The sequence below is a fragment of the Myripristis murdjan genome, chromosome 7 (assembly GCF_902150065.1).
Source record: "Myripristis murdjan chromosome 7, fMyrMur1.1, whole genome shotgun sequence".
In the NCBI taxonomy this organism is placed as follows: domain Eukaryota; kingdom Metazoa; phylum Chordata; class Actinopteri; order Holocentriformes; family Holocentridae; genus Myripristis; species Myripristis murdjan.
In genome coordinates this window covers 27829144-27901232 of record NC_043986.1, presented here as the reverse complement: position 1 = coordinate 27901232, position 72089 = coordinate 27829144, and the positions used below count along the sequence as shown (strand labels likewise).

The 72089-nt window shown below is 41.9% G+C and overlaps 3 protein-coding genes across 3 annotated transcripts; 1 reads left to right on the top strand and 2 right to left on the bottom strand.

Moving 5' to 3' along the window:
* The first annotated feature begins 18104 nt into the window (after positions 1-18104).
* On the top strand, positions 18105-35692 carry snphb (syntaphilin b). Its single transcript, XM_030054822.1, has 10 exons — positions 18105-18114; positions 19519-19528; positions 20790-20846; positions 24656-24790; positions 26302-26385; positions 30601-30780; positions 31497-31604; positions 32373-32522; positions 33629-34274; positions 34410-35692. Exons 1-10 carry the CDS (start codon positions 18105-18107, stop codon positions 35688-35690), a joined length of 2661 nt encoding a protein of 886 aa, XP_029910682.1. The 3' UTR covers positions 35691-35692.
* Positions 35693-42826: 7134 nt separating this feature from the next.
* On the bottom strand, positions 42827-60256 carry sdcbp2 (syndecan binding protein (syntenin) 2). The gene is made up of 9 exons (XM_030055725.1): positions 60082-60256; positions 56077-56128; positions 55031-55127; positions 50015-50115; positions 48965-49129; positions 47668-47843; positions 46345-46516; positions 45690-45781; positions 42827-44736 (listed from the first exon to the last, which is right to left on the bottom strand). Exons 2-9 carry the CDS (start codon positions 56125-56127, stop codon positions 44682-44684), a joined length of 909 nt encoding a protein of 302 aa, XP_029911585.1. The 5' UTR covers position 56128; positions 60082-60256; the 3' UTR covers positions 42827-44681.
* Positions 60257-63504: 3248 nt separating this feature from the next.
* fkbp1ab (FKBP prolyl isomerase 1Ab) lies at positions 63505-70588 on the bottom strand. The gene is made up of 5 exons (XM_030056126.1): positions 70441-70588; positions 70246-70293; positions 66995-67107; positions 66272-66442; positions 63505-65057 (listed from the first exon to the last, which is right to left on the bottom strand). The coding sequence occupies exons 1-4, from the start codon at positions 70475-70477 to the stop codon at positions 66314-66316; spliced, it is 327 nt and encodes a 108-aa protein (XP_029911986.1). The 5' UTR covers positions 70478-70588; the 3' UTR covers positions 63505-65057; positions 66272-66313.
* Positions 70589-72089: the final 1501 nt, after the last annotated feature.

The window sequence follows — 72089 nt, the reverse complement described above, 5'->3', positions numbered from 1 at the left end:
TTCATCATACCTGCCTGTCTGGTCTGAGCTCTGCTACCTTCAGCCTTTGTGATAGAGAAGTGATAGAAATGATTTTTTTGGATGAACATTGTATTAAGGCCTATTATTATTATTATTATTATTATTATTATTATTATTATTATTATTATTATTAAATCTTGTGGTTACCTCAAAGTGTAAGTCAACACTTTGCTGTGTTGCTCCATTTTTGTCTAACTCAGAAGTTTGTCTCTGATTGACAACCTGTCAATCATGTAGCTGCAGCTGCGTGTTAAACCAGAGCCAAAAGGTAGTTTTGACTCCTGCACTGACTGGCTTGCTGACTTTCAGAACTGATTGAGGTTTTTAACGATTTTCCAGAGATCAGCACCGGGGGATGAAGCTACAGCAGCTTTGTAACAGACCAAACTGTTTCAGCTGGTGTGTCATTAGCTTAAGCATAGTGAGTTTACACATGACAAGAGTGACTCTCGCAAGTTCCTGTCAAGCAGAACATGGAAATGTGATGTGAGGGAGCGTTAGCTTTTGCTCTTTGTTTTACAACTGAAGGCTATATTTTTGATAAATCATGGTGTATATGTACATCTTTTCCTCTTAGCATGTGATCATTGTCTTGGATCATGCTGCATAATCTGTATGCAGTAATTCTATTGTCATTTTTTGCTTTTTTTAGAGCTCCAAGAATAGGTATCCATTGATTTGTTTTGGGGAAGGCTGCAGAGTTGTGCTTGCTACCTCCCTGTGAGTTGTAGAGACAAAGTTATTTCACCTTGTGTTTCAGGTGGTACAGTAGTAGATAATAAAAATTCATTTTTGGGTGAACTGCTCCTTTAAGACCCCTAGGCTGTATCACTGACCGTTGAATCGTAGATGGGTGAGCACAAAGTTTGGTGGATCCCTTGCAAGATTTTGCATTTTGAACTTTGTGGTTTGAAAGTTTATTTTAACCGCTCCTGGCTGTTTTTTTCCTTTCATTTTCTGCTCTAGTGTGGCGGTGAGAGAGCAGGAGCCCATCCCAGCGTGCATTTGGCAGCAGCAGGCTAACACAGATACAGTCAAAGGCACATGGACGACACATAATCATTACCTATGAGCCATTTGGAGTCTCCACATGAATGGAAGATTTCTCCTTCTAAATGCCGTCGAATTACTGCAGCAATTATGTTGGATCGCACCTCCAAAACTGCTTCTCCTCATTCCCATTCCCTTCTTCCGGATGTGAATAATGTCTGGAGCTTAAATGATGGAAAATTAATTATGCTGGCTTTGTCAAAGGTGCAAGGTAGAATGACAAACAACCTCAATTTTGGTTTCTGAGCATTGTTAATGGCTTTACCAATTAGCCCCAGACACTCACACACACACACACACACACACACACACACACACACACATGCACCAAATAAATCACAACTCAGAAATCCACTGACTCTCAGGTTTATCTACCTCTCGCTCCCACCAAATCAAATCCGCTCCAATTGTCCCCTCTCCATCATAATAAAATCACACACGGCAAGAGTTTGCAGTGGCTTGAAATTACTTCACCCTCAGGTCCCTCCTTCCCACATCTTTCTCTCATAACTAACAAATGCATGCTATGTGTACAAATGAGTTTGTCCCGTCTTCACAGCCTCACCCTCCTGCCCTCTGTAAACACTGAGATACTTGCAGGGTAGCTTACTCCATGGCCATGCTATCAGTCTCTCTTGATGCTTGTTAGGATTACAAAGTCAATCATTTTTACCATTTTAGTCTGACAGTAGAGCCAAATATGGAAAATTGACACGGCAAACATCACGGCAGATGGTTTCACTAAATAGCGTGATCCCAGTTTACATAACTGGGATTTTATTAGAGCTCTCAATGTAGAGACATGTAGCCGGTGGTCCGCTGCTGTAGTCGAGCTTAAGAACAACAGATGATGCATTTGCTGCGAGAGCTCCTCAACTCAGGAATCATCTGTCTTGTGAAATACAATGAGCTTTTTTTTTCTTTAATGGCACAACAGAAGTTTACTCAAAGTGAATTAACCCTCATGTTGTGCAGTGTTTTTTGAATGGATGAGCTGCCAAGTTTGATTTGCTGATGGGTGTATCCTTGTACCCCCTTCCATCAAGGACCACAACGGAAATAAGCATTTTAGCTTTATTCGTGTCATCCATGACAGTTTCTGAAAATTACATGTAGCCCATATCCTGTATTTATAATTTATTTGTTTGCTTTATTGCTGAATAACACCAATCGATCAACACTACAAAGGTTGAGCGCGGTCTCCTGTCTGTTTTGCTACAGTCATTATGAACCGGCGCTTTCCCAATCGTGCAGGGGATAGTAGTTAAAAATGCATTTACCATTTTTAATTGACGGTTTGTTTGCCTTCTTCGCTGTAGGCCTCAAAAACAGTGTCTTCATGGCAAAGATATTCCAAATATTATTTCAAGCAGATAATGAAGCAAATTCATGCCTCTTTTGCCAGTGAGGAGATACGCTATATTTAGAGAGAGAGAGAGAGAGAGAGACATAAACACACTTGAGGCATGAGAACTGGGTGAAAGCATTAAGAAGATGAGAGAGGCTGGCAAAAAAAAAAAAAAAAAAAAAAAACGTAAAAGAGCTCTTAAAAAATTCCATCATGTTCGGCTTTCCAAGGAAAACAAAAGAGTGGCTGAAAGCCAGCAGATCCCAGGGGGGAAGACCATGCTTTGTTGCGAGCCATAATAGTCTCATAATTGAAACACAATGAGCAACCTTATCGCATCTTAATGACACACTGCAGTCTCTGAAAGACCAAGGCAAAATTGCTACAACCTGAGACCAAATAATTACAAGTGAGTGTGGAATACAGCCGTTCATTTTCAAACTGAACATAAGAGGATTAAAGGACCTTGAAGACAACAAGAGACGTTTGACACAAATCAACTAGTGTGGAGGGGACTGTCTCTTTTATAACCGGCTGATAAATCACTATTGTGCACCACATCAATTTGAATGCCATATCCATTGCAGAGCTTGTCACATTAAACCCCAGGGGTTTGATTTGAAGAGGAGTTTAATTTCCTTACAAGTCATTTTACCAGCCATGAGATAATAGATTCAGAGAATATATAACCTGATCACAGGTTCCACTCCTCTTGTTCCCTGAGGTGCAGTTACATAAATCAAATCCAGAAATGATCACAATTTTAAAAACGGGGGGTCTTCACTTTTCACACCTAAACCCTAACACCTTTGAGGGTCTCTTATTTTTAAATCTTCAGCCCTACCTTTCCCAGCAGTGGATTTGTCCTGACAAATATATGCTAAGCTTTGTTCAAACCCACAGAACTATATTTTAAATTCTAGGTGAGGTCCCAAGCTTTCCAAAGATACCAAACATGTCCTGCTGGGTTCCAGGGAAATGTGTATGAATAACATGATGTACAAGGCATGTAGATATTTTCTGCCTGATGTAATGCTGCAGCCATAAAACAACTGCATCTTGGGGTTGGTTATTTCACTCAGTGTAAGTATGACGTAGCTTCAGTGAAGCATTACAACCTGCAGATAAATTTAAGGGGAAAATTAATGTTATAGGGGTTAAAATGAAGTCAGACCTTGCGCGCACTCTTTCACTATTTCATGACTGAATGATGAATACTTGTGCAAAGTGATGCAGAACCGTCTATATTGCCCTCTGTGCTGAAAATGCTGTAATTCTCCTATGTAAGTCATGTTCCCTGTAAGTGAGAAAGAGAGTCTGCCATGTAAAAGAGCAGGTGTTCCAAGGCCATTCCAGCAACAGCAAATCTAGTGAGAAATTTATCTAAAAAATGGAGCGAGAGAACATGAAAGATAAGAGCCAAAAAGATTAAAGTGAAACAAAGACATGTGGAGAAAAAGGATAGGAAAATGTAAATCAAGGGATTCCTGCTGGTGTGGCTGTCATGTTGTGGTGGGGGGCTTACCTAAGAGAACTGAATGAGGGGGTAATAGCCACTTAAATCAGGACAACCTATGTCCATTCTGTTGTAATGGCTCTGCTATACCCATTACACCTTTGATGGCCCCCTTGGACACTGTCCTCAGGCCTTGTCAAGATCCATACAAAATTTTCAGCGCGATGGCCGGACAATCATTCCCTGCACTCTTATCCAACACATATCTGGCATGAAATTGAGTCCTTTCATCGCATGATGGGATGCGTAGGAAAAAGTACCCGGGGAAGGAAAGGTTATTTACAAGGAACCCTGACAATACGAGGGCTTTGATGTTGTCGGGCACAAAGGTGTGAGCGTGTGCGAGCGTGCGTGCACATATAACACACACACACACACACGGACGCGCTGATGCAACATTGTATCAAACCCTCAATTGTGAGTAGATCAAAAAGATGGTGCAGCAAGCAAGGGGGCTGTAACAAAGACATGTCAACAGCTGCACCTGAAACACTGATCATTTGAGAAAACAGGTTATTATGGCTGTTTCTTCCTATCCAACGGATTCTTCCTGTTCCTTTAATGTCCTCTCTGTTGTCTCATCTCCAGTTTACTACCAAACCTATATTGGAATTGTCGGGAGTTCAGTGCATGATATCGACCTGTAAACAGCCGTTGCACAAGACCACACACACACACACACACACACACACACACACACACACACACACACACGCACACATAGGGATCGTAGCTCCTAGGCCCTCTGGTGTCTCAACTGAACCTTAAATCCCAACCATGTTTTCAGCTTTTCTAGATAAGGAGTGTGAGGAGGATGAGGCAATGGAAGGAGGACTCCTGTTTATCAATATAGGCCTTAAGCACAGTTACAGTGTCAAACGGCTTCACAACACCCACATTAACAAACAGTGAAAATGGCACCCGGCCCGCAGTGAGAATGGGAATAAACTCCCACCACAAACAAACAAACAAACAAACAAACAAAAAAAACTCATTTGGTTATTATTTCCAATGAGTGGCACTTCACTGAATGGAGAATCCAGCTTATGACAAGATTATGAGCAGCGCACAAAGGCAGCATTTCTACAGGTTTAATTTGTACAGGCAGAGTTGGCAGCAGCTATAGATGTGTAAGCAAGTCCTGTGGGTGGAGGCGGGTATTGACTCGGTTTAAAGTCCCCAGTGGCATAAAGAGGCTAGATGTAGTGGTTGTAACAAGTAATAGTGGTTCTAACATACATAATAAAAGCATGAATAATTGTTTAAGATAAAGATAAAGAATTATCTTTAATTAGGTTGAGGGGAGGTTGTGTTTTACTTAAAGGGCTATTTCAGTCATCAACAAGAAACAAAGTACTGACACTTAAACTAACAAGATAACATTTTTTTTTATTATTATTATATTCATCATTTTCTGGAGGCTTAAATTTCTGGGGTCAAATTGAGCCCAACTGATAAAAGTGTAGGGTTAAGCAGGTGCCATAGTGATATTAGTGATGAGAAGAGCAGTGAGAAACAGCAGCCTCCGCTACACTGCACAATCCCCACATCGACATCACACACCCAGCTGCAACTTTCTATGAGGCTTTGTTCCTCAGATATTAGGCCAAAATGTGAATTTTGACCTTTGGCTGACCTTAACTTTGACCTTTTAACCTAGATACTCCCAAAATGTAAGTAGCTCATATTTCACTCATGACCAGTCCCTCCATCCCAGCTGCACCAGATGACGCATTACTTTTAACTTATTAAATGTAAAATCAGATCCCTGCAGGCATGTGAGAGTAAAATTACTGTTTTCCTTCATCTTATTTTGAGACAGTCCATTTGTATTTCCATCTGTTGCTCGTTTCATTACCTCTCAAATTCATTCACATGTGAGTTTTCTTGTAGCACACAGTTCAGTGGCTCAGACAGATGAGACACACCACCAGTGGACACTCTCCCCTGCAATCAGCGGAGGTTGTCATTTGAAATCATCAACATCTGTCTCATTAGAGGTCATTATGTGCAGCGAGTGCATGCTGCTTTAAAAACACTATGTGAACATCTGTCTCTCCATCACACCTCGCAGGCTGAGTGGGATCAAATTATATCTGGGTGAGGATGATGAAGAGTAAACTGGTTGTTTAGTGACCTCTGCTGTTGAAAAATCAGAATTACAGTCTATTTTCTTTACATTGCTCAGCCATATTTTGTACTTTCAATTAGTGCAATAATAAGGAATAAAATAGTGTATTCTTATTTACTGTACTCTATTTCTCACCTACACACCATACAGTAGATTCTAACAAAATTAACCCAACTCCGTCCCGTTTTTAGAATGTACAGTTCCATGGATAAATAGGTACACAGAAATAGGAGAGACAGGCAATAGAAAAAAAAAATTAAAAAAATTAATGAATAAAAAAATATTTCTGACTTACCATAACCCTATATACCCATGCCCTTACTCATACCTATATTAACCTTATTTATTTATTCATTTATTTATTGAGAAATTTATTCATTTTTAAATCTGGGTGGCTCTGAAATTAGTTGGTTATGCAAAGTTGCTCACAAATTTATTTTAGATCAGCATCTGGCTCCTTGTTTATTATTACATTTACTGTGTTGGTGCTAGCAAAGCGGTCCATTAAAACCAGCACAAAAGGTTTAAAATACTCCTTGATGATTTTCTTTACTTGATTACACATAAATGCCCACCCAAAGAACTGAGCCACAACCTGTCAGCCACATGAGACCGTCACTGGCTTTACAGGAGAGCTCCTCCACCATACAGTTGTACTTTCATGCTGTTTCCACTAGATGGCAGCACTGAAAAGAGAAAGCCAGAGCTTGACATCACAAGCCTACTGCTGTTTTCAGAGTGTCTCTTCCTGTTCAGTCATCTCTGTCCAGGTTTGATCTGCTCCACAGATCTGGTGAGACGAACCTGTGATAAAGTCACACCTGAGATTCCCATACCTGGCCAATGTCCTCCTCTCCATCTCACAGAGGAAGTGTCTTTGTGATCTTGTAGCCAGTATTTCCTTACTACAGAGCCACATGCTCTAATAATGATATAACAAAATGTTATATCATTTTATAGTGGGAATAAAGACCGATATTACTGTGTGGTAGAATCTAATGTGTTCTGTTTCTCTCCCTGCCATACCCCCCTTTACCAGCCAAGAGAGAGAGATCTAGCCACGGTGCTGGAGTCCGACATGCAGAGAGTCATCTCTCAACTAAGATATGTGATGAGGTGTCATATTATAGCAGATGACTGTTTACTGTTGGCTACAAGTTTGGTTTTACCAGCCACCAGGCTGTTTCATAGCAAGAGGTCAAATGTTCCTTGGCCCAGTTTTGCTATTGGTGTTGTTGCTGTGATAGTGAGGTAATTACTGTGTTTTCTGTGGTGGGCTGACTGTAAGTCCTAATGTGCATATGTCAGGATGGTGTGGGTGTAGTGTACATGGAGGCAGTAGTCATCAGTGCTGAGAGTGTGTCAATATGTAGGAACTGGGAGGACAGCAGGGGTGCTCACAGATATTCTGCAGTTCCTAAAATGTGACTCTGGGCCCCTCAACCTAAAACATCAAATAGTGTCACCTCTGATCCCCATTCCAAATCCCCAATCCAATTCAGCATCCCCATGTAAGTGACTGACTGATTTTAATGGGAAATTTGTTCACTGGTCAGTTCCTTTTTACACCATAACAAAGCCATTGTTGCTGAAATGTGTAAAAAATAAAAGTCCCAGCAAGAAGAGAGCAGTGTGCACATTATTCACTTTGATTGTTCTCAACTTTAAATAAATCATCTCCTGCATTATTAAATGATTAATTTACTATGTATGTACAATATTTACAGTGATACCAGCGAACATATTCAGATGGAGAGATTTCACATTTGTGTGTATCCTAACAATCATACAAACATAAAAGAGCTGTCAACAGAGGGTGTGAAAGAAACAAAATAAATCTGTCTCCTATCAAATACTGTATTAAATACAAAAAGAGACAGCCACAACAAATAATTTGCTCTCACATATCATATTACAAAATTAATCAACACATAACACATTACATTTAGTTAGCTGCTCAAATTTCTTTGTTTATAAAAATAAACACTACTTCCAAACATTCATGTTTCAAGGAAAATGCACAAATCTTTTATCCTCTTTGCCACAAACATGACACTTCCTGTCTGTTGTTTTAAATCTGATGTGCTGTTTTGCAATCATTATTCCTGTATTCTGGTGCTATATATATATATATATATATATATATATATATATATTGTTAATATTTCTCCTGCCAAACATGTTAATTTGGCATGACCAGTCAGTCAGGCACTTTGCAGATGCTGGCTATGTTGCCATGTGGACACGACCTCACATAACTGCATCTTGTAAATCTCAAGAAATCATGCCTCACTTTTCTTGCTTGGAATTCCAGCATCTCAGGAACGGAGCCAAAGTTCACTCCAGCCGTCTTCACATGACCTAACCTTATATGTAACAAGGATATAATGTCACATAATGTACATTTGAAATTCCATCTATTTCTTTCTCCTCTCTATTGCATTTACACTTCTCAAGGTGATCAACATCAGGCAAACAACCACAAAAACAAACACTGACAACGGTTTACAGTATTGCTACACAAATAATCACATGTTATTAGTGAATACACAAATCATGATGACTTCATGTTTAACTGATCAACAATTAATGAAGTTCTTACCTGAGTAAACTATTAATAATACTGTCAGTACCATTCATTTAATTCACTGAATTCATGTGTGAATTATTACATTTTACTGGCATGTGTTGGAGCCCTTTGGGAACTTACAGAAAATTGATTATTCCAATTTTGATTTTTGGATTTTCCCTTTTTTCATCACATCACATCACACTGGGCTAAGGTACCTTGGAATGGACATTTGTTGTGTTTAATTAACATGGAATTGTACATGGAATAATTAACCCTTTGAAACTTGAGCAAACTGGCTTTATTTCTTTCAAAAACAAGGGAAAATATGAGCGACCATTACTACAAGAAATGACCTGAAAATTTACCAGAAAATGACCTTGAAATAGAAAGAAAGTGAATGAGAGAAATAAAAGAAGAGGAAGAAAATTATAAGACTTGAAAATGAAAAAGAATATGTTTAGAAAAGTAGATTTGTAATTATATAATTATATAATGATCTTACAGGAATTTTGGGGAGCTAATTTTCAGGTCACTTTCTTTTTTATGTCCATCAATTCCATGTTTGTTTTTGTCTTTTGTGCTAATTTTTGGACATTTTCTTATTATTATTATTATTATTACGAATTTCTTGCAAATTTGGGGGTAAATTTTGTTAGGTTTCTTACTGGCTCTTTTTTTTTTTTTTTTTATCAAATTAATTTGGGCCCACAAACACAACAGGACTACAGCAGTCACTCATATCCTGTAGTCGCTCTGTATTCAGGGGAAGTCTTCGGTGCACTGAGAGGTGTTCCCCTTTAAAAAATCGACGTAACGTTACGCAGATGCTTTCATCCATACTCTGTGCCGCTCCTCACGCAGCAGCGAGCCTCCCGCATCCCCCTGGTCCGCCTCCCTTCCCCTCCTACCCGGGCGTGTGAGCAAGGATCACCGCTCCATCCTGCGGAGCCCGTGCTGAAGACGGGAAAACCGTAAAATAAAGACGATGGAACCGTGAAAGGACTAAGCTGCTAAAGAAAGGGGCACAGGTAAGCAGAGGCAGGTGCCATTTTCAAGTCCTGATCATGGCTGGAGTGTCATTGGCCGCGGCACCGTAGCTGTCATTTTATGAAGGATGCGCTGTGGAGAGTACATCGTGTTTAGGACGCATCAAGGACCGGGAATAAATGTATGAATGGGGGTAGGTGTGACAGAATGGTGAGGAGCCTTGTGTGTCTCGGAGGCTGTTTCATGGCCCACACGGTGCAGCTTGTTTCCCGCTATCTCCGTTTATTTTGGTGCAGCTGGAGGGATGCTGCGCAGTGCGCTCCGGCAGATGTTTGCGCGTCTTGTCTGTGCGTCCGTGTATGCGCGTTCAATTCCCCGGGGCCTTTGAGGGTCACGGTTATGTTTTCCACCAGTGTTAACGTCGCGACAGGCCAAATATTGAACAGTAGATCTCATGATGGACAGGAATATGCCCGTCCCTTTCCGCAGCAGGGAGACAGAGCTGCTGCTGCACGGAGAGACACTTCCCCCGAACCCAAAGTACCTGCCATGTTGGTCGGCAGCAAAGTCGTGACAGGTTGCCTGGCTCTGCAGTTTGACCTTGCAGCATTTCTCTGTTTCAGTAACGCACGTCCTGTATGACACACGGCACGGGCCAAGCTTCATGTTTTCTTTGAGTCCTCCCCATGCAGCTTTTATGTTGCAATTGAATTATTATAATCATGTTAGAGCATAATCCAATCTCTGAGCTCCAGATTGCTTAAAATGTGCAGGCTTTAGGTGAGTGGCCATTGAGTTATCTGTCATGTTTTTTCATACAAACATCATTTGAGATATATTGTTTTTTAATGTGTCAGTCAATGAGGAGCAGTAAAAATGAATGTGATAGATGCACTGTAGGCCTGAGCAAACCATGTCTGGGAGTTTCACAGAAACACAGCAAATGGGAGTTTGGGTGTCTGGTGCTGCATGGATGAGGGACTCTTTGACATGCTGTCCTACTGTCCCTCAAAGCCTGAGTATCATCCCACACTTGTGATTTGACAAGTAATACTGATTTATAACTGATTAGAAAGGCATTTGTTTAGTGTTCATGCTCAGAAGTGCTAAACTGTAGAGGAAAGCCACTCCTTTGGATGCTGTGGCATGCATACAGCCAGGCTTATAGTATGAACCCTTATTTATTTATGAATACAAATGCAGACTGTGCCCACACATTATTGCAATGCTTAAATATCCCAGTAGCTGAATGCAAGGGCCCGGAGAGCGGAGACACAATACACATCGTCTACAAAGACAAAGCTCGGCGTTGTGCACTTTATTATGGTCCAGGTGCAGTTTTGTCCTTTGCAGCATGGCCATCTTGTCAGCAGCAGGCTCCATCCTGTTCCTCACTGCTCTCAGCCAATGGCAGCTCTCCTCCTGCTCACGTTCCACATTAAGTGGCGGACTGACCGTCGCCATGGTGACTTGGCAGTCGTTTTTCACAGCATGGTGTTTGCTCAGTTGTGCCTGTGGTGGAAATGTCTGTAATGCTGTCTGTAGTCTCTTGTGGTGTTATTTATGACAATGCTTTCTGAATGGAGTGCACCAGCACAGCAGCACAGTAGGAACATGCATGATACTTGAGTTGCCAGGTAGATTAGTATGAATTCAGTCTCACAACCAGGGCACGTTATTGTATTTTATGTAGTCGGTGTTAGGTTTCCTACTATCCTCAAGCATTCTTCATTCTTCTTGCCTGGAAAAACGTGTTTCATGTTGGTCATAGCCCTAATCGCACCATTTAACTCTGTTGCTGCTCTCGCTCTAGGGAAGACGATGGCATTTCCACCCAAGGGGCTTTGGTCTGCACGAGGTAGCAAAACACGTCACTTTCAGTCTCTGTTGTATGCTTTATTTGTTAATTGGAGACGGTGCCCTGGTGTGTTGTGATGCCAGCTTTGCTCGGGTGCTGTGAGGGAGAAGAAGGCGACTGTTTGCGGGTGTTATCTACTTAAAACAGCAGCTTTGGCCAGCGGTGTGGTGACGAGCAGCTCTTTTTAATTACAAAAGCTGTGATAAAGTAGCAAGGTCTTTAGTACAGCTCCATGAAGCCAGGGACTCTGATTAAACATGCACTTCATTAAACTCCCTAAATTAGTGCAGAATTACACCCGCTCGCACAGATTTATAGGTAGTGAGCAATAATGGAATAGATAGTATTTTACCAGTATTTGCAAGGCATGTATGGTTAAATTTGTTTCATTTGTGGGCCCCTGGGCACAAGTTTAAACTCACAAAAGGTTCGTAATTCAAGCTGTACTCTTGTTACATAATATAAAGCAGGACAGGTCAGCTATTTTGCCTGTAGAGGACTTGCGTATTGCTTTATTATACACCAGCCCTACCAGCACGTCAGCAATCATTTTCTATAGGGGTTTAATGGAGACTCTTATAGACTCATGGTATGATACTATTATTGATACTCTTATTCATAGCTTTCAGTTGCGAAGACACACAGCAGGCAATGCTTACTGTTGTGTTAGTCCATTATGTAATTGCATCTTAATCCTGAATGAAAGCTAATATAAATAGAGGGAGACAGAGAGACTGATGTGTGTGGGCCTCAGCCCCCACCCACATTTACTTGATTAGAGGCGGTGAATATTGATTTCCCATGCTACCAGTGGTCTTTGCTTGTCTTGCCATTGAGAGAAACAGTTCTGATGGACTATTAGCATGATCGCCAAGGCTTCAGTGCAGTGGGTCTGGCATGATTTTTTTTTTTTTTTTTTTTTTTTTTTTTAATCTGTGCCTCTTGGCTTGTGAATGGCAAGCTCACGGTGTGAGATATTTTGAGCTTTTGACCTGATTAAACGCTGATATGAGGGTCCCAGTTCTCTCGGATCAGAGCACTGTGCATAAAGTCCCCCGGAGGAAAACTAATGCTGTGTGATTTTCTCTCAGATCATTAACATGTGCAGCTAAATAAGGGCTAAATCATTCCAAAATCCTGCGGGACCGTGGTGTGAGTCAGCACTGAGGCCATAAGAGAAGGAAAGCCAGTCCTAATGGCAAGCCAGTAAACATTACCTCTAACAGGCAGACTGAGACCCTGGTCAGACCAAAGCTTTTCATTCCAAACTGCACTGTGTCCACTTCGGAAAAATATGGTCACCTCAAATGCACGATGTTATATTTCACCTATGCAAATGATCAGAAAGTACTGCAGTTAAGACAAAATATCTCAAGATTGGCAATAAATTCTGTATAATTGTCTCATGTCAGTTTAACTTTTAATTGGGGTAATCCCTTTGCCAGACTAGACGTCACATTTTTCACATGGACATTTCATTCTGAGTTAAATTTCTTCAGGTTTAACTGTGATATGATTATGGCTCATAGTCAGATTCAGCACATCTTTCACAGCCCCCCTGATATTTTTCTCCTCTGTCCCCGGCTGTGTGTGACGTAATCTCTGAGCTCCTATTTCCTCTCGTCTTCTTTCTGTCCCCTGCACGGCTCGTACAGTAGATCATCCCGTCTTTCTCATTTCCTTTTCAATGCACCTCTCTCTCCTCTCCCCTCCTTTTCCCCTCACCTCTGTGTTAAGTGTGGTGTTGATTGATGGACCTGTAAGAGCCGAGCTGTAGCTCTTATCTAAAGCTGCTCTGCGTCCGCTGCAGCACTGGAGTGACTCTGCAGGATTGTGGACAAAGCCTAAGTCACTGTTGCTGCTCTTTGCTGAGCTGCAGAGAGCAGACCGGACTCTAAGGCTATGCAACACGCTCCTTATTTTTGCTCTATTCGCTGGCCACGTATGGTCTTTTCCAGCATACTGTTTCAGCATTACTTTGCATTTCTCAACAACTTCCTGGTTTCTCTCAGGTGGTTCAGGCCTGGCAGTCCTCTGATCACACGCCCACCTCTGGAGAATCATTCAGTACAAAAGTATATCCTGTACAGCATAGCGTTACATTCAGGTGATTTGTCATTTGTTCACTGCTCTGTGCAGAGTATTATGAAACTTTGTTATAAAGTGATAAAAATGATGTTGTACAAATGACATTATTGCATAAGATAACTTTCACTTAGTTAGTTAAACTACGGACTTACCTGCCATTTTAAGCTTCCATAATCATTTTTTTTTGTGCAGATTGGTGTCAACTAGATATATCTAAGTCCTTTTTTCACTGTAAGGCAACGCATATTTTTATGATAACGCATTCAGCCAGCCACTATGTTGTTGGATAGTAAATAAAAAATAATAATAATAATAACAATAATAAAAATAGCCTCCTGCCATGAAGTTGGACTTCCACCCAGCTAACATTCTTAAAATTAATCATTCTTTCTTCTTCAGTTACTTTCCACCACTGTCCTCTACAGAAGGGATGAACATCCCATAAAAATCATATAAATCACATAAAAAAGATAATTAGCTCTGCATTATTGGTTTAACTGGTAAATATTAAGGGTGGGGGAAAAATTAATTCACTTAAGTATCACAATCTCTTTTTTTTTTTTTTTTGTATGATTGTTATATCTTTTTTGATTCCTGAGTCAGTATAATTAAAAAACTGAAATTGTAATAATTTATAATATCAAATCATAATGTTTGTAGAGTCACCATACTGTTGCTTCAATAGTCTTAACAGTTGATATACAGTCTCCAGAAGTGTATGATTCAAAATTGTGTTAAAAAAAAAATCACAAATCGTACTATTGAATTGCAATACTTAAGAGTTGGAGTACATATCGAATGTGCGCCCAAATACTGTGGTAGTATCGACTCGGGAGGTAAGCATATCGTCCCAGCCTTAGTAAATATCTGCCACTGCTGACTGGGTTCTTACCTGGTGTACTGTATATGGTGTAAAAATCATACGTTTTACAGTGAACAGAAAAAGCTGCATGTCAGAGTTTGTCTTTTATTAGAAAACTGAGGCTCTGAGCTTAGGGTGAGTGCATGTACATTTTGAGGTTAGATTTAGTGCCAGAAATACTGAAATAATTTGTTAAATGTAGTCCATTCTCCATCCAGAGAACCCAATCAGAAGAGTGCTGCTTTTATCTGTAACAAAGGGATCTCGGTGTTCAGTATCAGATTTCCCTCTCACGACAGTCCTGTATCCTGTATCCTGTGTTTCTTTTTATTGCTGTGGGCTGCAGGAACTGCCAGGCCACCTGCACTGGCAAACATGGCTATCCTGATGTTATTGCAGTGGCCTCCAAGGCTTTGACATGAGTTAGATGATTTGTTTTTAACCTTCACTTCTCACACACGCCGAATATCATTAAATCAAAACAATCACCTTTGCAATTAAAGCCTCCTCCTTACGGCCCCGTTGCGCCTGAGTGGCAGGAGGCTATTGTACCATTAATGGTGGCATGTATTGTTAGTTTCCCAGGCAGAACATCTACTATTAGAAGCTGCTGACTGTGCAGTCTATCCTGATAACGGAGTGAGTCATCATCATCATCCAGTCAGTTAGAGACTGCGTATTGGAGTGATGCAGCGCTGCATTCAACCCACAGATCTATTATTTAAATCAGAGGAAGACTTCCCAGCTCTGAGGCAGCATATGGAGTTTGGGGACATTATGTACAGGAATAGAAATGCTACTAACTTGCAAGACATACTAGCTTCTAACTTGTTTTGTGTTTTCACCATTCAGAATTTATCATGTGAGTTATTGAAGAGGCCATGGAGACCGCGTAGTGTCCTTAATCATCAGTCATCGGAGCTGGGCTTGTTGCACAAAAGAGTAATAATTCATTACTTGTCACCCATTTCAAAATTTATAATGTTAATTTATTCCTGAAGCAGCTCATTACATTATTTTTCCATAACATCCTCAACCTTCATCTTCTGCTACCTTTTAAAACTGGGATAAGTCGGCTGCTGTGCCTGTGCTCCTCTGGGTTAGTGGGTAAATTGTTGCCTGATAAAATCAAGGAAGCAGAAACAGTCACACACAGGGAAACTTTTCTCTCTTGTATCTCATCTAAACTGTGACATGAAAGACTACGTATATCATTTTTGGATAATTCAACATAATTCTTGTATTGTATGTGGCTTGTGTTGCGATTGGTGGCTGTAATAGAATAAGTGAAACCTAAATAATTTGTTATATTACTAATTACACAGATATTGAAATTACTGTGAATTATGGCTGTGCAATATGGACAAAATCAGATATCATGTTATCCAATATCAATACCTCAATATTGATATTGTGACGATAGTGTAGGGATGACTGTTGGTGCTTTCATTATATATTTACACACAAGAGATTTTTGATCAACAATCATTAGCAATATGGATATAATGACCAAGCAGGCAAATAATAAAACAGCTGGAACAGACCAATAAGTTCAGAAAGTTGCATTTGTTTACCGCGATGCAGCCTTTAAAACAAGGAAAAGGCATCATCACTTATGCTGCATCACGATAAGATATCGATATATCGCCCAGCCTTTTTTTTTTTTTTGGTTGTTTGTTTTTTTGTAGTGGATTTTACCATCATGATGGACTTATAGATGGTAAACAGTGGATACAGTGGATGACTCAGCATAAATACACAAATACACACACACACACACACACACACACACACACACACACACACACACAGAGATGACTGTATGGATGGATGGTCATGTGTGAATATCATGTCTGAACAATATGGTAAAAAAAAAATGATATTGTAATTAAGTTCACAATTATTGTAATTGCGATATTATTCACAATTTTGGTAGGAATGACCATTTTTTCCATTTTAATTTTCTTTTTCTCTGGAAAAAAAAATCTATTAAACTGATGATACTGTGGTGATTTTTTTTTCTTTTTTTTTTTTTTTACTGCGGTCTGTACCAAAGAAATTTTTTTCTTATGACTGGAGAAATACAGATTGTACACCAGTGCATCTCAGTAACACCACTATACTTGATTCATAATGATTGTAAAATTGCAGTTTTTGCAAAATGGGTATTGCACTTAGCCATATTGCGATTTCATAACATATTTCTGTTCGGTTTTCAAAACTCACTCTCCCTCTCTCTCACTGGTGAGTTTTGAGTTTGGTGAGTTTAGTGTCCAAACACTAGACAGCAAAAGTGTTGCACAGGACCAGAGGGGCTTAAAATGAGCAACACTGAATAACAACAGCACTGTATCATGCACACACACACACACACACACACACACACACACACACACACACACAAACACACATACAGCCACAGGATCACTCTCTTGGATTAATAGCAGTGACTCAGTCGTGCAGCCTGGGGTATCAGTCCGTGTGTGTGTGTGTGTGTGTGTGTGTGTGCCTGTTTGCGATAGGTATTCAAGGAGACTCTTGTAGTTTAGCACAGCAGGAGTGAGTCACACTTTCACACACACACACACCCCTCCCTTTTTTTGCGACCTATAGGGTGCAAGTCGTGAGTTGCATTACCACTGCAGTCTGCTCAGACACGGTGGGCAGGAGGTGTGTGTGTGTGTGGGGTGGGGGTCTTTGTTTGTCTGCCCCTTCCTGCTAAACTCTTTTTATATTTGCACCATCAAACCTTTATAAACCTCTTTATTTTAAAACCTCCTTTTAGCACAGGAATTTCCATGCCTGTGTCACAGAGCAGCTCTCATTCCTTGAATTCAACTCTCTCTCACTTATTTCTGCAGCACAGCATGGGCAAATGCTCACGCACACACACATACACACACTGCCACACACACACACACACGTGCACACTCGTTCTGCAGTGCTTTGCAGAACAGTTTGCCAGATATGTGTGAGATTAGTCAAGGTCACCTCTCTCCAGGAAGCGAGGACCAAGGACGTGCTGCCTTTCATGAGAGCCACCGCAGTGTTTCCTCTGCTGCAGCCGCAAATAGTGGAGAACAACACCGCTGTGTGTGTGTGTGTGTGTGTGTGTGTACAGCTGATTAGGCCGTTCCACAGCTCTCCATCCTCCCACATTGCCGCACTTTTGAAAATGGTGCTGTCCATCACTTCCTCTCCTCCTCTGCTTCCCCAGTTTCTCTCTCGTTTCTTCCTCACACATGCCCTCCCCTCCTCCTGTCTTCTGATTGGCCTCCTTCACTCCACACACTCTGCTCTCTCCACTTACCTCTCCCCTTCTTCCATTGTTCATCAAACCCTCTTCCTCCTCTCTCTCTTTCTCTCTCTCTCATCCCGTGTACCTCTCTCTTTCCCCCTCTCTGTGTTTCCATCCTGTCAGCACAGAAGCTGCTTGCGTGTCTGCCCCCCTCTGGCTCCGTGTGGCTCAAGATGATGTTACGTAACAGGACTAACTTAATAAATCCTGTATGGATGTGCTGTTGTGCTCTGATGGGATGCGACGGCAGCCGGTGTTGCAGAGCATACTGCCTCCCCTGCCCCTGTCACACCGAACAAGGCACCCTGCTGGGCGATACAAGGAGTGTGTGTGTGTGTGTGTGTGTGTGTTTTTCTTTGTGTGTGTGGACGACATGCAGGGAGGTAGGTTGTAGTGGTCCAAAGTGGCTGCAGGCACAGAGGAGGAGACGTGTGTTGGAGAGTCTGCATCACCTTTACTCTCAGATAGTCCCGCGGTGTGTTTTTTATTTTCTGGAGTCCTGTTTCAGCTGGATTACTATTATTAGTATAATTGCAATTATTATTATTATCAGAAGCATTTACACTTTTAACCCAGTGTGAATATGTTCTGTCTTGTGTTTTTACAAGTAAAAAGGTCCAGAGCAAATTGCCTGCTGTTTCTCAACAAACTCATCCGAGGTCATCTGATAATTGCAATCCTGTTTGAATTCTCGTCTTGTAATAATGCGCTCCATTTTTGGCAGCCAGCAGAAACAAGCACACGTCTGGGCCACAAGCAGCAGTTAGAGGGAAATCACAGATATGATTATGACCCGGGTGATATTATGTCTATCATGATATGAGACTAGATCATATCTGGCATGCTGGATATTGAAATATCATGATATACTGTTACATATTGTTGTCTCATTCTGGTTTCAAAGACTTCATCATAATATAGGGATGCAGTTTATTTTTTTGAGCTTATTAAACTGTAACAGATCTTTCATTTTCCTCCACCTGTGTTGGTCCTTATATTCACATCAGTAATGACTGACGTGTGTGAATTTCTTTTGGAAAGCAACCATAGCCATCCCTGCAATATAGTCACAATATCCATATTACATTTTTTCTCGTTGCTCAGGCACTATCTTTGAAACTATCGGCTATTTTTGCAAAACTCTACACACCAGCCACAAAACCTTATGCCAAACCGGCCAGACATTATACAGCTCTTGCAAAAGCAAACAATTTTTGCACATGAAACACCAACTTCACACTGACAGTAGAAATTAAACACACTTGTAGCTTTTTATTTCTGTGTGCAGGGCAGCAGTTTGCAGTAAAGTTTTGTCATACATATATCTTTTATCTTACTTTTTCACCTCCTCATCCTCTTCTTCCTCTTCGTCCTCATCTAGTTCATACTCCTATTTTTCTCTGTCCTCTGGACTCCATTGTTGTCCAAACCAAATGTTCACCTGTGGCTCAAGCTCAATTCATTATTTATGTGTAAAAAGTGTAGAGATCAGTGTTTACAGTTTTGCCAAAAGTGTGTTATAAAATTACAAAGTGAGTGCACAGCAGAGAACGTGCATTCAGTTTGACACAGTTGGTAAATGGATCAGCTACAAGTCGATATTGTGATATTTTATGTTGTCCTCCTCCAGTAAAACAAAATCAGCTCCGAACAGGATTAAATAAGTGCCTACAATGTGTAGCTTTAGCCAAGCAACCTGATTGGTCAAAGACACCAACCAGTGAGAACTCGTGGAAGAAACCATAAAAATGACATAAAAATGCTCTGTTTCATCTTCATTTTGACAGGAACTAGCAGGTAAGCGCAGGTCTTACTAATGACATTAATTAAGGCTCTATGCCATTTAAGTGTAGCAGAGTCTTTCCAGTCATCCATCATGAACAGCAGCAGCCGCCTGGCTCTGTTAGACCTGAATGGAACAGAGCCTTAATTAATGTCATTAGTGAGACTTGTGTTTACCTGCTGTTTCTTGTCAAAACAGCTGCTGTGGAAAAGCTGTCATTTCTCTATAGTGTCTGTGTGTGTGGAAAAATATGTTTTGATTAGTGTCCCTTTTTGTTAAGTTCTTGGTTTGTCCTCCTCCAAATTTTCAATCAGTCATTATATTTCCCTCAATAGCAGATCTAACAGCTCTGCGAGCCCAGAGGATTTGGGGTTGCATAGCAGCAGCCAATCAAAGGGCAGTTTTGGCCTGTTGTCTGTGCCAACTGTGATTCTCAGTGTTTGAGCAGGATAACACACTTGTGCTGCCGCTCCATCGTACAGACAGATAATTTATTGTTTGCTCCCAAATTGTATTACTGTTAAAATGTGAATAAAAGAGGATTCAGTGGGATTAGGCCTGCGGATTATTTTGTAATCAAGGAATGTTCATTGGCGCAATTATCTAGAAAAGACGTGCAGGCCGGACAGGCTGCACAGCCCAAACCCAAACCCTGTCTGAGATCTGCGTGTTCATGTGCACGCGTGTAATAAAGCATCGGTTTAAACAGATGTGTGCACCTTCTGCCGTCTCTGTGTTTGAATGAAGCAGTCACGAGACATTTTAACGGAGCAGGACTGTACCAGCTGGGACTCATGATGATGTCTGTGGTCTGCACTGAGATAACACACTGAAGCCGGCAACACTTTCCACACACTTTGTTCCCTGTAGGCCTAACAGAGCCACGGTCCTGATCGGAAAGTCTCTGGTCCACTGGAATGGAATGGAACTTTAGTTAATGTCATTAGTGGTCTTCCTATTATCTAACCCTAAAATAATTGCAGCCCAAACGTTACAGTAATTAATGATTATATTATGGTTAAAACATTTTTATTACTAGAACCTCAACTTGAAATAAAAGTAGACCAAAAATGACAACAAGCAAGGCACCAATGAAATGTTTGGTCTGTTTGCACAAGTGGCAGTGCAGAAACTGTATATCCTTACAAAAAAAAAAAAAGAAAAAAATACTGAAAACAAATGGTACAAATGACACCAGGGATTCCATCAGATCCTGCCATGTTCAAAGTTGAGATTTGTGTCTTGTGCTGTAAATCCACGATTATATCCGCACAGGTCTGGCAAAGGCCTGGACGAGCTGGGTGAAGAGCTCCTGGCCCTCATAGCCACCCTGTAATCCTGGTGTTGGTGCCTCCGACTGAGCGGAGGGGAGGACGGCCGGTGATGGCGGACACCACCTGCAGGGCTGACGGGACAGGCTAGACAGAAGGAGCAGCCGGACAGGAGAGTGCTCTAAATGTGAGGAGGCAGTGATGGACAGAGAGGTCAAAACAGCAGATCAGTTTGTTCATAAAACCCAGAAAACTGTGGATCAGTCATGTGGAACAGTCAAACGCAGTGTAATGTGCTTGTTTTCAGCATCAGAAACCATTAGCCAGTAATCAGGAAATCAGGGCACAGTCGTAACACATCTTAATATTGTCCACCCAAAAAATGGCTGCATTTCCAACCTGCCTCATGTTTCCTCAGGTCGGACATTTACAAGATGGAAATTGCAGGTCCAAGTTCAGGTGAACCCAGCATTAGCAAGAATGGGCCAATTTAATGCAATTTGTTATCATAAAGGCAAAATGACACCTGTTAGACACTGTCGTTAGACATCATTTTTTGGGTGGACAATTTCTCACCCTATTTTGCTGTGCTGTGAACCGTTTATGCATCATGGCTTTTGTCCTGTTGAGTTGTGTCGGCCAGCAAGAAGCCACAGCAGAGTGGTGAGGGCTGTAAATAAACTTGATCGTGAACTTAAACTCCTCACTGAAGCTGGTGTTGAGGTTGTGCTGTATGGTTACAAATCATGAAAATCAGCACTTTAATACAGCCTTGGTGGAAAAATCGCCCACCAACCCTATCCTTTTTAATATCAAGCCTTAGAGATGGACCTAATTTCAGACAGCCATTCAGTCTGGGTCTGAAAAGGATTCGTCCTCGACTGTATCAGACAAAGTGAATGAATCAATCAGACCAACAACAGCTCTAAGACCACCTTGTTCAGTTTACCCGGGAGCAAGTCGCTTTTCAAGTGTGTGTTATTGTGCTTGTGCATGTACATACAATATGTCCATGTGTATTTACATTAAGAGAGGGCACAAGTGTTGTAGTGTGTATCCCCTGTTTAACGCGACACCAGTTGTCAGACGTGATGCTACAACACACAGACAGGAGCACAGTGTGTCCATGATGCACCTCTCTGATGAATGAAGTGCAATCAAAGCTGAAATGTTGTAGAATGATGTTGAGGATAGAGGCGGCAGATGAAGGCGATGGAGTTGAAAGGGAGGAGGATTAAGGTTGGAGCGCGAGAGCAATAAAGTTCAAGGCGGCACGACAGTGTTGGAGGGGTTTGAATGGATGACCTGTTGTATAGATGAAACAGGAGCGGGATGAGAGCGTTATCCTTTATTTTCACTGACTCAACCATATCCTCCTTCACCGATTGGTTCAGCTTTCAGCATGAACTGGTTGGAAATGGGGTGTAAGTGTACCGGGAGGATTTTTGTAAATCAGAGAGACTAAGACTAACAACACAGCCTTTAGAAGTGTTAACATAGGTAGGTGACTTATAGCACAGGCCTTAATGCACACACACACACACACACACACACACACTTGGCACTTGAGAGCCTTCCACGCTGTGTGTGATGAATTATTGATGAAAGTAATCGCCCTTTTTTCCTCTCTGTGTACTTTCTCCTCCTGTATTCTCTCTCTTTCCTTTTTTTTTTTTTTTTATCTCTCAATCACAGCCAATTTTCCCCATCGACCAGAGACGCCAGCAGCATATTTTGAATACGATGAGTATCACAGCTGTGTCTGAAATCCATTACGTACAGTATTTGCATTTGGCCTTTGCTCCTGCAACACAACGCCAGTGCCAGCCTTGCCATAACGGCGGTCACGGACAAGGGCAGTGATTATATGTTTATGAGGGGGTGAAGTTCTGAGAGTGCAGGCAGCCGTCCTGCTGAGGGCTTAGCGGACTTTGGGTTGTGATTTATGATCCGTTTTATCATTTGTTTACTGCAAAGTACTCATCTGTTTACATCTATGTAGCTGCACAGATTATTAAATACAGCGAGGCACATGGGCATGCTCACACACACACACACACACACATACATTCATTTACAAGGGCATAGCGGACACAGGATGGGGGTGAGGTGTGTCTCTCTCACTACTGGAACCTGTCCCTTCTGCCCCCTGAACCTTTTTCCATCTACAAGTTGTAGAGTCCGGTTACCAAATAAATTTAGTTCACTGTCAGGAGTCAGACGTTCTCCTCGTCCGCATTGCTTTACTTGAAACAAGTTAAAATTAGCTTGAAACAAGAAACAAATTCTGCCAATGGAACAAGCAAATTTTTACTTGTTCACTTGTGTCACAAGTAAAAATTTGCTTGTTCCATTGGCAGAATATGTTTCTTGTTTCTAGCAAATTTTAACTTGTTTCAAGTAAATTTTCACTTGAAACAAGTTAAAATTGTCTAAAGACAAGTTATTTCTTAGCTGATCATGTCTTATTTTAAGTGTAATGAGATATTTTGACTAGAAATAAGACATTTTTACTTGAAATAAGACAAATACTCTTGGTAAGATTTTGACTTTTTGCAGTGTAGTTTCAAAATGCTTGTGTCTTCATTCAGACGTGGCATGAAATGCTTTTACAAGGATGTAACCCTGAGACCTGACTTGATTTCTGTCAAAATGTGGGGAAAAAGCAAATTAGAAACAAAAAAAAAATGCTAGAAAATTAGTAAAACATTCCTGGAAATTTAGCAAAAAAAAAAAAAAAAAGTCTAAAAATATTTTAAAATATTTAGAAATTACATATACTGTTCCATATACTGTAATTATTAGAAATATATATATAAAATCAAATTACATGAAGAAATATACCAAAATCACACGGAAAATTTAAACTTAAAAGATAAAACACAATGTTCAAAAATAAACTGAATTTTTGAATTTTGTGGATAATTGGTATAATGGCATAACTAACTTTTTTGTAATTCAATTTTAAATATGTAATTATAATACTACAAATATAATCTTGGTGATTTTCTTGCTATCTGTTTTGCAATTTTTTGTCAATTTTGTGGTAAATTTATGGTGATTTTTGTGTTTCCTTTTAAATGTATAATGTTTTTGAAATAAATCAAGTGGATTCGCCAAGGGTTCACACAATAAAAGTGGCACAAACCTGTTGATTTATTTTTATGTCAAAGGAATAAGTCTCATTCCTGACCCTTCCATCCACACACACACACACACACACACGTGTACACACACATAGAGCTGCAGATGAGGTCGCTGCTCTCTCTGTCTTTGGCCTGAGACCAGGCAGATGAGAGGTGATTGGTCGGTGCTCCCAGGCTGATAAATGATTGGCTGCTGAGCTGAAGCTGATGCCACATCTGTGCCAGCAAAGTGTCGGCTTGAGTCAGCAGCAGCACCGTGCTGCATGCTGAGGCGCCGAAAGCACCCAGGCACTCAGCAAAAGTGGAGTGCAGGGGTGGGCAACCGTGTGCCGTGGAGGGCCGAGGGGCTGCAGGCTTTCATCCCAACCACAAACTCCACCAGGCGATTTCACTGATCAGTGAAGCTTTAAGGTGAGGTCATCAGTGAAATCACCTGGTGCATGGTTGCCTACCCCTGCCATAGTATGTATGTGTGTGTGTGTGTGTGTGTGTGTGTGTGTGTGTGTGTGCATATTCCTGGGATTACAGATCCTCCATAAACCTCAGTTTGTCTCCACTGTATTTACCACTCTTCCTCTCTCTCTTTCCCTCTCTCTCTCTCTCTCTCTCTCTGTGATCGTCTCAGTCTCGATCTCTCATTTTCCGCCCACCTCTTGTCTCTGTCTGGTCGTCTGTGTCTAAGTGGAGGCAGTCGCCAAATAGTCGTCTCTTTGTTTTGCTGCAGGCCGGTTGTCACTGAGGAGCTGAAAGAGAGAGAGAGCAAGCCAGGACAGAGGAAGAGTAACCGCAGAGAGAGGCTGTCCGGCCCCATGTCTGCCCCTGCTCCAGCCAATAGGAGGTCTGCGTCGGGCTCTCGCAGGTAGGCAGCCAATCAGAAGCCCTGGTTTTTATCCCTTTAAACCACACCCCTTCATCTCCTGCACTTTGCATCCTTGGTTCTCTTCAGGTAAATGCTCAAGCAGTGGTTTTGCTATTCCATGACTAAACAACTTTCTCTAATGTTAAAGAGGAAAATCTGGCTGGATTCAGTTGTAGGCCAGTAGGGGCGCATGTGGCACCGGAGATGAAAGATCCCACACAGCTGACCCACATTTACTCCGTCGCCTCCTTGTTGAAATCTGTTTTATTCCCTCAAGCATCTTTCTTTTTTTTTTTTTTTCCTACAACTCAGTTATGATGTTTCTTGAGCAAATGGATTTCAGTTTGTGGTGTGACAGCTGTCCTAATTTTATGTGTGTCAGAGCATGTGAGAGTGTGTGTGTGTGTGTGTGTGTGTGTGTGTGTGTGTGTGTGTGTGTGTGTGTGTGTGTGTACATGAGCAGTGAAGCATAATTGCCCTAAAAAAACTGAAACTTTCTCATTGTCCATGAAGGCCACAAGGGGTCCTCACCCAGGGGAGTTGTGTTTTTTTATCCCACCCACTGCTGTAAAAGCACCATAAGCAGTTCAGAAGCCAACTTCCTCTTTCTTTCTCTCTCCCTCTCCCTCTCTCTCTCTTTTCCTCTGCAGTCACAGTTGTGTCAGCGTTTTACACCAGTCTGTTTCCGTCTCTCTCTCTTTTTTTTTTTTTCTAGCTCTGCCCTGCAACTCTGATTAGCTGTAATGATCCTGATGGACAGGCCAGGGTATTATTGGGAGGATGGGGTGTTTTTACTGCAACCTGAATACGTTTTTATTGAATACATTGATGTGGACTGCTGTGTTCTCTCCTGTACAGCTACAGTGGACGCTCTTCACGGTCTGTTTGCTGGATACAAATTAAAGCATAGTACCATGTTATTGAGTTCTGTTGCCCATCTAAAGGGACCAGCACTAACCTCATCCGTGTTTCTTTTTTCCATCCATTAAGCCTCTTAGGTTTAGACTTTCTGTTTCACTTTGTCAACAAGCTGTGTGTTCTGTATTTCTAATATGACTGTCTGACTGGTTTTCAATCGTAGTTTTGTGCTCCAGTTTCCCTCCATCTCTGCATTAATACTGTGCAAAGACAATTTGGCATACACATTGGAACTGGCTGGCTTGCCAAATGCAGTACAATCACATCTTAAGTACTTATCCTGCATATTGCCAATCAATGTGCTTAAATCAACTTGTAAGCGCTTTACTCAGTGTTCTGTCCAGATGTTACGTAGTTAGAAGGTTTGAGGCAAAAAAGCTTGAAAATGAAATGAAAAATCTTGAGCAGTCATTCTGCAAGGAAATAGCGGAGTAAAGCCGTCATTTCCATGCAAGGCTCGCAAACAGATGAGCCTCCTCATGAAGCGGAGGCGTCTGGATCTCGTGCTTGTTGTGGTTGTGGTGATGGTAACACTACCGCAGACGGCTCAGTCAGCAGCTGTGGTCCTCCTCTCTCTCGTCTCTCCTCCTCAGATTCAACCCTCTGAAGGCGCTGCAGCCCAAACGCCGCTTGCAGCAAATGCTGGCGTCCTCGCCCGTCCCGGTGCCCAAGCCGGTGTCGGGGACGGCTGCACCAGCGGCCACGGCGCCGGTGGCCATTCCTGTGCCCGCGCCCCCCGCGTGAGACACACTTCAGTTACAGTCTCAGAGAGCATGCTCCGTAGCTGTAGCTGTAGCTCTGGCATGCACTGTAGCCACTAAAACAAGACCAACCTGATGATGACTGACAACATGTGCAACATCTCAAACTGTGGCTGGGGCGCGCCCTCTCTGTCGATTTGTTTGCTTTACACAAATCAGACCGGGGTTCCTCCTGCCATTGTCCAGCCACAGCAGTGACACCCCAGCCACCTATTCCTGTAATCTGTTGGAGGACAGTGACCGTTTGATCTATTGAGTGCAAAATGTAACAGATGTCCCTCTTATTTTTCTCTCTGGTCCTAATCCTGGTCATTTTATGAAAGGGAAATTGAGCCTATTTATTTTACATGGTGCAATCTAAATAAAATGCACCAGGGAAGCACACTGAGAGTCCAGCTGGGGCCTAAAATATATTCAGCATATCAGTAGACACTGTTATGTGAAGAGAGTATCTGCAGTTCAGCTGATGAGCCTGTCGATCTGGTGGCTCCCAGAAACAGAAGTGCAGACAGAATGATGTCTTGAGCACACAATATGGACATATGAAGTTTAGCTGGTGCAAATCAAAAGGTTAAAGGCCAGTTTATAGTCTTAAAGGAGTGCTTAATAAAATAAACTTTTTCCAACTTACCAGATTGACACAAGTTGTCTGATACCATTTTGATACCATTACCTCTGTACATCCAGCAAATACCAAGACATGTATTTCAAATCCACATCATACACTGTGTAAAGAGTTGCTGTCAGTTTTTTTTTTTTTTTTTTTTTCAGTTTGACAGAGCTAGGCTAACGACCCCCATAGACTGTAAGTCTTTATGCTAAGCTAACATGAAATGTTACCTCTAGGAACCAAACCACTAGATGTACAGAGGCAGGCAAAAATCAAGGTAGAAGATGTAGACATAGATGTAAAATAAACATCTTCTACCTTGATTTTTGCCTGAAAAAAGTAACAGTAACTCACACTTGAAAAACAAGTTGATATTAAGTTGAATGCTAACACTGGATAGTCCAAATAAAGTGTATATAGGCAATAGGCTAAACAATCTAGTGGGTGTGCTCTCTGGCTGTTTCACAGAGATCAATGGACATGCAAAGAATTTGTAGCTGCATGAGGATTGGAGCATCTAGTAGCATCATTTGGACCTGGTTACATTTTTTACTCCTTTGTACTCACCATGACGTTGTCTTTAGCGGCTACATGCACTGTAGAAATAGCACTACGAGAACTGTGCTGCGGCAGTCTAGCTTGGCGGACGGTGACACTGGTTTATAACAACCACTGCCGCTCCATCAGTCAACTATGCTGGCTGCAGACACTGACCAGTTCCACAGCAGAGAGCTGGTGAGACACTGACATTGCCATTGGCACCGCTTTCAGTTTGTTTAACTCATAATTTGAGACTTATTTGTGGACGTTTCATATGTTTCTGCATCTATCTAAGACATTTTCAGCCATATGAGCAAAGTCTCTGTCTCTACTGGAATCTACCACTTACATGTGAGGACTAAACCACTATGTGAAGAAGTTTTTCTGCACACCACCCACTCACTCTTATCCAACGCTCCCTGATCACTGTGAAATCCCCTACCTGCTGGACCACTGCCTCCACTAGACTCTCACCCACCACCCACAGTCCAGACACCAGCTCCACCCCAGCAGATGGAGGGGTTAGCCTCTCAGACTGCACCAAACACACCACTCTCACTCAGAGTGTTGTATTCTTTATTGTACCTGCCTTTCTCTTCAGCCTTTCAGCTGCGGCTGCTTCTCCCTGCTTGTCCTCTATTCTGTTTTTCTGTGCTTTTTTTCCGTTGTCTTGGCTTTTTGTCATAACTGATCCTCTAAAACAAACAATGTAGTCCATATGTGGCCTCCCTCCCCCGTTGGGTCTTTCACACAGGACGTGGTTTGTACCTCTTGGCTCCATGTTAAAGTAGAGATATAGTGAAAAGCTCTGGCATACAGAAGCATGCAGAGCCACTCACATTTTGCTGTCTTGTTAGAACTGTGTAAAATCCAAAATATCTCAAAGTGTAGTCATAGGTCGCTAGTCGCTTGTAAACACACCTTTTAATCACAGTCCTCCCAGAGAGAGCTTTACTAACAAGCTCCCTGTACAACCGCAGACACTTATGTTTGCATAATTTGGGAAATTCCCACACCGTCGCTATCAATTTTCCTGCATTTTCTTTCCTTTTTCTGGTTGTCTGCTTCTCTTGTTTCTGTTAGACAGGCCATAATGCGACGCCTGTCTTTTCACAACACGGCAAAACATCATTCACAGTAAAGCCCATTAGGAATTATTAGTGCAGGAGTGTTATCACGTCCTATGTGAGAGTCCCTTTTGGCTGCTCTGATTGGCCCTGCTTGTCCCCACCTCCCTCCGTGGAGGCCAGTGACTGGGCAACACTTTTGTCCTCTCATAGTAACCGGTCATGTAACAGCTGGTATGTGTTTTCATGACTTTGTTGATTATTAGACAACAGGGGATGATTTTTGACAGAAGTTGCCCATCACAGTACCTGCAGCCCCCTTCCTCTTCCTTCCTACTCCTGACATAAATGTGTGCCACTCTCAGCAACGTTATGTCTTTATTTTCAGACTAGTGGAGATGGTTAAAGTAGCCCTGATGCAGGACCCTTTGGTGGTCTTTGGTCGTATCGGCTGTAGACTCTGCCAAAGGGTCCACTTACCTACGTTACATCTCCTATGTACAAATAAACTTTTAAAACATAGTTAAAGATGGATTTACAGCTCTGTCTAGATGGTAACCCTAGTTAATCCCAACCCAACCTCTCGTAAATCTAAGTTCAAACTCTGTGTGTGTGGTTAGGGTTAAGGTTTAGGGTTAGGGTTGGGGTTAGGGCAGAGTAAAGCGCTACTGTGCTGAATCAAGTGCACATGTGTGAGAGTGCGTGAGAGGTTCACAAATCCAGGGTTACCATTTAAACACGTCTAAATGGTATATCTGTCTTTAACAATATTTTAAAGTTTTCTTTGCACATAGGAGATGTGGTGCATTACCATGGTGAAAGTAGACAAGTGAAGGATTACGGATATCCGAAGGATCAGATCCGTCTTATGGGCCTTTATGTTGTCTCTAATGAGATGGGCATATAATTTCATGTTGGAGGAGATTGTTTCCATTGACTGATTAGGTGAAGCAGCACTCTGCCCTGATAGGGCAGGTTGAAGCTGTGCATATTCTACAAAAGGAAAGGGGGTTAAATTTAATTTAATCTATGTGGCTTTATTCCTTGATATATCCTGGATTATTTTTATTCAGTCTGTCTGCCTTAATCTACATCTTAGCAAGCAAAAGTCACTTCAAAAGAGAAACCTTAGGCCAGATTACAGTAATGTTGTACTTAATTGTACTTAGTATGGATGATGTGCAAAGTCGTGTTCAGGCTTATGGGCTACAGCAGATGTGTCGCAGGGCGAATTCATATTTGCTTATGCCTTTGATCCATGTAATTAAGATAGTAAATTTCCTACTTCCTATGTATGAGACATCTGTGAGGGAGCATCCAAGGAGTTAAATGCTCTGTATAATTAGGCTGTTGCGAAGAAATGCAAATTTAAAATCAAATTAGCCTGCTGCTCTCATCACTAGGATCTCAGAACATTTTTATCTTTTTGGAGTTGTTTTTAGGAAGCGGATCGTAGAGTGGAGAGTAAATTACTGTTGAGGCCCCACAGCTTCGAGACAAATGCATATATGGTGTGTAGACATGAGAGACAAGAGACAAACTGTGAGATAGCTGGGCTGTTAGCATCCAGTTATAGCCTCCAAGATATAATAATATAATATAAGGGGAGCCTGAAATATTGAACTCGAGCTATTTGCTCTTTCCACTTTGAATAGCTTTTAGAGACACCTCTCTTGGGCCCTGTCAGCGTTTGAGTGCTTCTTGATATTTAGCTTCTGCCTGCATCTCAGGCACAGAGACACGACTACACCACTGAATCCTAATACGATACAGCATGCTCAGTGCCGGGCAGTATTGTCTCACCTCAACAGCGCAGCGTGCATTCATTACTGGCATGCACACTGTAGCTTTTAGGTGCGAGCACTTCCTTCCTGTGTTTTGTGATTTAACACCCTGTTGTCTCTGCCTGGTCAGGTTTGACTACTGCAGGTTCATAGAGCTAGACTACGTTCCCATGGAGACAGGCTATATGGTCTCAATGCGCCCGACTAAAGGCTATGCATCGACCAAGTCACCGAGTAAAGGATACGCTTCCACCAAGTCTCCGGAGCGCCACAGTCGTTCAACAAACTCACCCTCCACCCCTCGCTCTCGGTCTGTTCTTGAGTTCCTGCACTGTTCTCCCGTCCCTCCCCCCCATTCAGTGTTGTTTCTCTAAAGCATGGGAATGTTGACACACTTTGCTTTAGAATATTTAGTTGTGGACATTCACCTGAGTGTTTCGTGATCACTTAGTTTCATCCTGGAAAATGTCTGGGCATGAGACATGCTGGTCCAAAGATGTTTCCACAGGATCATGTCCACTTTTGGCTTCATTTCACTTTTTCTTTTTCTTGTGTTCTTCAACACTGCAAGCTTTATCCTCAGTTTGTTTCCCTTGTGCTTGGGTGTGTAGCTTGTTTGGATGTTTGTTTTAGTCTGAGCTGTGTTCATCTTTGTACACCGCATGGCACTTTTGAGAAATCCCATCCTTTAGAGATGTGGTGTCACTGTCAGTGTCTAATGGAGTGTGAATCCCTGTTTCCTAGGCAGAACTATGCAATCAGTTCAATTAATTTCCCTGTTGCACTTTCGACTGCTAGTGGTGATAATGTGATGTGTTTGTGATGTGTGTTTCTGTGTCTTACTGGCATGTTGGTGGACCTGGACTGAAGTGTGGTTTGATGTGTATGTTTGAACTCAGTCGTGATGGTTTTGATCTGCAGCTCACAGAATTGTCATCTCCTTGTCTGGAGTTTGGTTTCTTGGTTTTGCCTTGCTGTGGTTGCCACGAGCAGCAGATTAACGGCTCTCTTCCTACTTTGGACCAGGCGGACACCGGCCCCTCCCAGTAACAGAGATCCCTATGGCAACACCTCCCTCAGCAGCAGCAGCAACTCTGGCTCTTGTAAGGGCAGTGACTGCAGCCCCACCAAAGGGTGAGATATTAGACACAGCAGACTTAAAAAGCTTCTCTAATTTATTGTTTATTTGATGATGATCAGTTTCTTTCATTACCTACTCCCGAGTGTCAAAATCTACAATACTGGACTGAGTGCATTCATTTCGGGACAGCATGTGAATGCATTAGATATAAACTGAACCTTAATCCTTTGAAGCCCATGTGGCTCATGGACAGACTTTTATTGTTTTAAGTTTTTGAATTTTTAAAACTTTTTTGGGTGATTTTCTTGTTGTTGTTTTTTTTTATTTGTTTGTTTGTTTGTTTGTTTTTCTAATATTCTGTTCATTTTTGCTCATTGGTGCTTTTCTTTTAATTTTCCTATTTTTATTCTATTAATTCTTTATGATTTTTGTTTTGATAGTTTTGTGGCAATTTTATGATTTTTCTTGTAGCTTTTTTCAATTTTGGGGGGGGGGGGGGGGGGGGGGGGGGGGTCATTTTGTGGTCATTTTGTACAAGAAATTAAATTAATTTGTTCCCTTTTATTTCTTGGACTCTGTAGCAGTCAGACTCCAAATGTAGCTGCTGTTGCAGTGTGTCTGTCCCCACCAGTTATATAGGTTCTCTCTCTTTCTCTTTAATAGATAATGCCAAACAAGCAAATCTCTTTCAAATACCTGTCTAGGCTGTATTACATGCCAAAACCAGCAAAAAAAAATGTACCACTAAAATGAAATCAGTTGCACTGACTAAGGAAAACAAGTCTATTCTGTCTCACCTGCTCATGTCCCGTGTGTCCCAGACGTCACCAGAAGTACACGTCATGCACGGACAACCATGGTATCCGCCCCCCTCCGCCAGAGCAGTACCTCACCCCCCTGCAGCAGAAGGAGGTGTGTATCCGACACCTGCGGGCCAGGCTAAAGGAAACCATCGACAGGCTCCAGGACAGGTGAGATACAGATGTACCCCCTGTACACAATTTCCTTCTGCGCTCCACAATAAAAGTACCCTATCATCTAGTTTTCATTATTTTGTTTTTGAAAGGATAATGCTCTTTATGATGGTTTCATGAGTAATTAAGTCGCTTGAGAGGGTATGATTCAATTTAAAGGCTAAACAGTATTGCAGTGGCAGCTCCTCTAATTAAAATGAGGTAAACCTGCTGACTGGACTGGAGGCTTTCCAGTTCAAATGCTGCAAAATGTCCTGACTTGAAGGATTTCAATACTTAAGTGTGGGGAACCAATCAGGACCAAGTGGCGATGTGATGCCTTTAGTGGAATCAGTTAAAAAAAAAAGCCTGTGTACAAGGATATATTGTTGAAAATGCAATAACTTGAAATGCAGCCACTCAAACAAAATCAATACTGATATTTCTTTCATCACACATGTAAAGTATAAATGTAATTTCCTAAAAAAAAAAAAAAAAAAAAAAAAGGCCACATTTAATGAGCCATTCTCATGTCTGTTATTGGCATGGAGTTAGATATAGAGTATTTGTCCATTCTTTTGTTTTCTGTCGGTGATTGATTGTAGGCATGTTCTTGTTTTGCTTCCTTGATCCACCATAGTACTGGCTAAGTGTCTCAGTCAAGCATTGTGGACAGATATTGTTTGAAAATTAGGTACCTGGTCTTGAATGCTATGCTTTTGAAGTACTGACACTCAACATTTGCAAATAAAGGTCAGGATCATTTGTAGTCCTATTTTTCTGTAGAACAGTCTCGTCAGTCTTTGATGTGGCCATTGCAATGACATTGAAAAAAAAGCTGGTGAATATATCAGCCAAAGTATCTGCAAAAGCTCACTTTATGTCAACCCCTCTGTCACATCTTTATTCGCCTTTTTCTTACACTGATTTTGAATTAAGTAAATACTAGACACACAGAGAAGCTACTGCCAATGTGGCACAACAGTCAAAGTGATTATATGTGAAAAAGACCATCTGGTTCATCACATTTCACATTTGACCAGGCCTTTTTTTATAGCTTGTTTTCTGCCCCTCTCTAACTTCTCTCATATCTCTCCTCCTCCATGTCCCTTCCTTCCTCCTAGGGACACAGAGATAGATGAGCTGAGAGGCCAGCTCTCCAGGATGCAGGAGGATTGGGTTGAGGAGGAGTGTCACCGCGTGGAGGCCCAGCTGGCCCTGAAGGAGGCACGGCGAGAGATCCAGCAGCTCAAACACGCTGTGGACACGGTCCGGGCCAGCCTCAGCGACGCAGGGGGACTCAGCGGGGATGGAGGGGTCCAAAAGTATTTCCAGGACATCAACACTCAGAACCACAAGCTGGAGAACCTGCTGCTCAGCATGGAGCTGGCACAGACCGGGATGGCCAAGGATGGGGAGGTCATACCGGGCTGTCGGATCCGAGTCGGGGGATCAGCGCCGGCGTCGGTGTCAGGGGAAAGTCCTGGTGGAATACCCAAACCGATGGTAGATGGGAGGGGAACATGCTCCTGCGATGCCTCCCCGGCCCGCTCCTTGACCAGGAGCTCCACTTACACCAAGCTGAGTGATCAGGTGCTGGCCGACCGCAACGGTAACGGGCCGGACTTCCCTTGTCTGTCAGGTGAGGGCACCCAGGACAGCGGCTTTGTGTGCTGCGGGGAGAACAGCATCCCCAGTCGGGCCGACCTGCTGCTCGAGGCAGCCTTCCTGTCTGAGGAAACGGCATCTTTACTCAACTCCTATGCGCAGACCCTTCCCCACTCTCTACCCAGCTCCCTGCCCAGCTCCTTGCCTGGCTCCCTGCCCCACTCCCTACCCAATTCCCTGCCTCACAGCTTGTCCCATACGTTGCCTCACACTTTGCCTCACAATCTGTCCCACACTCTACCCCACTCCTCCACCTATGAGAAGCTGTGCACCGGCGACCGACTGGCACCCTTTCGTTGTGCCCTGGGTGGCATGGGGAGCGTGAGCCACCCTTGCCTGTCCCACCACCATCTCTACTTGCACCACCTGCGGGAGGCGGGCATTCAGACCGAAAGCTGCCCTGTTCCCGCGACAACGGGTTACCCCTCTGACCTGGACACCATCGCAGAGCAACGCACCTTCCGCTCGCAGGCCTGCAGCCCCACCTCCACCTGGATGTCCGACGAAGGGGAGGAGGACCTGGACTCCATCACCACCACGACTTCGGTCACCACAGCAACGATCATGACTACGGCCACGGAGCCGATTCCCGTCTCCAAAACACCGCTGGTCCCTCCTTTACCACGTTCCGCCACGATGTCATGTTCCATAGAGGTCCCTCGATATGAGGGGAAGGAAGTAGCGGAGGAAGATGAAAAGCAAGAAAAGGAGGAGAGAGAAAAGAAAATTGAGTCCATGGAGAAGGAGGAAAACGCAAATGTGGAGCGATTGATGGAAATCTCAGAGAGCTGTGAGAACGTGGAAGTGGAGAGGTTGGACAGAGAGGGAGGGCAGCAGCCACAGGTAGAAGCAGTGGGATGTGTTGAGGCAGAGACACAGGGCGTGGTGGAGGAAGCAGCACCAGGCGAACGGGGGGATTTATCACCGCCAGCAGGAGGGGAACAGGGCATACTTGAGCTGGGAGAATGCACTGAAGAAATCAGGCATGAAGAGACTAAGCTTGAGCAGCCCAGCGGGGGAAAAAGGCAGCCTGAGGTGGAGCTGTTAGCAGCGTCGACCCAAGTGGAGACGGCAATGTTGAATCCAAGAAGCCCTGAGGTATCACCGGGTTTCGAAAAGCCTCACACCTCGCAGCCGAGGAGATCCACCTCCCACGAGGAGATGGCTGGAGTCAGCGCTGTGGAAGTCCACGACAAGGATGCTGAAGGTGAAACTGACAGAGAGGGTGCCTCGGAGGGCACGGCAGCAGCGGAGGGAGACGCCGCATCCGAAAGCGGGCCCGTTCAGAAAAGCTACTGGAGTCGTCACTTCCTGGTCGACCTTTTAGCGGTGGCGGTTCCCGTGGTGCCCACAGTGGCATGGTTGTGCCGCGGTCCGGTTCGTGAAGGACAGCCCATGTACCATATAGGATCGCTGCTGCGTGGGTGCTGCACTGTGGCGCTCCACTCACTGCGCAGGGGAGGCGGGCTGAGGCACTACCCCGCAGGCGGGGGAGATCTGGGGGGATCGAACATATGAGAGGAGCTCCTAATCTGTGCACCACCTCAGCTGGAGCATACGGAGCTCTGCGGCCCTTCAGTGCGACCTTTGACCTCCTCTGTGTGGTCCTGGAGGTTGATGGGGATATTAGGGGTGGAAGAGACAGAATTCTTTCTCCTGTTTCTCATTAAGATTATAGCAATTAATAGCTGACGGCAGCATCAGGAACAGGAAATGTACGTGTATGACTACAACTGGTAAACTCTGCAGGCCGCTCCCATGATCCTGCTCCTTATTCTGAGTGTCTCACAAGCTGGTTCCTTCTCTTCTACCAAGATGTCTGCCAAGAAAACTGACTTAACTAGCTGTGCAAGGTTAAGAGAATAAACTGAGCTGGGCGAACTGAACGATCCGTGCTTATGTGTCTGACACCGATTGTTTGGTCTTGGAATGCAGGGAGCTCGAAAGGTTTATTTGTCTGTGTTAGTCTGGCTCAGTTTTAAAATGTGTTGAAAATAATCATCTGTGTGCATATGTTTGTGTGTGTGCGCGTGCATGAATTGTGTGTATGCATAAGAATGTGCAGGAGTGTGTACATGTATAGCCGAAGGGCCTGGACGTCTGAAGGCAGGCGTGTCCATGTTCGTGCAGTAGAGGAGCAATGGTGTGCTCATTTGCCAGCGATTGGCTGTAAGGGAAAATCCACCCTAAACCAGAATTTACATCCATGTTTCTTGTGGACATTGAAGGCTGGAGAGCCAAGACTCCAGTCATGGAGTCATGGCATTTAATGGATCGTTGACAATGTAGACGCTTGGGCAGAACTCAGGGTGACTCTAAATGAACATGTTCATGTTTTCCGGTTTGTTCTTGTCAGCATAGCAATGAAACAAGGCTCAAACATGCATCCTATGAATCCATAATCTACAATTCATTTGATTATATCATAGACTTTGTTCTCTGGCTTCAGGCTTTGACAGAGTTATTTACATTCACAAATATTTATTCTGGAAATTGTGTTTTAGGGTGGAATTTGCCTGACCTTGGCCATATGGTGGTTGTACTTGTATACCCTGAAGCTAGCGGGCCAGGCAAGCTGCTGTCTGTTACTGACGCTGATTGAATTCAGCGAGGGTCACGTCTAGTTTCAGTTCACACACACACAGAAAGTGAAATGAAACTCATTTCAAGACGGTTCATCAAATGTAACGAGAAGGTCATTTTATGAGCAGACACTTACAGGTGGTTGTTCTCCAGCTCAAGTTTGACTTTTTGATGTTGATCTGAATGAATTGAGATGTTCTAGCGACTCTGTGCTGTATATTTCCGCTAACTTTCTGCTGTCTTAGTGTAGCTTGCCGTCACTCTGGTAGCGTGTATTTTAAGTCCACTGTACAAGAGTTAGTCCAAGTCAGTCACTGCAAACGACAAAACATTCTGCAAAGCGTTTCAAGACGTGGATTATTACTATGTTTATTTCACACTCAAAATGTAAATCAATAAGGGATCTTTAGCAGACTGTGTATGTGACTTGTGTTTTGCGGTGGCAACTGCAATTATGATCAGGGTGTTTTTCTCATGTGTGGTTGTGAAAGGATTTCAACTGAATTGGCATCTGATGGCAGTTTCCTTTGCTTTCCTTTACCTACGTGTTACTAAGGGCAAATAAGCAGCAAGTAGAAGATGAAATTCATCTTCTATCGATCTTTGTGAGCCAAACGTGGACTGATCAAACACTCTGACACAACCAGCAAGAGCAGTCTGACATCCGTTTAAAGGTTTAGTTCTTCAGAGAAGAAATAAGCAGAATGAATCTATTTTTTTTGTTGTTTGTTTTTTGTTTTTTAACTTTTTGGTTGACATATTTTGCACTATTATTCACTTTATGAATTTGAAGCAATTACTTGAAGTTGAGATTGTATGTGTATCCAAAGTGTTGTATGTCCACCGAGTCCTGACTGATGGTTCCGTTTGTCTGCGCTGTCATTTAAATTTAAATTATATTAATGTATTACAGATGATGTTTAAATGCAAAAATGAAATTGTAGTTTCTAAGGGATTCTGAAGTTAAGGTAAGACTTTATAATGACCACCATTAATAAATGCTAAATTTATAGTAAATTAAACTAATGAATACTTACTTAATACTTGTTTTACAGTTAACAAACAATGAAAATATCATTAATGTTTACTTATTACATAGTAAACTACTTATTAAGAGTTTATTGTTGCACGGATTATAACATTTTTATACACTATAGTAGATATTTGTTAATGAATACCAAATAATTTGTAAATGTTTAAGAAGTTTTTTACAAACATTACATAGATAGATGGACCAGACAGATTGATTGACAAGATACTTTACAACACTTTGTTAATGGCTAATAATTGTCTTGTAAACTGTCTATAAACACTATTAATAGTAATAAAATATATAAAGTACAAAGTAATTATAAAGTTTTACTATTATAAAGTTACTACAGATGTTAACGCTGTGTGGTAAATAGTTAACAAACACTGCACAGTACATCTTCAAACATTATTTGGATGGCCTCTATCAAGGTGAATATTTTTTAATTAATTATCAATGTAATGTTTAACCAATTATTTCTTAAAGTCATTTGGTATTCATTAACAAATACTTAATATAGTGTGCAGAAGGTTCTAATGTGTGCAACAGTAAACTGTTAATAAATAGTCTGTTGTGTAATACATAAACATTATTAATAACCATTTCATTGTCTGTTAACTGTAAAATAACTATTAACTAAAGTTTAATTTACTATCAATTTAGCATTTATCAGTGGTGGTTATCATAAAGTGTTGCTGAAGTTAGTCTGTAACTGACTGTGCTGGACTAGATCAAATGTGTAGACATTTCAGGTGACTCCTGAAGAAACACAGTACAGTCCATGTCATAATCTCTGTGTGAACACTGTCCAACAGCTGCCTGTCGTCCGAGCTCGGAGCTGATCAGCAGCTCTGCTCCAATCACAATCTCACCTGCAGCAGAGACAAAGGAACGGCTCTCTGTGGTGCCTGTCCTTTGAAAACGCTCCTAATTAGGACGATGCTTTACTCAAGTCCAAATGAGGTGGTTTTAGCCAACAATACTCTAGTGTAGAATGAGCTGCGGTTGTGCTGTTTTGTTTTGGGTTTTTTTGCATTATGTAATTCATCATTGTGCAGAAATCAGTGACAATCATGACAATCCCTCGTCTTTATTTGGTTTTTGGTTTGTTGACTTCTTCTCGCCTCATTCTGACACTAACAGCCACACAAGCAGCATTTGTTCAAAAACTACTTTATTTAAATTGTTTTCCTACCTTTGCTCACTCACCCTTTACTCTCACCCAGTGCGTTTATGAAGCAGCAGCCTTGCTCCTCGAACGGGCGTCTTCTCCACGGCGGAGAAGGACCCTCTGATGATTGTGAGGACGGCATGGTGAAAGTGATCCAGGAGGCAACAGCAGTTGAGTGTTTTACGCCAAAGCCATATATCCCTTTGAGGGAACAGGTCTGAGAATGTGGGAGGCAGCCTCCTCCTCTGAACAGAAATGTATCACAAAATCAATAATGTGTAAAGTCCTGTGAATGATAATCGCATCAGCATTGTGCTTTGACTGGAGGTGCAGGTGTTGTTTAAACACCTCTGAAGATTGACAAAGGCAGGGTGACGCACACTGCATGGCCAACAGTATGTGGGCACCTGAACGCACCATCCATATATGCTTGTTTTCCGTCAGAGTTCGGAGCATGGCTGCAGGAATTTGCTTCTGTTGAGGCACTGATGTCAGGAGACGGGGCCTAAGCTTATTTTTCTGGTTGTCTTTTTTTACAACCTTCTTGCTCATTTTCAGGTCATTTTTTGCTGATTTGCTCATCACCTTTTTCCCCAAGTTTTTAAAAGAAATCAAATGAATTAGCCCAGGCTTCAAAGGCCTAAATGCTTGTCAAAAGTGTTTGAACAAAGCATTTCACAAGCATTTACACACAAGAATTCTGACATTGATCCAGCAATCCTGATCTGACATTTAAATATATAATTTCAATAATTACAAATACAGTTTGTTTGTATTTTTTTTTTATTCCCATTTTATTGTAACTTTTGCAATTTTTCAAACTAATGCTTTGCTGTTTTGGGTTTTTTAATCACCTCTTTTGCCTGTTTTTGAAAGAATTCAAGTGAATTTGCTTGTTCAAGTGAATTCAACACAAGACAAAATCTATTTTTCATATCAGGGTCCCCAGTTAGTTAAAGATCACTTTAAATGGGGGTCTGTGGCTTAACGAAGGTCAGCTTTGGGGTTCGGAGCATTAAAAGTCTGCCGACTCCTCTGGATTGTCTAGAAAGTCACTCTTGTGTGCTGCAGCATTGAGATCTCACCTTCACTGGAGCAAACAGGCCGAGTCCAAAGAATGAAAACAGCCCTTTTCTGTGGGTGTACAGGTGTGGCGTTCAGGTGTCCGCATCCTCTCTGCCATGTGGTGTGTGACAACTGATCCAAACTGCGTGTGTTAAGCAGCTTTAGTCCGTGTAACTGCATGTGACACTGTTTCATCATCACCCTCCTCCCAGCAGCCTCTTCAGTCTTGTTATAGGCAGCAGCAGTCACCTAACCCCCCCTTTATTCAGCTCTATGCACAACAGTCTACACGTTAGCTGCACTCTGTGCCCATGTGTGCACCTGTTAAGTTCATGACATTAAAGGACCATACCGGGGATTTTGCATGTTTAGCGTAACATTTCTGCTAATCTTTTCCCAAAGCAAGCAGTTGAAATTTAAAGCTCCAGTATCCATTTTTCCTCCCTTTTATCCAGCTATTGGTTTCCATTCATTCCACTACAATCTGAAAATGAACTTGTTGCCATGTAAAATGTGGTTAAATTGCAGTAAATGGGCCAAACATTCAGATTCGCTGGTATGGTCCTGTACGGCTTTCATTGTAAAGTCGTGCTCAATAATCCTAATGGCTTGTTATTACTTTTGTCTCCTTGCTTTTAATATCTCTGATGGATTGTGCGCTGGTGTGGCTAGCTATGTTTTGACAAGCCTTTATTACACCTTCATGTCTTTGCTGTTATCAGTCCTAATGGGATTTGGTGTGTAGTCCAACCTTAGGAAGCATTGTTTTTTTTCCCTGTTTGATGGGCGGTGTGGAAAAACAGCCCACAGCCATTATTAAAACAGCATTATGGTGTGGAGTGTGCTTATTTTGGGTTGTGATTCCCAGCGGAGAGACGGCAGACTCATCGATTTGTTCACTGATGGTTTGATCAGAATTTTCTCCAATCAGGCCTGAATCACTATAGCCATCACTAGGGTAGGTGGTCATTCTTGACAACGCAGCACTTTATCATAATGATTTCCAAAAAAAAAAAAAAAAAAAAAAGACACTCCAAGGTGGCCAGGTAACGATGTTCTGACAATGTCTTACGCTCTTCCTTTCCTGACAGAATGTGGTTGAGAGAAACTGACCTCAAAGTGGCCCATTTTCTATTTTTGTCCTCCGGCATTACTAAATTTGAGTGAGTGATGCAGTACAGTGTCGTGTGAGATTACACCCATCCTCCTGGACGTACACACACAACACTTACTACGCGCCAAGAGGGAGGAGGAAGTCTTCTTTTGTGAATCTTTGAATGTGTATCGTCATTTTATGCTTTATTCCTTGTCTGATTGTCTGACTATGTGTTCGATAGCCTGTGTACTGAGATCCACCATATACTAAGTCATACCTGGTCCTTTAACACCCTAACACCCAGGACGTTCTTAAATGCCTTGTATAGGAAATCAGCAGACGTCATGAATATATACAGATAGATCTATTAACTTATTGTAAATGAAACTATTTTAATGGCAATAGTAGTGTGTACAGTAACAAACGTCACTGTTCATCGGTACTTCTCCGTTCGCACTCCCACCACACTGTAAAAAAGGAAAAACCAAAAAGGCCCTATATTAAACAGCATGGAGGAAAAAAAAAAACGTCTGTCGTCGTCATTTGTGTGTTTGTCTCAATCTTGCTTTTCTTCTTGTTGTTTTTCTTCCTCTTGTTGTATTCTTTTGTGTGATATTGTGGCTGTTGTGAAGTTCAGTTGCTGCATTCCTTGTTCTCTGTCAGCTGTCCTGTGGGTGAAGTCACCCCTGACCCCGCCTCACCTCCACCAGGGGACTCGGTCGTCATGGTAGCCAGTTGCAGCAATCGGTTAATCACATCAGGGCAAGGGATGCTGGCTTTTAATACTAAACACATGGAGCAGCTGTTTCCAGGAAGTGCGAGGATACCAGCTGATTACATGAAGGTGTTCCAGTAGTGGAGAGAGTACCACAAATTAGTACTCAAGTAGAAGTACTGCTGTAAAAATCTACTTAACAGTAAAAAGTAGCTCATTTAAAATGTACTGGGAGTAAAAGTCAGAACAGTAACTGTGTTAGGTGTGATCTTTTCCAAGCAGTTACAAAAGGATGAGAGTACATGGTTGAAACTAGATTCTTTTAAAGGTGCATTCTGCCAAATTGCCATGAGTTGTTTGAAGTGAGGACCCTGTAGACTCAACTGACAAATACGGAATAAGTGCATAATCATCTCATCGTCAGGCCAGCACACTGATATTATTCCACATTTTTGCCAGTTGAGTTCCATCGACCATCTGCAGTTTTTCCATCGTGCACCTTTGCCATTTGCAATAGATGTGAAAATGACAAAATTAGAACGACAAAGTAGAAGCAGGTCCCTCCTCTCATCTTTGCTGACTGAGCTTTTATTGTGAAAGGTTCCTCATTCTGTCACTGATCATGTGCTCTGTAATAGATACAATTAAAATGTAGTAAAGTACAGAACTCAAATAAAAAATGTCATGCAGTAAAAGTAAAATCACTAATTTAAAAAAAAATATTCAAAAAAGTAGAAATACACAAAAAGTGACTCAATTACAGTAAATGTAATTAGTTACTTGCACTTCTGGGTAGATGAGTTGCCTGATGTGAGAAATGCAAAAAGCCAGAGGAAGTAAAATGAATGCAATAAGTGCAATTATCCTTTTCATTACTCCTTATCATAGAAATTAATCTGCCAACACTCTGCTGCTCTGGTTAGAAAAAAGTATCCAGATGATCCTGAACAATACAATGATGAGCTGTGAGAGGCTATGAAAAACAACACCAAGCTAATGTGAACAGAAAGACCATTTATTTGTTTTACAATAATTATCTTGGTTACATTCGTATATAAACTTTAGATTCTTCTAGCATTTTTACAGAATGACTGTGATGTTCATCAGATTACATTTCTAGAAAAAAAAAACAGAATACATGCATCCAAACATGATCAGCATTAAAAGGAGCAACTTATATAACATAAGTGGAAATTCACTTATTAACTATGAGCCCTCGCTGTGCTCATAAGTCAAGGAAGGAACAGTATAGAGGGTTGTCCTCTAACGACGCTTAGCAAAGGAGAGCAGATTTATTGGCTAAACCTTGATGTGGAAGTAAATGCCTTCAATTTGAGCGGACTACTGTCAGCATCAAATATGAGCAGTTTTCCTTTAGTGACATATAAAGTACACATTTGTTTTCATGATTTCTCTCAATAATGAGGCACCACAAACACCCAATAATAAAAAAAACACAACTGTTGAAATGGATACAGGAAAGACAACCTCTTAAAGGTAATGGAAAGTGCACTTAGTGGGTTTGCCCAGCACAGGCCCTGTCCAAAAATCACCTGAACTTGCCAATGATTCCCTTAAAAACCAACGAGAAAGCACGAGACCTGCCACAAAAACCATTTAAGACTTCTCAATTAACTTTCCGAGGCATAATCACATACTGCATTACATTTGCATGGTGGTGCCTTTCAGTTTCAGAAGGAAACAGGAGGCATATGGAGCGTTTGTGGACAGGGCCACAGAGTCCCAGCTGCATAGGGCAACAAACATCCGCTGCAGCCCTTTTCCCTACACTTCTCCCTGGAATGTGCACACATTGTTCCCAGTGCCTAAACACTACATCACACCAGTCCTTTCCATCACCACACTCGCCTGTATGGACAGGAAATGTATGAGCTGAGTGGTACTATGATACATCGCCACCTCTTGGAGAAATCTGAGGCTGCTATCTGATCCTCGCCAGGTCTAAGAACCTAGAATTAATGTAGAATCCAGGTATCCTATTAATTAATGGCTCTTAGACGCACATTTAGTGCATTCATGGCAAATGTAAAATGCATCTTGATGCCAAAAATCAACAAGTTACATTGATTTCCTCTGATATATATAATGCTAAAAGCAATTCCTTTGCTGAAACTAATTTTTTTCATTACCAGAATAAAAATGACTGTATGATGCCATCCAGAATCAAGTCAAAGAACATTTTTAAAATGTGTTAATTCCTCTTTGTGTCATCAAATTATGTATGTACACACAAAGGGGGCCAAGTGCAGGGATTAAGAGTGCAGCCATAATCTGTATGGTAGGGATTTGATGACTGACCATGGGGATCATTGGCCTTTACAGCATTATGACACAAGGGGTGAGAAGTCATTTGCAAATGATCCATCTCCACAATACAGGAGGAAGCTCTGGACTCATGATAGCGTGCATGGCTTTTTTAAAAAAAAAAAAAAAAAAAAAAAAAGTTACGTACTGTCCTCAAAGTCACATAGAAAACAAGAAAAAAGTATATAATACTGAGACTACAAGATTAACATAAAAAGTAGTAGGCAACAGACACAAGGAAAATGTAGAAAAGGAACTGGGGTATACTCAATAACAAACCCAGATAATGGAAAAATAGAAAAAAAGGCAGCCTATGATTATGTTAATGATGGGCAATGGTGACAAAGATGATGATTGTGATGCAGGAGGAGGTTTGGTATGAAGACAGAAAGAGAGAGAAAGAGAGACAGCTAGAGAGAAGAAGATAAGAAAGAGAAAGAGACAGAGAGAGAGAGAAAGAGAGATCTCTCTGTAGATTGTAGACATCCTGACTGAGGCGGAGACGCTGCTCGTTCTGCGGGCCTTCACACCTCGGGGACAGAGTGATCCATGGCTGACCGCAGGAGGCCGCTGGACATCCTGCAACAAACAGAGTCACCACAGCACTGAAGAAGAGCACACAAAAGACCTGCTCACACTGGATTCCTTTGACTACGACATCCTGTAATTTTGCTTCAATTGACTAAAGCCTTTAACTTGTGCAATGACTGCTAGCGTGTGCAAACCCTATGATGTAACCCCTAATCCCCTACACTCACCTACTGCAAGAACAAATGCTCCATTGTTTGTGACACAATGTATCCAACTAAAAATGCTTCCATACAAGACATAAATTGTAAAATGTGAGATATCAACCTCTAAAAGGACAACTTAATTATTTTTCTATATGGGTCTTGTTGGTGGTTGAAGCATGTGCACTCAAATCAGGAGTGCTAGGTGTTGCAGCTTTAATTAGACCATTTTAGCCGGGAACCCTCAGGCGTTATGACAATCTGCCAACTCAAGACACTACGTTACATTACTGAGATTCAAACTGGGTTCTGTTTGGAAAACTTAGAGTTTGGCTTCCCTCAGAGTAATAAGAACTTTAATTTGAATAGGGCTATAGAATAATACATGGATGTAAGAAAAAAGAAGTAACATTCCTGAAGAGAGAAATTGTGAACTGCTGAAGGGAAAACTGGTAAGTAGGCAAACGTTCTTTGAGTTGGGCTCATAGGGCAGCCGCCTCTCTGCTGCTTCTACAGCTCAGTGTACAAATGCATCCCCTGGACGGGCTGTGCACTGAACAGGAGATGTTTCATTGATGAAACAGAATATAAGATCCAATGTAAGCTCAGCAGATTGATGTAGCAGAATGTTGCCGAAACCTCTGGGGTGCTCATCACAAGCCTGAAGCATGCCATCACTGCTCAGGGATGTGGCTGGGCACCGTGTGTATGTGATAAACCTGCTGTACTGACACTTGACACGGGATACAGAAGTGGCATTTTATTCTTGCAACCTTTGAAAAATGTCATCTGAAGCTCTACCTTTTAATCATGTGCTCATAGATGAACTTGGGCATGATGGTGATGGTCATGGTAGTGGGAGAAGTGGTCAGTATGTCCTTGATTTGAGAATCCTGGAAAAACACACACACACAATCAGCAACAGCAATTCAAATTAGGCATCAAACTAGATTGTCATCTTTCCCCCGTTTTGCACAGGATGAATACATTTGCAAAAATCACCAGCTCCTCATATACAATTGTACAAGATCAAAATTTAACAATTTGTTACCAACTGTTTGATTTATCAAAGCTAACCTTGAGGTTTGTGTCAAAAATGTTGAATATATATCAATATGAGATCAATATAACTGTTTTTACTTTAGAAGGTTTCAAACAGGTAATCCCTGCAATTATTTGAAAAATGCTGGATGTCCCCAAGTAATATTAGCCTATTGCTAGCATATATTTCACTCTGTCAAGGAAGTTCCCAATTTTAGTTTATAGAATTTTTTAATCCATGATCGTCCATCTACACCTCTACTCCTCTACTCCTCTGTAATGACACATTCAGCTTATCTTATTTACTCTATATACTCTTTGCCTCTGTACCATCATGAGTCAATAAATAGTTTATAACTGTTCAGTGTCAAAAGAATCACATTACTGACAGCCCTTACAGAGAACAGTGTCTTACCTTGAGTCCAATAACGTTTTGTCCATTGATCTCGCAGATGTAATGGTCGGTCAGCAGGCCGTTGCGGGCAGCAGAGCCATCCTTGACCAGCGAGGTGATTTTACCAGACTTGTAGATGAAGCCCACATGGCCTGAGCTGTCTTTGTGCATGGTGACAGTGCGCTGGAATGGCCTAGACACCAGATGGACGCAGAGAAACAGCAAAGAGTAGATGTTACCGGCTGGTTCCTACACATAATAGGTCCGATTCAACTTTGATGGCAGAGAGGAGTGTCTTCAGTACTTTCATCAACGACGGATATGCCTGCCTTGTGTATTTTTAAATGTTATCAGGAAAACATTAAAAAAGCAAGAGGTCGTGTGAGAAACAAGAAACTGCATGGGAAATTAAATGGGAGTTGGATGTCAAACAATTACATCCTTAAGTACTGCTTATAGGATAGTCTTTTTCTTTTTGTTTTAAGGATAGTCTGGCTATTTGACAATTTGACTTAATGCATTTTGAGAAGCAGCATGAAAGATACCACTGCGCTGATGGCCAAAAAAAGCAAATACCAATGTGCAGGGTGATGAGATGGCCAGAAGAGGGAGCCACATCTACTAAAAATAAGGTCTGGATTAGTCCTATATTTGTTTTGTCTTGCAGTGAGATCCAGTGAATGCTACCTGTCGAAATAACAACAGATGGCAAACCGCACCTGTTCAAATATTACTTACAACCTCCTTGACTCAGCTGCACAAAACCACATACAAAGAATGTGAGCAGGCATTATGTCCTAATTTGTATTTATTTGTCTCACATTCCAATAATCATAATATCATAGACACAGGTTTCTAATGTACATAAGGTAACTTGTTTTCAAAAGATCACCAATATGCCTTTTTAGATTAACAACCATTACAAGTTTTGCTCCTGATCTCTAACATGCACTGATTTAGGCCGAAATTTAAGACACAAGGTGACCAGGTCCTTGATGCAACAGCCAAGACAGTAAAATGGAAGAAGAGGATCCCTATCTTATATTAATTAGCCCCTGATGATTTGTTCAGCAATTTATTTTAAACTCAAATGTTACTAATCACATTCAAATATTAATTAATGTCTCCTATCTCTATTGCCATGTAAATTATACTCGAGGATCGTGGTTCTTTGCTGCCTTCAGAGATCCAAATCTATGGAATTTGTTCTCAATCTCGAACCTAGCCTCAAGAAAACACAGTGGCACAGTGGTCACATGGGGACCAAAAACAATCAGCTCCTGATCCACAGTTAAAGAAATGCTGCTCTAATCCTATGAGCTCAATCTATTATATAGAGCTCACCTGTCCCGTACCACCATCTCGATACGGGTCTCAGAGGCTGTCTTCAGGGCCTTGTGGGCCTTGTCCAGGCTCCAGCCGGCACAGTTCTGCCCATTGATCTGAAGGACCTGGTCCCCGAAACGCAGCCCAGCCAGGGCCGCAGGGGAGTTAGCCTGCACCAGCTGGATAAACACTCCCTGGGAGAGGAGAGAGGAACAAGATAAAACATTAAAAATAAGATAAAAGTAAAAGAGAAAGACGAGGGGAGAGCGATAGAGAGAACAAGGACAGATAATAGAGAGAAAACAGAGGAGCAAGAATAAAGGGCTTAGGCAAGGGCACAAGAGAGGAGGTTGAAATTTTCCAAACAAGAAAGGAGAGAGAAGATACTACAAAGATGATAGGAGAAACAATCAAACACTGAATGGGATGATGCAAAACAACAGAATCAACAGGAAGAGGATTCTCTCGTTTTGTCAGATCTAAAATGATACTCTGACATTTTGAGTTGTAGTTGGTAATGTTTCAACTCCACAGTGAGAAAACAACATTAGCTCCTCTGCTGTCCTAAAAACACTTGTCACCGGTCAGCGTTGTTGACATCAAGCTAATCACGCTAAGCTAGCCTCCCATTTAAACGTGCAATTTTCCAACAAAAGTTTTGCTTTAAGAACGAGAAGAAGAGACAAAAGATCAAATACCTGTAGTGTGTGGTGCGTTTTTCATTTCAGCACAATGGTGATTACCAATATCCAGAATTTTCTGTTTTGCAAACTCGATAGTGCCCGTTGTAATAGTGCAACTCAATACAAACTGAATAATTAACCATGTGCAGCAGCCCAGCATTACTCTCAAGTTGGCCAAATGTCAAAAATGACCACAAAGAGGCCTTGCTTGTGCTAAGTGCTGATACCAATAAGCACTGCCCAGTCGAGGTTTTACCAACTCCTTTTTGAAAGCTTGAGAGCTGCCTGGGATTATTATACCTGTTTCACACAGGAATGCTACAGTCTGCTAATCTAAGTCCTTTACATGTAGGAGGCAGCTTACACTGAGTAATATCATATGAGCTGTCAAATTATATGTTGTAAACAGGTCTGTTTACATTCTGTGATTAACATGGTGGGCTACAAGAGGTGACATCGGTTAAATACTGAACTTTCACACGAAGCAGAGTGAACTGCAAACCTGATCTTCACCAGGTGTGTGTGTGTGTGTGTGTGAACATGTGTGTGAGATGGGGCAGGGGTTTCAGTGTGTGCTGAATAATTAATGGGGAAAAAAGCTTTGCAGCTAAGGGTTTTGTTCTCCTACTCACATTATCAATGGCCCTGAGCCGGAGTCCGACCTTCCCATCCTGGTCCTTACAGAGGATGACTTCCCGCAGTCCTGGGCGGATCTCTGCCCTCCTGATGCCCACATCTGCCCCTGTCACTGGCCGCACCATGCCGGTGACACCCAACCCTGAGGGCACCGCAACCTGCTGAAGAGGGGAAGCAAAGAAATGTGAGCAGGTATTTAAAGAGGTGTGTTGAGAGAGCAAGCGACGGGGACAAAACAGGAGGGAAATCAAGCAGGGGGTGAGGGGGAGGTGAAACAAAAACAGAGGTAGGAGAGAGGAAGAAAAAAAAAAAAGATTAAAGCGAAATGTTGCATTAAAATTCAGCCAGAGATAAAAAGGAATGCTGTATCAAATAGATGGTGTGTGGGAGGATTCAATTTCATCTCCTCCTTCTCCACCAGTGAATGGAGGCAGGAATGCTTTGGGCACTGCTTTTTAAAAACTACTCCTCATTAATATGCTCGAGCAATGAAATCAACGAGGAAAGTAATAATGGGGTGAGATCAAATCATGACCAAATGGTAGAGAATACAGATGGTTGAAAGGTCAGTGAGCAAGATAGGATACTGTGACAGACTTGGCACATGCAGGACCTGTACACACACACACACACACACACACACACACACACACACACACACTCGTGGAGGGGAGCAGAGAGCTCGCACCCTCCCACACAGCGCTCCGGGCCTGTGGTGAGTCAGTCGGTAATGCAGATCTCTAGGAACAGAACACAGCTCTGCTCTGATTTATCAACAGCTCATGGCTCCCACCAGACGAGGTTACCAGTGAGCAAAAAGAGGTTCTGAAATCACAGAAAACCGATGGTTTTAAGAAGCGCTTTAGCTGTTGTTTTGCTAAATTAAATGTGGCCTCGAATTTCACATTCTCTATAAAGGGATGGTGGCATAATGATAGCAACAGTGCAACATCCACACAAAAACTTACTTGTTACTTATGTGCATGCATGAACACCTACCCACCCACACACATGCACACAACACACACAAACACTTGTCCACTTACATTGTCAGCCACAGGCACCAAGGCAAGGTTCCTCTGGACTTCATCACTGTTCAGGCTCAGACCCATATAATCTCCAAGCTCCTCCAGATTAGGGTACAAACCTAGGAGAGCAGACAGAAGGAGGTACATAGGTCAGTAGGGAAGTTACTGGAAAAAAGGTGGTTGGGTTACAGATGGAGAGGGAGAGCAGGTAGGAGAGGAGTGGAAAAATGCAAAAGTACTAAACCCAGGTCATTGTCAGAAAGAAAAAAAAAATCCCAGCAGCTTAAAATCAGTTTAACAGCACTGTTTGTTAAACTGCTCCAAGTTTGCTCAAACCTTCTGGAACAGTTGGTTAACAATTTAAAAGAAGTATTTGTGATAGAAAATGTATTTCCTCTAGATTATGTCATCAAAAAAAAGACTGTACTTTGTACAGTGTAATAAAGTCACTGTGCTACCGCTGTCAAGGGGATCATATGTAGTTTTTATCTGAGCTACACCTACATTGATCTTTATTACTAATCTCGTTCTTTCCAAAAGCTTTTGTTTTATTCAGACCGCCCATTTCAACAGGGTCATGGCTGAACTAAGTTGAGCCACCCAGTGGAAGACTGCTGATAATGAGCTGCCTGTGTTGCAATGCAGTAAAACTTTCCTGGCATCAGTGTTCGGTTACTCGCTCTGACGAAAAGGCCACCATTTCCTCTTCGTGTCTGTCGTGCCACCTGCCTGTTTGTCTTTCACCGTCCTTTCGTCCTCTTTGTCTTCCTGTCTGTCTGTCTCTTGTCTGTCTTCCTGCTTGTATGTTTGAACAGTGTTCACCTGTCTATCCCTCTTCTTGCTTCCCTGCATGACTGCACCATTTTGCTGGCAACATGACCCTGGTAATGCCCTTGCGGCACAGGAACGATTACTGCATTTATCCTGGCCAGGACGGGTAGAAGGAAATGTCAGTAAGGGAGGAAAATATGCACACGCAAATTCAGTGGTTTAACAGTGGTATACAGAAATGTACATGAATATGTACACGTATGTCTACCCAGCTACTTAGTGCTGCACGCCCATGAACTTGGCCAGACCCTAAAAGCCGATGAGTATATTCAGTATATTAAGTAGTCAGCCAGTGATTCCCCTAGAATTTTTTTAGTAGTGGATGGTTAAGTATCCTTGTGATGGGGGGGTGGGGTTCAAGTGTTTTTCGATAATATGTGCATAAATGCAAGGTATCCAAAAAAGCCACTGACTTAATTTATTTATCTACATTTTGCAACCTATAGGCTATTTGCTATTTCAAACCTCATGGCTTTACTACACTATACATTTGCTGATAGGCAGATAATAATGGTGATAATGAGGAGAGGAGACATGAGGAGAGAGAACACACTGCATCACAAATTGTGGTAACCTTACTGACCTGGTCAAAACTGGGTGCAGAGTGGAAGAAAGTGTAATACTGCCATAATTACAATATTGAAAGGAAATAGACCGTGTCACCCGACACACAGTCGGGTGACAACCATTGCTAAGAGAGAGAGGTGAGTGATGACAGTGTTACGCATTGTAACGGTCCCATTAAATTGAACAGAACAGCAACAGCAACACCATAAACTATAGGGAACCTCTGAAGTGAAGTGTGTGTTCAACACAGACATTGCGCCACAGAAAGAAGTTTAACAGTCCACACACACAGAGAGAGAGGAATACATTAAAGCAGATTTTAAAAATCTGGGTCCCATCGGGATATGGTATACTCTGAAAACTCTACACAGAACAGAAAGACCGGCTGCTCGAGTTACACTTTGAAATGTGCACGGCAACCTGACGGAACCGGTATATACAATCACTTAAAGCAGTCTTGTGAGAAAGATGTTTCACATGTGCTTCGCTGACATGATGCTTGTGGTCTAGACATGGCACAACCTTACGATTATGTAGTAATTCAGTATGTCACAGGACAGCTAGCAACCCTGGACTTACATAACATAAATTTTATGCCAATAACTTAAAATGATTTTATGAGCTTCAGCACAAAATGCCTAGATTTAGCCTATGGTAGGGGAAACACTGTGCAACACATTTTGCAACACAGTGCTTGGGGGACAGTATGCGCTGTTTAGACCAAACAGACGCCTACAAAGGGAAACAGGCCTGAGGTGCGCCAGGCATTACAGTACAAGGTACACAATCACAAACCAACTAATCTGTGCATACCGACCACTGCAACACCTGACCTGAGCACCCAAAATGCACAGCAGCATTTGTCTTACAAGCACCAATTCTGGTGGTGCAGCAGAACAGCAAAGATTAGCTGGCACAGAGGACCATACCCACACTCTGGCTGAGGATAAAAAAGGTTGAGGATGGGGATATGTAGATCATGATTCATCCCAACCTCCTACGCTGGGCCATAAAAAAATAAATAAAAATAAGTTTTTCATCATATTGTTTAAGAAAATACAGACTGCTTAGTCACAGCAGTCATTCAGTAGCATGCCCCCCCTCCCAAATTGTTTTTGTGCTTCGCCTGTTTCATCACAATCTCTCTCACAATCAGCTCTCCCACACATGCCTCCTCCACAACTACCCACAGAGGCAAATCCAAAAAAACTTTCCTTGACTAGGGAATGAACTCGGTTCCTTTATTAAGGAATAATTAAGTACAAGTTCACTGCTCCTACAATTTGACCTGAGCCTGACCTCTTCCTTCTCAAAAGTCAAGCTAACTGGGAACCAACCCTTGAACTCAAACCCACATTTCCACATTACTCAACAATCAAGAGCCAGGACAGACTGACTCCTCAGAGAAATTCTGCTGGCACATCAGTATCTTTTCACAAACAATGATCTGAACAAAATGTCTGTTTCTGTACTGTGGTGAAGATTTTTTTTTTTATTGGCACTACTGAAATTCATCTTAGCGTCCTTGAGAAGTACTCTAAGAACGTCAGTCACAGACCAAATCAACCAAATGAAAAAAGGCGCCAGAGCATCACAAGTCCCTATCAGTAGATGGAATTTTAATGACTATGTAACCTACATCTAATCAAACAGTGTATTGCATGGAACTTAATTTTTCACTACCCCTTTCACCCATTATTCCAAAACCTCAACAGTCTGAAAAATGTCCCAATGGACCATAGGCCTATGGGTGAGAAATACATCCACTTCATAAAAATGTATCAACTATGTATATTTGATAACATGTAGGCAGGGATTCCCTAAGGCTAAGGTTAGGATAAACAGGGGTGGATGTACTTCTCAGCAGCAATGCAAAAGTGGGCGTTTGTTTTTGGGATAATGGGCAGTTGGACTAATGGGCTTCCAGACCAATGGGACACTTTTTGGACTACTGGGGTTTTGGAATAATGGGCCATCAAACCAACAGCATGGCATCTGTGGAGGTGGCCCTATCTGCTACCAGCTTGATGAGATAATCCAAATTGAATTTTCACTTATTTCATTTTTTTTTTTTTCAGGGATTAAGTATAAATATATTGAAACATGGCAGAATAAGATAACTCAGCCCACTAGTAAAAGAAATTGCACTTGATTGAAGAAATTTCAGGTACCAAGTCAATTAGCATTGGAAACAAGTGGAGTTATCTCATCCCATTAGCATTTTTTTTTCACCTTGTTCACACAGAAACAGAATTTCAAACTGAATGAGACTAAATGAGTTGTTCAGGTAGATTTTTGTCCAGAATACCCATGGGAGGGAGCTGCATCTTCTAATCATCTCCACTGTAACTATGAAATGTCCATAACCTCCAAACATGCCAGTGAAAATGCGTTTTATTTTTATTTTTTTTTTTTTTTAGATGAGCTCAAGTGTGCTCAATTAGGTTCCAATGGTGTAAAGTGTGTTACTGAAAGCTTTTGTGTGCTCTTGAATCATCCTCCTCCCTACATGCTTGAAACCCACACAGCTGACAACCAAAAGCCAGTGAAAATTCCAGATGCAGGCCGTGTATGAAATGTCTGTTGTAATTCCTTCCTTTCTTTCTTGGGTTTTTCCCTTGACCAAAAGTCGGGGGGGAGGGGGGGGGGGGGGGGGGGGGGGGGGGGGGTGATGGAAAGGAGGAGGAAAGTTAATGATGTTTAGCTGGTCTGAACACGGCACCTCACAGCGTCAACATATCTGGCTAGGCTGTGGTCCAGCGTTCATGTCAGCGAGGCCATCCCCTTTCACCCCCTTTCCTGTCTCTCTCCTCCACACCAGGAAAAGAACTCCTCCCTTCTCTCCTCTAGCGCGCCTCCCTCCCTCTCTCTTCCAACACGACTCTTCCTCTCTCTTTCTCCCGTCCTTCCCCGTCCCAGCACCGCTGCCAGAGCCAGTCTCCATGGTGACTCATAACTAGCTCTGCTGAGGGAAGAAAAAAACAAAGGACCAAAAGCCCACAGGACTTTGCATCCAAACAGAGAACTAGAAAGAGAAGCTGAATGAGTGGGAGAAGGGAAAAAAGGGGGGCAGAGGGAGTGAAAACGAGCAGAAAAAATTTGTTTTCTACTCTTCTCAAGGGCCCCCTGCCCATCTTTTGCCTGTTTTTTATGTTTTGTGGGTGCCTCCTTTGTCTGTCTTTCTCCCTCCCATGTTTGTCCCTGTTGCCTCTACACAAAATTCCCTGCACCACTCATGGGACTGGCTCACCATAGCATCCAGCCTACTTTCACACAAACCCCTGGGTCAGTAATAAGTTGAAAGAGAATGATAGAGAGTGGGGGGGGGGTTAGGGGTGGAGAGAGAGAGAGAGAGAGAGAGAGAGAGAGAGTGAGAGAGAGATCCCGCTCCCCTCACTCCACGTCTTTATCTCTCCTCCACACCAGAGCTATTAAGCCCACTTTTATTTTCTCCTACCAAGAATAGACAACCTCACAAAGACATACCCCCCACAGAGAGACATGTAAAAAATCTAAGCGTGAGGAAAAAAGGGCCAAAGAGAGTGAATGATAAGGAGAAAAGGAGGTCACATGCAGGTAATGTCTATTTTGGTCTGTGCTGTTCAACCCAGAGGCCTCATACGGGCTACAACTCACTTGATGATGGCATCCCAGTGGTGGCAGGCTGGGGCTGGTAGGTTCCCTCAGCGATGGCTGGCATCGGGGTGGTGGTCTGGGCAAACTGGGCCTGGGCCTTGAAAAAAAATGAGACAAGGCAGTGTAATGGCACTGTACTTCAATGATACACACAGAACCGGAAATACAGCATGAAAGGCAGTAGTCATCAAGACAAAATGGAAAAAGAGAAATAATGGTAGAGGTGGCAGGAAAAAAAGGACATGGGGTCATTTTATTAGAAAAGACATCATGTCCTGTGGAATAAAGCCTAAAAAAGTGAAAGGAAGTCAGTCCTACCAAAAGCTGACTGGGTTTAAACATAAAGTGGACCCATATCACAATCTACAGTGCACTGTAAGCTAACCCAAGGCGATGTAACTGGTGATGAGTGTAGGCTACTTCCTCCTCCACCACGTTACAAGAGTCATTATAGCTCCTGCAGCTCTGATACAAGAGCATATTTGCATTTGACGCAGACTGTCACATGCAAATATGCTCCTAAGTTGCAATATTGAAAGCGCTGGCTATTTTAAGGTCATATTATGGCTGTTATTCATTAGGGTGGTTATTATTTCTTTGCTTTACAGACTGGTGCTAGCATACTGAAAATACTACAAGAAAACAAATGAACTGCAAGCACATAATTACATTCTGCAAAATAAAAATTAAGCAAATCAAGGTACATTTCCATGACATCTGTTAAAACAAATTAAGCGTTCCATTCTTTACACCTGTGGGACAAAGGAATTTCGTTTCGTCTACCTGGACCCACTTATGTTACTGTCATCCACCAAAAGAGCAGATCTTTCAGAAGACAAAGGTCAAAAAGCAACTGGACATGGGATTAAATCCTTTATGCATGTCATGCTTTGTTTTGTTTTGCAGCAAATCCGAATAAACTTGTAGCCACATTTTGGGAATTTTATTCAACATTTGCCGTTTCCATGAAGACTATTGGTTGCTACAGTTGTGACTACCTCTAAACAGACATCTTGAACAGTTTCATTTTGATACAGACATCTTACCTTGATGACCTTGTCGACCTTCAGGTCCTCGAGGGATGGATACAGGGACATTCTAAGGAGAGAAACAGAAAGTGCTGTGAGCAGAGGATGTTGAGAAACGGAAGGTAGCCAGAAACGGAAGGTTTCCAACCACTCAATCTGCCAATTGATCGCTTCACCCTGGCACGACATCATTTTCTTTAAATCCTGGGGTGAATCATGTGTGCAGGTGTTGCATGCACCCTGCATTCCTGTGATTGGCTGCAGACATTAAAACCACAGGACTACAAAGCCTTTAATGAGGTTCTTGCTGTTCAATAAAATCTTTCAACCTAATCCTAAATGATCCTCTCAATGCGGCATGGAAGATAACAGGAACAGAGGAGGGAGGGTACAGCCAGGTAGCTGGAGGAAAAACAAACAACCACCTAGCCTTGTTTTTTCTACACCAAACGCTCAACTACTAACATATGCAGTGTAAGCGCACTAACACATTTTTCCCATAATGTACCGCTCTGCTGACATTCACACAAGGACTTTGGTCTGATAAACACTATGACCTATACAAATAAGTGACTTGCATATAATATAGGCTGATACAAAATATAGGTTATACCTGAGCCAATATGGACAGTGAGAGACTTTGGTATGATAAACACTTTGACCTATACAAATAAGTGACTTGCATATAATATAGGCTGATGCAAAATATAGGTTATACCTGAGCCAATATGGACAGTGGGAATACAAACACACACTGGTGTACATACACAAAGAGAATGTATAATGGCTCCCAGGCTCCCACTGCATGCCCTCGGGCTTTGCATCTGTTTTGAACCATGGTGGTTATGCAAGCCCCAACCTGATTTGCAATGTGCACCTTGTCTAGCCATTTAAAACAGATACTCATAAACAGCAAATATCCTTCCTATTTCATTTTCTAACTACATGGGCCCAGACAAATAGCCAAAACCCGGCAAGTTTCCATGAAGAGCTGTAGTAGGCCTAGGTCTATTATTACTGAATAACAACACTTGCCAAATGTAGACTGACTGGATAAACTGTCAACACTTCCTGCATCCAAGCTATGCTTAATTCTGCACTGATCAAAGTTGTTGCCTTCTAGTGTGACTGATGACATTGCCAAGCCACATGGAAAGAGCTGCTAGTACAAGACAGAAACACAGAAAAACAAACAGCCAAGTCCAACATGGTCAGTCTCATGACTCTAGCAAAGTCAACCAAATCAATTGATCTATGACTGAGGAAAAACAGGATGGCTGAGCACTCGCCTCCTTTATCGGAAATCACATGGCTCAGCAAGAGATTAATGAGCAACTCACTTTGGATATATCCATTAGGAAGGGAAAGCGCAAATAAAAAGGCAGAAGACTAAGTGAGAGGGAAACAAACAAACACTAACAAAGAGAGTGACTAAGAACTGACGAAGGGACAAACTTTCATGAGAAGGTAAATTGCAGAATGGAAAGAGGAAGTGAAAGATAAGACAGTCAGCTGGCTGTATGCACACGATACAGACAAACAGGGTGAGGCACTCACAGAAACTGCGACAAGTTCCAGACAGGCCGCAGATCAGAGTGTGACACGCTTCATTCTGTCTCATTCACATAATTCACCTGTATCACGTACACACCTAAGGCTCTCGTTTGTCCCTGTGCACTTCACTTCAACAATGACAGTGGTATGTTATTGCATGTCAAGTCATCATCTAAAATGACTGACACTGTTAACATTAAAAGCACAACCTGATATCAGTGAAATCTTCCCAGTCCTTCCACTTTCAAAGAAAGTGATAAAGACAACAACACAAGCCACACTGATTTCCAACTGGCTTTTCGTCACCACAGACAACTGTGAATCAAGATCACAAGATGATGTATGATATGCACTTGAACTGACTGCGCAACAGGAAAACAATGTGAAGCAGATGACACTGTGACACTGCTGCCCTGACCGCAGATTATGTTCACATCTGTGCTTCAAACTGAACACAGAAACACAGAAAAAACTTAAGGGCACAGATACACAAATCACAACAATTTGGAAATCATAGTCAAGAGAAAATTTTAAAAACTGACTCTCTCCTCTGCATCTTCATATAACATTACTTCAAAAAATGCCTGTACTGCTGGCTACACTAAATTAGGCCTTATAAGTTGGAACATTTTTTCTAGTGAAATTACATAATATTTTGAAACATAACTAATGTTTGCAAAAAAACATAAAAATAATAAAAGTAGGACTGAACAATTAATTGAAATAGCCATTCAGACTACACTGCCATTTTTTTTGTAAAATAACAAATGCAGACCTGCGTTGTACAACATATCATAACTTCCAGATGTAAAGAAAATATGTTTACTTGGTACAGACCTCGGCAAAAAAAAAAACACATGATTATACCTTTGACGATATTTTGTGAAAACGGAAACTATGATGCAAAAAGCAGCATTTGCATTACAATCCTGAATTATATTAAAGTTGCAATATCTGTAAAAATAACTGCTATATTGTTTTACCAGCCCTATATAACAATCCAGACTGATGGCACATGTACACGGGAGTAAGTTATGTAGTCAAACATTCATTTTTCACACCAGTAGGCAAAAACTGGATTGAGTCCCAAACATGAGCAAATCATTCTGCCCGCAATCACATTACCACAAGATCCGACTCTCACAGACACTTGAGCCACTACTCTATACTGCTATTCTCAGTCTTGCCAAACAAACACATCATTGTGTTAGTGGACACAGAGAGGCACTTTAATACCTTCCAGTGTTTGCTTTTCAGCTGTGTTTGTTTGTTTATTATTCCTCCCTCATTCAGACTCACAGGCCAGAATTATAACCGAATAAGCTGGGGAAAAATGTGTGTTTGGGCAGCGCTTGTAATGACATAACCTAATCCTTGAGTAAGTTCCCTTTGCAGCTGCTTTTTTTAGCTGAAGTGGAGGTTTGTTTTTTTAATTCACAAGGAAAATTTCTGCACAGTGGCATAAACGGGCAAACGGACAGCGGAAACAGGGGTATAAATAGCTTTATCACCGTCCCATAAACACGTTACTTTGCCGAGAACAGTTCACCTGACAGAACTCATTGGTTTTCACTCAGACGGTGTTAGGCAATCCAAATGCTTTAGCAGAAAAGAGAGTGGGGGCTAACTTTCAATAAGCCTGAACGAATTGGTTAGATACATGAAGAATGTGGTCCCCTTGGCAACTTATTCCGGTCTATTGACATGGCTGGGAAAGGGACAGAGGGGAGAGCGAGAGGGGGAAAGGGGGAGGAGAAGGAGGAAGATTGACAAGAGTAAGGAAACAGAGGTCTGTGCTGCTTTGAACTGGCCCACACCCTTTGTACTGTACCACACAATGGGGTCACGCTATCTGAATCCCTACACGTAAAACACAACCCATTTCCACTAATTATTAACTAATAACAGCTGAAATCATTTTATTTCAACTATATGACACCCTAGAGACACCATTTGGCTCGGAGATAATCATGTGGAGCTTAACTGGCTAACGTTATCCCTAATAACACATCAGCCTGTGCCTTGGTTTGATATAAGGTAAATGTCTATATGTAAATTAACGTTAACTTCTGTTGTGTTAATATCCCATGCGACATAAGAAAATATTACATACATCTGCCTGACTGGGCGATACTCATTAAATATTAACCAACCTATCACAGTTAGCTGGTGCAATGAGCCGCAGGCAAATCCTTATTTACAATGTTTAGCTAGCTAGCAAATACTTAGCTGGTTGATTTTACATTAGAGTAAATTCTATGGTGCTTGTGAGAAACTAGCTAAGAAGCTAAGCTACCGAGTCTTTGTTCCCAAATCACAAACACAACACCACGGCAGGAAAAAAGCAACATGCTAGCCGTTAGCCGTAACGTTATGCTAGCGTATGCTAGGTACACGGACGTTAGCTTGGTTTCGTGCAACGGTTAGCCAGGGTTAGCTAGTTAGATAGTTAACTTTAGGTAGTCTCACCTCGAATGCCTTGGTTGTAAAAACGAGATGAAACGCTTCTGGTGACGTTAAATCCCACGGTATGTCAGACACCAGCTCACTTCTTTTGTTTTTCTCTCGGTCTGGCACCTCGTCGTTCACGGCCGCTGTCAGAGATGCGAAGGGGAATTCTGGAGTGAAGTCACCGCAGGCTTCCTGGTCGTCTGCACACGTCAATCAGCGCTGACGTAAAGAAAGACACGCCTCCTCCTGCTCACTTGACTATTAGTCATCATTATCATTATCATCATCATCATCATCATCATCATCGGCCCGAGTGCTCCCTGTCCAGCCCAGGAGGTATACAGCAGGTAAAGATAAGGGACCGCGGCAGGGCAGCTTGATCAGCCTCTCCTACACCAACAGGAGTGACAATGATCCCTCAGTGATCCAGTGAGTAACAATGATCCCTCAGTGATCCAGTGAGTAACAATGATCCCTTAGTGATCCAGAGAATAACGGTGATCCCTCAGTGATCCAGTGAGTAACAATGATCCCTTAGTGATCCAGAGAATAACGGTGATCCCTCAGTGATCCAGTGAGTAACAGAGATCCCTCAGTGATCCAGTGAGTAACAATGATCCCTTAGTGATCCAGAGAATAACGGTGATCCCTCAGTGATCCAGTGAGTAACAATGATCCCTTAGTGATCCAGAGAATAACGGTGATCCCTCAGTGATCCAGTGAGTAACAGAGATCCCTCAGTGATCCAGTGAGTAACAGAGATCCCTTAGTGATCCAGAGAATAACGGTGATCCCTCAGGTGATCCAGTGAGTAACAATGATCCCTTAGTGATCCAGAGAATAACGGTGATCCCTCAGTGATCCAGTGAGTAACAGAGATCCCTCAGTGATCCAGTGAATAACAGTGATCCCTCTCTATCTGACAGTGCAAGTCCCTATAAGACTGTTAGGACATTTGACAGACACTGAGGAAGACGATAATTATTAAATTTGACAAGTGTGACCAGCTACTGTGTCAGTATGATGACTGATCTAAAAACATACAGAATCAAAAAGTAGTGCCGGACTGATATGGGATTTTTGAGATGATACTGATTTTAGAGGGGAAAAATTCACTGATTTACACTATGGCAGCTGATATAGTGAATTTTTGAGCTGGAGTGAAAATAGACCTTTTCTCTGTGGGTTGTGCAGATTTTGCTCCAAAATGTCTATGCAAGGTCAAAAGGTCACTTCCTTAAACAACTTACTTTGTCAAAGAACGTTCCACATTATTCAACATTACTACACATTCTCAACTAATTCTAGAAATGAACGCTGAGAAAATAAAGAATACATAAATAGCTAAATAAACATCAGTGCTGCTCAGCTTCAGTTAATTGCTGACCATTTAACACACATGAATACAATGTTGGTCATTGAATCCACAAGAGTCTGAGCTTTCCAGTCAAACCCAATTGATGCAACTTCAAGGCTGTTTAGGCCTCAGTCTGCACAAATACACCATTTTACTATAGGCAAAAATAACACATTTGTACTGCATGCAAAAGAAAGTGCATGGTTTGTGCCCCAAAACTGCATGGGATCAGCATAAGGTGGGCATGTCTGCAAAGGGGAGACCCCTGGGTGCCCTTAGAACCCATACCAATTTTAGGGGTTGATAATTTCACTGATTACCAATATGGCAGATACAGTACATTTTTGAGCTTTTTTTTTTTTTTTTTTTTGCACCATTTTGACTATGCAAAAGCTGAGAAGGCTCAGAGGGCTGCTTTCTATAACAAGTAACTTTATGAAAGAATACTCAGTTTTATTATACACTGTCAGTCAATTCTAGAAATGAACACTGAGAAACTAAAGAATAAACGGCATGTCAAACGTCGGTGCTGTATTCTGGGAATCTCATAATTTATGCCCCTAACCGGTACTCTAATTAATTATTCTTCATACTTGAGTCTCATGCAGGCTGAGTAGGTTGCAGATGTAGAGCTAGGGCTAGTAGACCTGCTACACCACACTACACGCACATCTTATGTTGCTCAGCTGTTTCACCTCTGGACCTGGACGCACAAAAATCTCACTGCTGATCTCATGTGAGAGTCCTCAAGAGATCACATGAATACTTACCCTCGTGGAATCCTAAATCCCTGCTTTAAATTGTGCAGCTCTGACTTATAATGAAAGTTGTCTTTGTTTTTTTGTTTTTTGTTTTTTTGTGACCAGTTTATTGTTTTTTTCTTTTTTCCCATTTGCTTCCATTATAGAAGAGACATTAGGCTACATAACATCAAGTAATTGCAATTTTGTGTTGACATTGCATAACACATCTAAATGTATTCACTAAGGTAATCAAATATGCATTAAATGTGCAAACATTTGCATACACATACAGAGATGGAGTGAAATACCAAAATAAATGACGTGAGTAAAACAAAAAAAAGGAAGTGTACACAGAAGCCAAGATAAACACATTAGTGTGTTCTGACCTGTGCAAACAAAAAAAAAAAAAATTGCAATCAATTCAATATAATTTTACAACCTCCATTTAAACTTCCAATGATCCAGATTAACTTTAGATTCTAACTTTCCCTGCATCCTCCCATCCATCTTCTGACCCCATCCCACCTCTACCCAGCTGAGTTCTTATAGTTCTTTTAAACTAAAAAAAAAATATAATTAAATCTTATAGTTATTTCTCCGATCTTCTTGTACTCCCTTTTCCCGTCTTTTCGGCTATTATTAACCCTATTTATGTAATGAAAGTTTTAGAGCTGATCATTAAAACTACAAATGTGAAGTTTTCTGTCCCGCCACTGGATCCCATTCATAATATATAACAATACAAAGAGAAAAAACAGTAATAGGTGTTTGTATGTTGTGTATAAACCAGTCCCACTATCAGCTGATTTGCTGTTGTATAATCGGAAAACAAGTTGGGAAATATATGTAATAGGGTGAATTTTTGGAACTTTGCACATACTTATTTTAATTTAATTAACTTATTATTAGTAGTACTAGCATTTTGGAGAGTCCACAACAAAAAGAGACTTATGTTGTGCAAATTGAAAGATTATGGTAACAAAGCTCAACTGAACTGGGGCGACTGATGTGTGTGTGGACCCCAAGAAGACTAGTTGCTACATTGGTGGTGATGAATAGGGATCCAAATAAATAAAATAAATAGAAATTACGTCAAGGGGAAGCCATGCCTGTTAGCATGAGTTCTCCTCAAATCAGTGCAATCAACTGGTGCATTTAATTTGCATGTGACAAAAACTGTCCATATGTTTGGGGTCTTGTAAACCCAGGAGTGTGGTGTATGACATCTTCATGTAATCATTCAAGCAATTAAACAGTTTATGTGAAAGGCAATTATTTTCTCCAGTGTAAGGCACATTTCACAAGTCAGTGTCATATAAATGTCAAATAAATATGCAGACATTTTCCAAAAGCAGGTGGAGAGCACTTTATTGCAACGGCACATTTTAAATGTCTTCATTGGTTTAGCCTGCATACAGTAACGTATCAGCACAGAACTAGACAGTACAGAGATGGACCGCTGCCATGCCAGCTGCTGCTTGGCCAGCATGGAACATCAGCAGCCATGGTCAGTGTCTGACAGCCAGGCCAGCGTATTCCTTGTTTTCATTTAAACTCCATTTAAAACTTTTTTATTTGTGATACAAAACCACTAGGATGCCTGACTGTGTGTCAGAATTGTTTCTACCACAACACAAAGTCCAGTTAGGCAGTGTGGTGTACTTTACTAATGACACTGAAAAAAAAAAAGAACAAAAAACAAATAATAATAATAAAATTAAAAAAAAAAAAAACATTACAGTTATCATCACAGGTTATACAGTGGCTTTGTCGATTCTCAGAGATAGAAAGTTGGCATCTGAAAAATAGATAATGGAAGTTGTTAGACAAAATAAGGTTTGGGGGGAGGTCACAACTCGATTGATTCCTAAACCCCCTTTTTCTAATGTTCAAGCATTTCCCTTTTTTTTTTTTTCTATGAAAGCATAACAAAGTCCAATTGATGTGCATGACCGCAGTTCCTATCTTTGCACTGTTCAACTTGTTTATGGCTTTAAATGGGGTTTAAAGATTTGACTGGATGAAAAGGCAAGAATAAAGCAAGTCAAATGCAAAGCTTTCACCATGTACAGACTAGGGGCTCCAATCAGGCCTAGATCATGCAGACAGGGCGAGGTGTAACCATGTGTCTGGTGACAATACTGAGGCACACATACTGGATTGAACTATCTACAGCTGTGACTGGTTCTCATCTGCATCGATTGCTCCTGTCTAGCTCATACTAAAGTTAACGTAAGGAAAAACAGAGCATCGCTATCTAGAAGGGGTCATTTTATGTATCAAACAAAGTTCCTGTGTTGCATCATTAAGGCCTCCCATGACTTGACATTTCACAACACTTATGCCACTGAATTCAACACTAAGCCCTACTGCTCTAATATAAACTCATTTCACTGTTTCTGATTTTCAGCCGGGAGGCATTTTAGATACAAACATGTGCTTTTCATATTCTTTTGTATATTTTTTTCATTGTTTTCTTTCGCCGTTACTAAAACCAACGCCAGCCCTCTAAAATTACAATACTCGTATGCATTGAATCTTAAGAGATGAATGTCACTGCTAATAGTTCATTGGTATTTTTGTATTACTCATCATAACCATGCACAACTGACATTTCACAAAAACAAAGCAAAGTATAAGTAAAGCACAATTCAAAAGTTCAAGATTAAGAATATGGAGGTTTGTAAGGTTATGGCCCATAGATTTTTTTTTAAGAGGAAGAATATGGTGGAAAAAAATATAGATAACTGAGTCACTGAGACAAAATAACACAAATTTTCATAGTTGGAGAAAACAATGACCATAAACGTAGTGGAACTATTGACTCAAGCCTCTTATAGAATCAAGTGCAGACTCTCCTAGCTTCTCTCCAAGTCACCCAGGTAGGAAGTCACCTGGAAAGACACAATGAGAAGAAAAATGCAGGATTAGGCACAAATAGCAGGACGTCCTGGTGGGCCACAGTGTTCACTTGCTGCAGGGTACAATCATACACCTGCTACTTTGGCACCTCTCGACCTCCTCACTTTCTCCAATTCTATCTGAAGCCGAAGTAGTGCTGGAGTGATATGGGATTTTTGAGATGATACTGATTTTAGAGGGCAAAAATTCACTAATATGGCAGCTGATATAGTGAATTTTTGAGCTGGAGTGAAAATAGACCTTTTCACTGTGGGTTGTGCATATTTTGCTCCAAAATGTCAATGCAAGGTCAAAAAGTCACTTTCTTAAACAACTTACTTTGTCAAAGAACGTACCACATTATTCAACATTACTACACATTCTCAACTAATTCTAGAAATGAACACTGAGAAAATAACAAATACATAAATAGCTAAATAAACATTAGTGCTGCTCAGCTTCATTTAATTGCCGGCCATTTAAAGGAATAAATAAAAAATTGGTCTCACTGCAATGAATTGGCTACTATTGGAGCTAACATCATCACACATGAATACAATGTGGCTCATTGAATCCACAAGAGCCTCAGCTTTCCAGTCAAACCCAGCTTAAGCAGTCTGCACAAATACACCATTTTACAACAGGCGAAAATAACACTTTCATACTGCATGGGATTAGTATAAGGTGGGCCTGTGTGGAAAGCCCATGGGTGCCCACAGAACCCATTTTCATTCAGATATCTGGAGGTCAGAGGTCAAGGGACCCCTTTGAAAATGGCCATGCCAGTTTTTCCCTTGCCAGAATTTAACTTAGTCAGTCTACATACACCGATACAATATGATACTAATATATTTGCAATAGGCTAATATTGGCCAATTGATATGTGAGTAGGGCACTACCAAAAAGATCATATTTTTTCCACTGTTGACAATGTGGACAACCATGTCGTTATGAGGTCAAAAGGTAGAATTTCTCACTTTCCATGAGATTTCAAGCTTAACTGTTGTCACACAACGAGAATGAAATTAGCCAGAATAAGTTCATGAACGGTCAATTTGATGTACAGAGTTCAGCTGATAAACCTTTAGTTCTGCTGAAAACCTGAGGCCCTGGGGTTCTGATGACAGACACAGCCACACTTACATCTGAGCAGTCTTTCTTGGTACCATACACTCTGCAAACTAAAAAAGTAAAACAGATTACTTACATAAAATAAAATAAAATAAAAAAAACGGGCCGTGGATTGGTTTCATTCCAACCTCAGCAGCTCAACGTCGAAAATGAGGGTGGCATTGGGAGGGATGATGCCGGGGTGGCCCTTGTGCCCGTAAGCAAAGTCAGGTGAGCAGGTCAGCTTGGCCCTCTGGCCAACACTCATCTGGAGGACACAGGAGACGAGACACAGACAAAGAAGGAGAGACAGAGAAGCACAAGGGGTCATGTCAGATAGGTAGTCTGCTCTATAAAACACAGCCAATTGGATCTTAATTTGATCTATATTTCAGTTTAATGTGGCGAGCTAAACGCTAAACCGCAGGGGGTCAGTCATCTCACTCGTTAGCGGGGCTTAATTATTTGTTCATCTGATTGCACTGCATCCATGCTTTATTGCAATTACAGAGCTGCATCCATGCCATATAGGCCTGCTGTTGGCAGAGTTAATGGAAACCTTGCTAAGTGTGAAAATTAGATAATGTCAGCTAATGAATGTATTTAAGTCGATGAGCTAACTACATTATAAGCAGCAAGTGCCTTTTCTATCTTGCATTCCAAATTGTTTCTCCTTATGAATCATGGCTGTTGAAGCTTAGTTGCAGAGTTTGTGATATATCTAGGAGTAACGGCACCTGAGCCTATGAGGTTTATAAAAGCAGTATACATTAAAAGGTTGCATAATGGTGTGTAATGTGGCTCAGTGTCTTCAGCCCACCTGCCCTACACCTTCTTCCCAGCCTCGGATCACCTCCTGCTTGCCGATCTTGAACTTGAAGGGCTTGTCCCTGTCGCGGGATGAGTCAAACTTGCGTCCGTCTGTAAGGGAACCTGAGGGGACAGAGATGGTGGCGAGGTGGAGAGACAAAAACAGTTAGAGCAGAGCAGCAGGCAGTGTCCGAACTTCCCACATCCAGCAAGCCACTACCTCTAAATGTCAATACTACAAGAACGGCAATATTACAGGATTAGAAAAAGCCCTGCAGAAATCATTAAATATGTATAGCTCAGTCTGACATATAATGGTATGGAAAATACATCTGATATGCAAAGAGTAACTCTTTGTACTTCTGTGCAGCTACAATCAACCAAGAGAAATTGTACTGATAACATTTAGAGAGACAAAATAATAGGGGAATAACAATTCACTCATTACATAAGTGCATCAATTATGAATTCCAACTGCATTGATCTGCTGAAACAGCCAGGGTTATGCTTCCTGAACCCCGTCCCCAGCAAGTCAGTAAGTGACATTCAAGTTTTTAGGCCGTTCCCTCCTCTAATCAACATCTGGCAATAAGCAGAGTGAATATCTCTGACTTCAGCTTGAGGTGATATGAAATGGATTTAATCAAATCATGCACGATTCTTTATCTGACAAAACACTATCAATTGCAACTTTTTTTGTCAAGACTGTCTTTTAAGAATCCATTGTAAACTGTTTTTTAAATATATCTTAGTCACTGAGTCCAATCATAGATTCAAACTGTGTTCTACAAGCTCGGCATTGAATTGTTCCAAAAAATGTCAAAAAAAAGGCTCTAAAATCGAAACGTTGACAAGTGATTCCAACTGAATCCCGGCTAAGCCAAAGATTCACACCCCTACAAAATAAGCATCGAACACAAATGTATGTGCTGAGCTTGTGTGACAACCATCCACCCTGCTGTGTGTATATTGAGAGCGCAAATGAAGGGATTCCAAGGATCTCCGAAATAGCCGCTGCAGCTGTCTCCAGGCCGGGTGGCTGACAGTCTGGGAAACGCAAGCATCAATCCGCAGAATGGCACCCACTCTCAGCCTATTTATGACAGCGCTATTACTGTTATTAGCACCAATAAGGCTGCGTGTGCGTGTGTGTCCTGCAGTGGTTTGGTGTGCGCTTGTGGTGTAATGTGATGGCACAGTGTGTGTGTGTGTGTGTGTGTGTCTGAAGTCTGATGAGTGTGTGTTTGTAATGTGGGAGGAGGTAATCACTGGTGTGTGCACTGCTGTTGGACACACCAGGGGGGGGCAACTGGCAAGATAAAGACTGTAGACCAAGCAGTGGAGCATCGGCCCTATTCAATGTCCAGTCCTTTTCCAGATGTCTAGATGGCAGCCTAATGGAATTATCTCTGCGAGCTGAAAGGTCCTATTAAAAGTATCAGAGCTCGAGTAGCAATACACTGCACACTGCATTTCCTTTTTTCACAGCCAAACAGCGCAGAAATGTTCAGACAGCTACAGTTTCCGGCAGACAAGCCCTTGCCAAAAGCCAGCCAAATTCATGTTCTGATCTTAATTTGGACATAAAAAGGGCCTGTGTATAATGGAATATCCTGTTTCATGTTGCATTTCAAGGCTACTTCACAGGCTGACAGGAAGGGAGATGGCCCAGAGAGGAAATCCTGCTTTCACCGTGAGAAAAAACAAGTGATGCAGGCTGATCTTTCTCATGCCTAAAACACACTACACTGTGCATAGGCAGGAATCCGGGTATTATTTCAAGTTACATAATCTTAAACGAAAGAGGCTTGAATTACAGGGCCGAGATATGGCTGTCTTACCATGCAAGTAGACGGTCGGACAGCTCTGCCAATTTGAGAACAGCAGCCTAATAAATAGTGCACGGGGATGCAACACCCCCCTGAAGCCAATTTTGTTTGTTTGTTTGTATGTTTTTTTGAACTGGGAAGGAACGTCCTAATACACAAAAATGAAGCTGTGATCCTTTAACAAAACAGGAGCATATAGCAAAAAAACTAAAAGAATATTAAAGAAAAAAAAGCAGATTTTTTGTGCTTTTACTCATGTTTTCTCAGTGTATTTTTTCTCAGTGTACAATACAAATAAACTTGCCTTGCCTACTTACAACATAAAGTCACTATACACCATCATGCATCAGTTTGGAAATATCATTATTATTATTAGGACTATTGCAGAGAAACCATATAGGTGATGCACACATTATTACCACCACATACAGTGCACACTATATACACTTCTATAGGAATAATCCAAGCTTATTATAGTGATTCCATGGGAGATTGAGGAAACCTTCAAGAAGTACTTCACCACTGTTTACTATACACACACAGCAAGTCCCTGCAGGAGCATTAGAGCTATATTCCAGTGATTTGGTCGCTATATTGCGGTGGCCCAGACGGCTTTAATCCGCTCAGCTAAACGCCACCAATCTCCCACCCCCCAAACTCCCAACAAAGACGGGAAAGCGGTGGAAATCAGACGGGATTTAAAACCCCCGTCGCTGTCTAGTCTCTCCGTCCGTCTGTCTGTCTGTCTGTCTGTCTGTCTGTCTGGGGCCCCTGAATGCAATGAACCCTGTGGCGGAATCCGTCTGCCTTTTCTTCATCTTTTTTTTTTTTTTTTTTTTTTTTTTGATTCCACAGACAAATTTACCACATCACCCCGCTGATGCTGACGAGGACTATAATAGACCGCCTGGCCGAGACTGGAGCGCATTATTTTACGCAGTGATAAATCGGGTGCAAAGGACTTTATAGTAGCAACACCTGCGAGTGAATATCGCTTTGCACTGGATGCAAAATTCGATTCTAATGAATGAAAACGTGGTGAAGGTGTTATTTTTCTGAGTGGTGAAAATGCCCCCTATTTCCGCTTGCAAGGAGGGTTTTAATTGTGTTTGTAGTGCATAACATTGGCTTTAAAGTGGCCGTTTCGTTGGCTGCTTTATAGTATGGTAACACTACAGTATCCACGTAACAGAATTGTATTTTCCTGTGATAGTTGTACGGTGCAATTTGTTGGAGGGTCGCTGTTTTTTTTCCGTACGCCTGCAGGAGACAGTGAACCCCCCACAGCAGTCACTTCACTTGTATGCGGCCTTCGTGAGTAGAAATATGAATCAACCACAGAAACATAAATCCGCAGAATTTGGCTGTGCATGCAGAGGGGGATAGAGGCTGGAGCCAGCAGACTACACCAAGTTTCTTATTTCAAACTCACCGACATAATGCACCACGCACGTCTGTCCTTTTTTGGGGAAAGTCCTTCCTGTGGAGGAAGCAAAAAAAGGCGCTTGATACAACGGGCATACGACGTAAGGCGGTGATTTCTGCGGGTGTAATAAATGAGACCGAGCGTCTTTCTCGGCTACAACAAGGCATCAAGCAGAAAGCGTTGCTTTTGCAGTCGTATTACCGTCGCCTGGGGTTATTGTCTCGATTTCCACTCCCATTTTTGTTGTATGTTACAGAGCTGTCCCTCCACCCGGGCAAGACTCTTCCCGCAGTCTGTCTGCTCTTCCACCGGATGTTCTCAGCTCTCTCTCTCTCTCTCTCTCTCTCTCTCTCTCTCTCTCTCTCTCTCTCTCTCTCTGCAGGCACACCAGCGCCAAGCTATCCGCTGATTACAGCAGAACTTCCGCTTATCGCTATCAAAATAAAAGCCGGTTTCATAGTAACCAACCATAGACGCTAACGCGCTTTTTTGTTGTTGTTGTTGTTGTTGGTTATACTCGAGCAAAAACATCTGTTCTATTTCGTTTTTAGTGATTTTTTTTATTGGCACTTCAACATGGTGATATGGGGGTGGTATTACAAATTGCTAGATCAAAATTAAAAAACACTGATAAAGTCAAAGATTCTCATTACATTATCAGCGGAAAAAAACAAAACAAAAAACTAACAACAACTAAACCAACACAAACTTGAGTAAATAAGAGCATTTGTTTTGCCACCCTTCCTGTATATCTCCTTTTAGCTCCTTCCCATCCCATCCGGGACCTCATGGACACACAACAGTTATATTAAGGATTTTATTATACTAATCACTTGTTTCCAGTGTGAAATATTTGCTGCCTGGTGCATGGCCGGCTAGAGCCGTCTCTGCTTGATGCAGAGTTCCAAGTTGGAGCTGTCATTAAGTAACAGGATTTTGGGCAAGTAAGGGACTGTTTTGGACAGTACATTTGACAGCAACTCTGAAGCCTTCCTCCAGAGCTCTGCGACCTTTGGGCATCCCCACTCCATATGCAGGAATGTGCCCAGTGCATTTTGAGTGCATGGGACACAGTTTGGTGATAGTAAAACTTTCCTTTTTGCAGCGTGCAGGGAGTGAAGTATGTTCTGTGTATGAAATTAAAATGAATTATTTGATGGCTGGGGGTCCTGTAAGATAGTAGTTGATGTTCTGCACATGTTCTCCCCCCGTGTTAACCTGCATTGTGAAAACAATGATGTCAGAAATCAGAGATCTTGAGGTTTGAGTTCTGACTTGTGTTTACCCTGCTATTCATGACAAAATGGCCGATGTGGAAAAGGTCTGTTGGGCTTCATCTATTTTACGCTTTTATTTTGAAAGACAATTATTACACTTCCTGCCTTGTTGTGGCTTTCTTGTGACACACTTGACGCAGCTGGCAGACAGGGTGCACCATGTGATATGTGCGCCTATTTGCCTGTGTGTGTGTGTGTGTGTGTGTGTGTGTGTGTGTGTGTGTGTGTGTGTGTGTGTGTGTGTGTGTGTGTCGGGAGGAGGGGGGGGGTCTACTTCAATGGCTGGGAAAAAAATAATAAAATCACCAACCACCAGCCCCTCTCACTGATTCATCCTCACACCCCAGACTCTTATGAAATCCTCTGTATAACAAATTTGACCACACCACATAAGTCTGCAAATGTGGGCTGGCATAAGGGAACACATATTGTATGTTTTGCATGTTATTTTATTTGGAGAACAGAAAGAGGTCCCATACTCCATGTGTAAAAGCAATAGAGCAAGAGAGAGAGAGAGAGAGAGAGAGAGAGAGAGAGAGGCAGGCAGACAGACAGAAAGACAAATATAAACGG

What these genes read in the sequence shown, in the direction of transcription:
- snphb (XM_030054822.1), top strand. An exon ending in GTCCCGGTGCCCAAGCCGGT is followed by an intron (nt 26,386 to 30,600) that starts GTCGGGGACGGC and finishes CTGCCTGGTCAG; the next exon opens with GTTTGACTACTGCAGGTTCA. An exon ending in CCCTCCACCCCTCGCTCTCG is followed by an intron (nt 30,781 to 31,496) that starts GTCTGTTCTTGA and finishes ACTTTGGACCAG; the next exon opens with GCGGACACCGGCCCCTCCCA.
- sdcbp2 (XM_030055725.1), bottom strand. Translation starts at nt 56,127, where the DNA reads ATGTCCCTGTATCCATCCCTCGAGGACCTGAAGGTCGACAAGGTCATC. An exon ending in TGGTGCCTGTGGCTGACAAT is followed by an intron (nt 49,130 to 50,014) that starts GTAAGTGGACAA and finishes TCCCCTCTTCAG; the next exon opens with CAGGTTGCGGTGCCCTCAGG. An exon ending in GGCTCAGGGCCATTGATAAT is followed by an intron (nt 47,844 to 48,964) that starts GTGAGTAGGAGA and finishes CTCCTCTCCCAG; the next exon opens with GGAGTGTTTATCCAGCTGGT.
- fkbp1ab (XM_030056126.1), bottom strand. Translation starts at nt 70,477, where the DNA reads ATGGGAGTGGAAATCGAGACAATAACCCCAGGCGACG. An exon ending in GACAATAACCCCAGGCGACG is followed by an intron (nt 70,294 to 70,440) that starts GTAATACGACTG and finishes CTTCCTCCACAG; the next exon opens with GAAGGACTTTCCCCAAAAAA. An exon ending in GTGCGTGGTGCATTATGTCG is followed by an intron (nt 67,108 to 70,245) that starts GTGAGTTTGAAA and finishes CTGTCCCCTCAG; the next exon opens with GTTCCCTTACAGACGGACGC.